General features: G+C 44.5%; 3 protein-coding genes across 9 annotated transcripts; 1 reads left to right on the top strand and 2 right to left on the bottom strand.

Annotated features, from left to right (window-relative positions):
• Positions 1–11869: 11869 nt before the first annotated feature.
• On the bottom strand, positions 11870–17367 carry LOC132017861 (HLA class II histocompatibility antigen, DM beta chain). 2 transcript variants are annotated; one of them, XM_059399974.1, is made up of 6 exons: positions 17215–17367; positions 16130–16411; positions 14548–14832; positions 12793–12909; positions 12598–12633; positions 11870–12228 (listed from the first exon to the last, which is right to left on the bottom strand). In XM_059399974.1, the coding sequence occupies exons 2-6, from the start codon at positions 16284–16286 to the stop codon at positions 12212–12214; spliced, it is 612 nt and encodes a 203-aa protein (XP_059255957.1). In that variant the 5' UTR covers positions 16287–16411; positions 17215–17367; the 3' UTR covers positions 11870–12211. The 2 variants fall into 2 exon arrangements, with proteins under 2 accessions (XP_059255957.1, XP_059255955.1); XM_059399972.1 differs by having other exon boundaries at positions 17091–17367.
• Positions 17368–25488: 8121 nt separating this feature from the next.
• LOC132017862 (HLA class II histocompatibility antigen, DM alpha chain) lies at positions 25489–29070 on the bottom strand. Of its 2 annotated transcripts, XM_059399976.1 has the most exons (6): positions 28890–28979; positions 28155–28272; positions 27349–27633; positions 26489–26767; positions 26131–26259; positions 25489–25779 (listed from the first exon to the last, which is right to left on the bottom strand). In XM_059399976.1, exons 2-6 carry the CDS (start codon positions 28165–28167, stop codon positions 25775–25777), a joined length of 711 nt encoding a protein of 236 aa, XP_059255959.1. In that variant the 5' UTR covers positions 28168–28272; positions 28890–28979; the 3' UTR covers positions 25489–25774. The 2 variants fall into 2 exon arrangements, with proteins under 2 accessions (XP_059255959.1, XP_059255958.1); XM_059399975.1 differs by lacking the exon at positions 28155–28272 and having other exon boundaries at positions 28890–29070.
• Positions 29071–42882: 13812 nt separating this feature from the next.
• BRD2 (bromodomain containing 2) lies at positions 42883–54913 on the top strand. Of its 5 annotated transcripts, XM_059399979.1 has the most exons (14): positions 42883–43120; positions 43295–43339; positions 45948–47264; positions 48876–49179; positions 49782–49919; positions 50409–50547; positions 50637–50851; positions 50949–51323; positions 51827–51955; positions 52147–52395; positions 52527–52792; positions 53423–53727; positions 53932–54054; positions 54162–54913. In XM_059399979.1, the coding sequence occupies exons 3-14, from the start codon at positions 47236–47238 to the stop codon at positions 54299–54301; spliced, it is 2412 nt and encodes an 803-aa protein (XP_059255962.1). In that variant the 5' UTR covers positions 42883–43120; positions 43295–43339; positions 45948–47235; the 3' UTR covers positions 54302–54913. The 5 variants fall into 5 exon arrangements, with proteins under 5 accessions (XP_059255962.1, XP_059255963.1, XP_059255961.1 ...); XM_059399980.1 differs by lacking the exons at positions 42883–43120; positions 43295–43339 and adding an exon at positions 43553–43643; XM_059399978.1 differs by lacking the exons at positions 42883–43120; positions 43295–43339 and adding an exon at positions 44607–44758.
• The last annotated feature ends 15302 nt before the right edge of the window (positions 54914–70215 follow it).

Genomic DNA, 70215 nt, shown 5'->3' on the forward strand with positions numbered 1-70215 from the left:
ACTTCCACCATCCCAAGACTGTAACATGGCATGACAGCATCACATGGCAGTGGCGCCCAAAAAGACCAATTAGGACACCAAGAATTCATTTCTTCTTGATAATGGGGTCATCTCCCCAGTATGTTAGTGGAATGAGATGTGGGAGGAGAGCTCTCACCCCTGCCCAACGATAATGATAATGACTAAAGAAGTTCTTTAAACAGAGTGAGAATTGTAAAACAGGATTCTTGAAACACTGAGAAAGAAGAACAAGATAAGCAAAAAATATGAGTAAACACAATGAATTTTTCTTCTCTCTTGAGTTTTCTAAATTATATTAGGTGGCTGAAGCAAAAATTGCCTCATATGGTTCTAAGTGTTTATTGAGGAAATATTTAAGATAAATATACTATATATGAGGAAGGGGAAAGGGACAGACAGAGAGGTAAGATTTCTATACTCCACTCAAACTGGTAAATGATGACACCAGTGGACCGCAACACTTAATGTGTGTATAATGTAATACCTAGGGCAGCCAGTAAAAAAAAAGCTACACAAAGAGATACACTCAAAACCACTATAGATAAATAAAAATTGAATTATAAAAAATGTTCAAATAAGCCACAGAAAAGCAGAAAAAAGTAAACAGAGAAATGAGGAAACAGTGAGAACAAAGAGAAAACAAAAAATTAAATGGCAGAATTGAACCCTTCCATATTGCTATGAATTGAATTATGTCCCTAAGGTCATACATTAAAGCCCTAACCCCCAATGTGTTTGGAGATAGGGCCTCTGTGGAAACAACTAGGGTAAACGAGGTTGTAAGAGCAGGGCCCTGATCTGATCGGATTAGCGCCCTTATAAGAAGAAACACCAGAAACACCAGAAGAAACACCAGAAAAGAAACATCAGAAAAGCAACCTCCCCCATCTGAAATACAACCAAACATGCAGGCACTCCAATCTCGGACTTCCAGACTCCACAAATACAATAAGATAAATTTCTGTTGTTTAAGCCCCCTAGTCTAGAGTATTTTGTTATGGCAGCCCAAATAAATGAATATACATATCAATAATTATACTAAACACATATGGTCTAAATTCACCAGTTAAAGGAAAAATCGGTAGAGTGGATTTTCAAAAAGTGAACCATAGATATGATATCTACCAAAAGAACCCAGTTCAATTCAAATATACACAGATTAAAAGTAAAAGGACAGAAAAAATATTTATTATTCAATCATTAATCAAAGGGAAACATGAGTGAACATACTACTAACAGATAAACTTCAGAGTAAAGAAAGTTATCAGAGACAGACTGGGACATTTTATGTTGATAAAAGGGTCGACCTACCAAGAAGACATAATAATCCTAAATGCATATGAATTTAAAAACTATGCAAGCTGTAAGATATGTGGAGCAAAAACATAAAATCCACAATTAGAGTAGCACCTGGGTGGCTCAGTCAGTTAAGCATCCAGCTCTTGATTTCAGCTCTGGTCATGATCTCAGGGTTGTGAGATTGAGCCTGCTGTCTGACTGTGCACTGAGCATGGAGCCTGCTTAAGATTCTCTCCCTCTCTCTCCTTCTGCCCCGCCCCCCACCCCACGGCTCATGTTCAGTGCACTCTCTACCTCAAAAAAAAAAAAAAAAAAAACAACCAAAATCCACAATTATAGTTGGAGACTTAAACATAATCCTCTCAACAAGTAATACAAGTAATAGAACAATTAAACAGGGTATCAGCAAGGGTGAAGAACTCAGCAAAACTATCAACCAATAGGGTCTAACTCGCATTTATACAACACTCCACCCAACAACAGCACAATACACATTCTTTGCAAGTGCCCAAAGAATATATATCAAGATGGATATATCTGGGGCCATAAAACAAATGTCGATAAACTTAAAAGAATTGAAATCATACAGAGTATGTTCTCTGACCACAATAAAATTAAACTAGAAATCAGTAACAGAACATCTCCAAACACTTGGAAAATTAGCAATCATTTTAAGATAACCCCTGGGTCAAACAATAAGTCTCATGGGAAATAAAAGATGCATTGCTTTGAATATAAATTAAAATACAATATATCGAAGCCTAAGGAATATACTTAAAGCAGGGCTGAGAGGGGAATTTATAGCATGAAAATCATACATTAAAAAAAAAAAAGGAAAAGTCTCAAATCAATAATCTGAAACTCATAGCTCAAGAACCCAGAAAAAGGTCAAAGCCATAGCAAGCAGGAGAAAGCAAATCCTAAAGATAAAAGCACAATTCAGTGATATTGAAAACAGAAAAACAATAAGGAAAATCAATGAAAAACATCTTTGAAAAGATCAACAAATTGATGAAACTCTAGCAAGACCTGTGATAAAGAAGACAGGAATCACTGATACCAGTAATGAAACAGGGAATATCAATACAGACCCTGCATACAACAAAAAGATAAGGGAGTGGGACGCCTGGGTGGCTCAGTGTGTTAGGCCCCTGCCTTCAGCTCAGCTCATGATCTCAAGGTCCTGGGATCGAGCCCCACATTCTGCCCTCTGCTCAATGGGGAGCCTACTTCCCCTCTCTCTCTGCCTGCTGCTCTACCTACTTGCGATTTCTCTCTCTGTCAAAGAAATAAATAGAATCTTTAAAAAAAAAAGGTAAGGGAATATTATAAACAACTATATAAACATAAATTTGAGAATTTAAACAAAATAGACATGTTCCTCAAAAAAGACAAACTAAAAAAAAAGAAAAGAAAAAAGACAAACTATTACAACTTACCCAATATGAAACACGTAATCTGAATAGCTCTATGGAACTATTAAGGTGTTAAATTTGCAATTTGAAATTTAAATTCCCAAAAGGGAAACTCTGGGCCCAGATGGCTTCACTGGAGAATTCTACCAAACATTTAAAGAAGAATTAACACCAATTCTACACAGTCTGTTGCAGAAGAGGAGGGAAACACTTCCCAATTCATTTTATTAAATTTATATTACTCTAATATCAAAACCAAATGAAAAAGAAACTACTTGAAGGAGCAGGAGGCTGGCTGAGGACAAAGCAAAGGCTGGCGCCTTGCACCCCCCCCCCTTCACCCGCTCCCCTCCATATGTGTAGCATTCCTCAGGCACCCCTGACTGCCATAAAATGATAAATAGTTAACTTGCAGAGATCACAGTCCTGCAAGGTAGGAGTCTCCCTTGGTTTGCAAATGTCCTTGAGATTTACAACAGAGAAGTTACCTTATCAATAGCCCAATTTCCAGGGACACAGAACTCAGTTCCTCAAGCCCTAATGTCACCCTCCCCTCCATGAAAAGTAGAAGGAAAAGTAAATAAAGTTAAATTTCTTCTAAACCTAAATCTCATTAACAAGGATGCTTGACAGCAGGAATGTAACATTTCACCAGGAGACTCCCAATTGTCATTATGTTAGTGCCTCATTAGAGGGAAAGTGGCCTTGGCTTGATAGTAACCAGGCCTTCAATATCCTGATAGTGTTTTTTTTCCCCCGCATGCGTGGGCTAACCGGCCAGTTCTGCTTCTGTAAGATTGCTTTGTCTGCTTTGGGATCCCTGACCCAATCCACTGACGCCAAGTATGCCTGTTCAAACTATCAATCAATCAGCTCAGCCCCACCCGAAACTTGTTTGTATCTGTCTATATAAATCCTGCACCGACCCAGCTCTGGACCTCTCGGTGTTATCGGCAACCAGTGCCGCAGAGGTCCAGGTTCGAACCTGCAATAAACGACCCTTGCTGATTGGCTTTGACTCACGTCTCTGGTGGTCTTTTAAGGTGGGGGTAATATTCAATTGGCATTTCATACTCACCTATATTTTGCATCAATATAAGCACAAAATCATTAAAAATAGTTAGCAAATATGATTCAGCAATATATTTAAAAAAAAAAAAAACAGTAAATACTACAATCATTGAGGTTTTTCCAAGGATGTCAAGCTGGTTCAATATTCAAAAATCAGTCAGTGTTATTATCAGGCTAACAAAGAAAAATGATCAAACCAACACAATTATATCAACCAATGTAAGAAAAGCATTTGATTAAATTTAATACCCATTCATAACAAAAACTCAGAAAAAAAGTGGGAATAAAGAGAATATTCCCAAGTTGTTTTAAAAAAAAAGGAGAGAGAAAGAAGAAAAAAGAAAAAGGCCTCAAGCTAACACACCTAATGGTGAAAGACAGAATGCTTTTCCTATAAGACCAGGGACAAGGTAAGACATCCAGTCTCACCACTTTTATTCAACTTAATTCTAGTCAGTAAATAATGCAAGAAAGGAAAAGAAAAGGTAAACACAGTGGAGAGGGAGAGCCAGAAGTAGCAGCTGCTCAACCTAAAATAGATTAGGGACTTAAATGTAAAAGATAATTTTTTTTTTAATTAGGGGAAATCTTCAGGATGCAGAGCTAGGAAAAATTTCTTAGCATTGACAACAAAAGCATGATTCATAAAAGGAAATATTAATAAATTGGACCTCATCAAAATTAGAAACATTTGCCCTGTGAGAAACCTGTGAAAAGGATGAAAAGACAAGATACACATGATGGAAGGAAATATTTCCAAACCATGTGTCCAAAAGAGAACCAGTATCTAGAATATACAACAAACTCTGAAAACTCAACAGTAAAAAATAAACACTCTAATTAGAAAATAGAAGAAATTGGGCCCCTGGGTGGCTCAGTGGGTTAAGCCGCTGCCTTCGGCTCAGGTCATGATCTCAGAGTCCTGGGATCGAGTCCCGCATCGGGCTCTCTGCTCAGCAGAGAGCCTGCTTCCCTCTCTCTCTCTCTGCCTGCCTCTCCATCTACTTGTGATTTCTCTCTGTCAAATAAATAAATAAAATCTTAAAAAAAAAAAAAAGAAAATAGAAGAAATGAAGAGATGTTTCACTGAGTAGGGTACACAGATGACAAGTAAGTACATGAAATGATGTTCAATAATAGCCATTAGGGAAATGCACATTACAACAATGAGATAGGGGCACCTTGGTAGCTCAGTCAGTTAAGTGTCTGCCTTTGGCTCAAGTCATGATCCCAGGGTCCTGGGATTGAGTCCCACATCCTGGACTCCTTGCTCAAGCAAGGAGCCTGCTTCTCCCTCTGCCTCTACCTCTCTACCTGCTACTCCCCCAGCTTGTGCTTTCTCTCTCTCTCTCTCTGACAAATGAATAAATATATCTTAAAAAACAAAAAAGAACAACAATGAGATATCACCACCCACCTGTTAAAATGGCTAAAATGAAAAACAGTGGCAATACCAAATGCTGGTGGTGATGTGGAAACTGGATTGCTCATACATTGCTGGTACAGCCATTTGGGAAAACAGTTTTGTGGCTTCCTTAAAACTAAACAGGCAACTACTGCACTGTTCAGCAATTATACTTGGACATTTATCTTAGAGAAACAAAGACTTGTGTCCACACAAAAACCTGTGCATAAATGTTTAGAGCAGATTTATTCCTATTGCCTAAATACTGGAAACAATCCAAATATCCTTCAACTAACTGCTGTATCCATACCATGGAATACAACTACCAATAAGAAACTGTATGTAAGTAACAACTCTGTGTAATCTACAGAAAAATATGCTGAGGGAAAAAGCCAATCCCCAAAAGTTATATACTGTATAAAACATTTTTGAAATGACAAAACACAAAAATAGAGAGCAGAGGAGCAACTGCCAGAGTAGTTAAGGAGGACGTGGGATAATAGGGAAGTGGGCGTGGCCATAAAAGAACAATTTGAGAGATCCTTGTGATGATAGAAATGTTCTATATATTTTTAAAATATTTTTTTATTTACTTATTTATTTGAGGAGAGAGAACACAAGCAGGGAGAGAGGCAGAGAAAGAGAGAAAGGGAGAAGCAGACCTTCTGCTGGGCAGGGAGCCCAATGCAGGACTCAATCCCAGGACCCCAGGATCATGACCCAAGCCAAACGCAGACGCTTAACCGATTGAGCCACCCAGGGGCCCAGAAATTTCTAATATTTTGACTGTATCAGTATATCCTGGTTGTGATAATGTACCACAGCTTTGCAAGATGTCATCACCAGGAGAAATAGGGTTAAAGGTACTTGGGATCTGTTTATACTATTTTTTTTCACTACTGCACGTGAATAATGTGAATTATCTCAAATAACATGTTTAATTTTTTAAAAACCCTACAGCAAACATTGTAATTAATGGAGAACATTTAGCTGCATTTCCTTAAACAATAATGCTCATTGTCACTGCTACCACCTAACATAGCCCTGGAGGTCCTGGTCAATGCTATGGAAAAGAAAACTAAGAGTTTTCAGGATTTAAAGGGTTACTCTCAGAGTTTGCTGATGATGTCATTATCTACCAGGAGAGAGGGAGGATATCAACAACAAACTACTGAAACCAGCAAGAGAATCCAGTTGTTATGTTTTCACCTACAAAAATTAGTTAACTTCTAATATTTGCAAATTACTTATATTATAAGATGTTAATATCCAGAGTATATAAAGAACTCCTACAACTCAACAGCAATAGCAAATAAAACCACACACAAAAATAATTTAAAAACAGGCAAATGATGTGAATAGATATTTCTCTAAAGGTGTTATGCAAATGGATGATGAGCATATAAAAAGATGTTCAACATCACCAGTCATTAGAGAAATGCAAAGCACAAAACCACAATGAAATATCACTTCACACCCATTAGGATGGTTACCATCCAAAAAAAAATAATAATAAAACAGGTACTTGAAGATATTTGCATACCCATGTTCATAGCAACATTATTAATAATAGCCAAGAGGTAGATGCAACCCAAGTGTCCATTGATGGATGAATGCATAAACAAGATGTAGGATATCCACACAATGGAATACTACTTGGCCTTAAAAAGGAAAGGAAATAAGGCAGTCTCAAAATGACAAATATTGTATGATTGCACTTACGCGAAGTATCTAACGTAGTCAAATTCATAGAAACAGAAAGTAGTGTGGTGGTGACCAGAGCTGAGGAGAAAGGGAAATGAGGAGTTGTTGTGTAATGGGTACTGAAATTCAGTTTTGCATAAGAACATTTTGACGATTCACTGCAGAGTAATGTGAAGGTACCTAACACTACTGAAATGTACACTTCAAAATGGTTAAGATGGTCAAAGTTGTTATGTTTTCACCCCATTTTCTGAAACATCGGTTACACTTCTCTACACAGAAAGAACTGATAAAATAAAATTACAATAAGATAATCAATCATAATGACAACAAAGTCTGTAAAATGTCAAAGAGTTTACTGAGCATGTATGGGACCATGATGAAAACGTGAATTTTTTAAAAAAGCATAATAAAGAATACACAAGATGATTTGAACAGATGGAAAAACACCCCTGTTTTTTGCAAGGGATGACTTAATATTAAAAAGAAGTCAGTTATCCCCAAATTGCTCAATAAATGCAATATAACCTCAATCAAAGTTCAAGTTTAATTCTGAGGAACTAAAAAATCTTACAGTACAATACATCTGAAAAAAATAAACGTCCACAAAGAGTTACATAAGCCTTGGGCCAGGGGAGGGGAGACCAGAAAGGAGTATTCTCTCAGGTCCCTCAGCAGGAAACAGCAGTCTTCTGTTATTACTGAGGTCTTGTCCCTGCCCATGGCCAAAGGAAACCCAAGTTTTGCATCTTTCCGCCCCCTCCAGCACCGCACTGCCTCAACTGGTTTTTTTCCCTCATGTTGTGAACGTGCCAACTCTCCTACATCTGTCCTTCTAGATCCACATTTCTCCACCTTGGGTATGTCATCACGGTTCCCGAACTCCTTGGCTTCCCCTTGCTTTCAGCCAAACTCTGAGAGTGGAGGCAGGCAGAGCTTGAGGTCAGGGTCTTTACTCCTTTGGCTCCTTCGCAAGGTCACCTTAGACTGCCTGTGTCCCTTGACTGTTGCTGGCAAGCTAGTGACACTGTAGGACTAGCTGTAGGCTCTCCTTCTGAATTCTGATAACCCCTCCAGTCCCTTGCCTCTTTCAATCTTGGGGTAGCAACAAGTCAACTGCTGCTACCCCCGGGTTACACGGTGCTATCCCCCACCTACTTCTTTGGGAATACTTCCTTGTAAATAGACTCCCCTTAAACTCTCTTATTTCGAGTGTGCCATCTGTTTTCCTTTGAGGCGCTGGGACTATGAAAGTCATTTCTTTCCTCTTTTCCTTCCTCTGACCAGTCTGGCCAAAGGCTCTTAGAAACCTCATTTGAAATGTGGGAGAGAAAGGGTCAAGAGAGCAGGTGAGTCCCTCCCTCGGGAGCAATCTTTTTGGGTTTGGGGTCTTTACACTCTCTGCAGCCCCTGGGGACTGGCCTGGCAAAAGTAGTTTTCCTAAATAAACATGGAGATTAAATACCAAGCTTTTTTCTTGTCTTTTCGCATGACTGTGTACATGAGTAAGGAAACAAAGAGAAGCTGGAACCTAGGGGCATGCTGTCACTCAGGAAAAAAGCACGGAGGATCCACCCTCCCGTGATATATTTGAGTTTCATTCCCACTGTCTTTTTTTTTTTTTTTAATCTGAGTATAGTTGACACACAATGTTGCCGTGGTTTCAGGTGTAGGACATAGTGGTTCAACTTCTCTATACTTTCTACTGTGCTCACAAGTAGAGCTGCCCTCTGTCACCACACGTTATTACCATATCATTCACTGTATTCCTCACACTGTGCCTTTTATCCCTGTGACTCATTCATTCTGTAACTGGAAGCCTGTGTCTCCCACTCCCCTTCACCCCTGGCCCCCCTCCCCTCTGGCAACCACAAGTTCATTCTCCTGTATTTATAGGCCTGATGCAGCTTTTTGTTTGTTTATTCGTTTGTTGCAGTATTTTTTAAGTTTTATTTATTTATTTATTTTTTATTTGACAGAGAGAAAGATCACAAGTAGGCAGAGAGGCAGGCAGAGAGAGAGGGGGAAGCTGGATCCCTGCTGAGCAGAGAGCCTGATGTGGGGCTCGATCCCAGGACCCTGAGATCATGACCCGAGCCGAAGGCAGTGACTTAACCCACTGAGCCACCCAGGCGCCCCTGTTGCAGTATTTTTAGATCCCACATATGATTGAGATCATATCAAAAGAGGAACCTCAAACCTGAAATCAACACAGTTCTCTAAAGTATTGGTATCTGCCCCAAGGGCTGAAGGGACTCCCTGCCTTGTGTGTGCCCTTGGGAACGCAGAACCAGCCCTTTCATGGGTGGACAGTTGGACTAGATGACCTTTAAAGTCAATTCCATCTCCAAGTTCAGCTTTTAAAATGAACAAGACATTGAAAGGAGAGAACCAGGGGCTCCTGGGTGGCTCAGTGCGTTAAAGTCTCTGCCTTTGGCTCCAGACATAGTCTCAGGGTCCTGGGATCGAGCCCCACATCGGGCTCTCCGCTCAGCAGGGAGCCTGCTTCCTCCTGCTCTCTCTGCCTGCCTCTCTGCCTACTTGTGATCTCTGTCTGTCAAATAAATAAATAAATCTTTGGGGGGAAAAAAAAAAGAAAGAAAGAAAGAAAGGAGAGAACCATGTGTTGTACCCCACCTGGATTAGATATAATCCAACAGCCCAACTGTCTATTTCCTCTCTCTCCCCACCCACCTCTCTCTCTCTCTCTCTCACATACACACACACACACACACACACACACACACACACACACACATAGAGCCTTTATTGACATTTTATTATGTTTAACATTCTACTCTCCTCACACAGTCCTAGAGCTGGCTCACCATTATCCTACTTCTTTCCATCCAAGCACCACTCATCACCCCATGTGAGGACATGTAGTTCCTCCCTTTTCTCCCTAGTCTGGCTTCCTGGTCCCCAGGACACCTACGTGGCACTTTCTCCTAACTCCTTACCTGGAAACGGACAGCCATCCCTATAAAACACAAACACACATAGTTAGGGCAGAGAGAAGCCTGCCAGGACTCTCCAGAGGAGGACTGGAAGCTATCCAACTAGCTGACTCTCTCCTTCCTTCCCCTGGGGGTCCTGTCACTTTGATTCCCACTGCTGTGACCAGACCCAGACCCTCTGGATGGGCAGCTCCCTTAAAATCAGCCCCGCAGAAACACCACCCAAAACCCTACCCCAAGACCAGACTAGCACTTCAAAAAGAATTTGCTTTGTCAACCAAACAAAAACAAAAACCATGAATAGAAAAAGGAAAATGAAACAACATAAGACTTTAAACAGCAAGTTTTCAAATTAAGTCAAGCAGAAGTGGAAGATTATTTACATGATGCACAAGCTTAATCATTAAATGCTGTATGTAAATGCAAAAAAAAGAAATAAAAAACTGAGAAAATTTCTAGAGATTAATTTCTGAGCCAACACTTGCCAATTACCACAGCACACAGCACTTTCTATCTTCCAACCTTATATGGCCTTGTTCAGAGAATAATCATTTTGAATTCACGAGCACTTTCCCCTCCCATTGACTCCTCCAGGAAACTCCTTCCAGAACAAATGCCCTGATCACAGGGATCCTTCTGAGGAAACCAGGGGAGTGGAAGAGACCAATTCACTGGTTGGACAAGCCCTGAGCACCTACTTTGGACATCAAGTCCATAAGAACAGTGCTTCCCCCGTTCCTCTGTAGGTCCCCATCAGCACAGAAACTGTCCAAGGATGAAGGGTTTTAGACCCCATCACACACACACACACACACACACACACACACACACACACACACACATATTCATGGATAGCAGCACACAAGAAAGAAGGTTCTACAGTCTATCTTCTGCCTCTTCCCCTAGCTCATCAGATTCTGATCTTACGTATTCCTATGCAGACACCCACATGAAAATATGCATCCATAACCCCTTGTTCTCCCTCCACAATATTCCGTTAGGCTAAGCTGCTTCAGTATTTGTATTCACTTCTGGCTTCTTTTCCTTGCCCAAAGTCTGGCATCCAACTCTAATTCCAAAGGCAATGCCACAGCCCTGCTTTCTGTGTCCAGCAGGTGTCGCCCCTCACCGGAAACAAAATGCACCCTCCCTTCTACCGTGAGAAATCTTTACCCCAACAGCAGACATCCCTTGGGTTGGGGTTGAAAGCGGGGCTCTGGAGAGAGGTGTGCTCCCCTAGATCCCCTAGCGTGAGGATCCTCTGAATAAAGCCATCTACATACTTCCAGCTAAGGTAGATGAACATCCCATGGGAAATTTGTTCTTTGATCTTGGGCAACTTATCCACACTCCGAACCTTACTTTCTTCACTTGTGGTATGAAAGGAGACAATCTTTTTCTCCTGGCATTATTGTAAGAAGTGAGATACAAATACAAAGCACTTAGCCCAGCACCTGGGTCATTATACGCACTTGAGCTATGGGCTTTTCCCCACTTAGGGTTTGGAAGAAATCACCGCCAGAACTTCCATCTGAAGTTAAGCTCTGCCCCCTGAGTCCTATCTAAGGATCCACATCAGAGCTGCAATGAGGATCCGTGAGATAATACATGTAAAGTACCCAGTCCAATGTCTGGTCCAGAAAGTTGAGTAACAAGTAATAACTAACATCACTCCTGTGGGCTCAGCACATGCCAGCAACATTCTTAACCATCTGCAAGTATGAACGCACTCAATCCTCCTAAGACCCCTTATGAGGTAAGTAATCTGTCAATTCCCTGCCTCTCTCTGGTTCTATGACTCCACCCAACCACAGTTTAATTTCTTTTTATGAATTATAGATCAGAAAACTTCCCCCAATTCTGTCATGTCTAGAGGGAATAATTAAGAGGACATAGTGACTCCTCCACTCAAGGAGGAGAGAATTAACCCCAACCCATAACTCTGCTCATGGTCCCTCCCCAGGGCCTCAGGAAAAAGCATTAAAAAAAAACACCAATATTTCCACCAGAGTTTATTCCTCAGAGATGATCGTCAGTGACTCACTGGCCCCTGTGGCACACTGTGGCCTCCAGAAAGGCCTTTAACCTCTCTCCCCAGATGATATTCAACCCAGAAATATAGTCTTGGACAATAACTTGATTACACAATATTCTCAGGATTGAGTTTTCCCAGCGTGCTAAGGTGTACACAAGGTGGGCTGGGAAGTTCAAAGATCCGGATGGAGAAACCATAGGATCCAAGAAAATGTGTAGGGTCTGACGATGTTGGGGGGACACAGCAGCATCACTAAGACTCTGAATCTCCTCACTTGCGGTATAGAAGGTGTAGGTCTCTTCCTCTAACTGACATGTTGACCTGCAGAAATAAAAAGGAAATAATAAGGCTTCAATCCAACGTGACCCCATCCTCTGTCTCTATAACCATCCATGCCAGAGCCCTTAATACTATGATATCAAAAATTCTAGATCACCAAGAACTAATACTACAAAGCCACTTTCAGTTGTCTCCCCATAAACACTCCATTGGATAGAAGAAGGGGGTGTGGTTGCTCCTCTTTCCTGCTCCTAATCCCAGCAATGGCACTTTAAATTATGCTCTTGGCTACATCCTGGTGAAGCCTCGCCCCTACTATAAACACCATTAGCTGAGCCCAACACTGACTCCCGAAATCTCTCACCACCACCCCCCAAGGACCAGGAGGCAAACAACTAACATAGATGTTACCTTCTGGATAACTGGCCCCAGGGAGGAAAATGTAGCCTGGAAAAAGAAAACATCTGATTAGGGGACAGTTTGTAGATAAAAGTATCTGGCGTGACTCACAACAAATGAGGTAGCAATGGGAAAACCAGTCACAGACAGAAAGTGAACAGAAATTGGAAGTGAGATTGGCAACAGGAGGTCAGGGACGGCACTCACCAGAGGAGCGAACTCTCCGCCAGCTGAGCAAACCAAGAGAGAAAATGATGAAGCCCAGGCCCAGAGTCACTGCAGACACGGAAACCTTCAGTGTCTGCATCGGGGACAGCCCAGGTGCTGCAAAAATAGAAACTTACTGGAACCAATCTGTTGCCCATTGCCAGAGCAACTTAATTTGGTGTGACTTCCAGCTAGGAAGTTCAAAGGTGCTTTAGCCCAATGCCAAGAGTCTGGCGCACACCAACCTATACCCAAGGAAACAGACTTTACTCAAAAATCCCCATCCTGGGGGCGCCTGGGTGGCTCAGTGGTTTGGGCTGCTGCCTTTGGCTCGGGTCGTGGTCTCAGGGGTCCTGGGATCAAGCCCCACATCGGGCTCCCTGCTCCGCAGGAAGCCTGCTTCCCTCTCTCTCTCTCTCTCTGCCTTCCTTTCTGCCTACTTGTGATCTCTGTCTGTCAAATAAATAAATAAAATCTTTAAAAAAAAAAAATCCCCATCCTGTAGCTCTCCACTGCTAGAGCAGCCCTGGGGGACCCCTCTCACCACAGTTGGCACCAGAACTTCTAGGTCCTCTCTAATACATTGGGGCCTCTCGGGCATCTTTTTTCCCTTCTTCACCCTGAAGGTTTTCTCACCAAAAAATAAAGGATTCCTCATTCTCCTCAACATTTACCCCATAGTGACTATGTTGGCTCCCTTATGTGCTCTAACAGAGTATTTGTCTATTAAAATGTCTTTCTACCTTTCTTAACTCTCAATGATCCCATTCCATGAGTTATCCGACTACTGAGGTATCTCCTCCAGTCCACCTCCAGATTTCCAGAACCGGTCTCCAGCCCACCCCATAGCTCCCACTTCCTGGAACCCATCATACTCTGAATCCACTCCACCTGGATTCCTTCCCCCATGCTGAAATGAACATTCCATCATCAAAGGAAACTCTGGCACATGCTGGGGAGGAGACTTTCCCAGGAGAGTTCTGGTGCACCTGTGGGTTCCTCTCTCTGCTTTTCATGCCCTCTCAGCCGCCCAGCAAGACAGCATTCCCCGATGGGGAGCCTAGTCTCAGCAGCCAGTCTAGGATCCTGTTCCCCAGCCCTTCGTAGATACCCCTCCTCTTCCTCATTGCTCACTCTTCTATTTCCTCAAATCTGTGTACCAAATCTCTTGGTACGTTTAACTACTTCCAATCTTGGGGTTCAAGCAGTGGTTCCTTGTTCGTTAGCCCAAAGTGTTTGCCAGCCAGGCTTTTTCTTCCCTGACAGAACAGCCCAAATTTACAACTGCCCCTATGCTGAAAGAAAGTCCCATTTCTTCCAAAAGCTTTTTTATTCCTTCGGTTCCCATTCCTGGCCAGACAACAGAATAGTTGAAATCTGAAGATCCTAAAATGCTGCATCACAATTTTTGGTTGTGAAAACATGGTCACCAAACCACATCCTCTTTTCAGGATAGGCAGGCGCGCTGCTCCCCTGCCACCCCCAGATGCACACATGACATCAACCACACCACCATGGCAACAGCAACAGTAACTGTTCCCATTCCTGTCTCCCACAGCCTCATCTCTGGTCATCAGCCCTCCACCGGTTCCTCCAGACTGGCTGCTCATTCTCAGCATCTCCCTCACTGCTGTCATTCCCTGGACCTGTTCACATGTCACTCTCTGAGCCAGAATGTTGGTGTTTCTTGTCCACAACCCATGCACAGTAGCTCTCTGCTTCAACCTTAATTCCTCCCACCCTCCATGCACTTACTCCAGTCCTGGAAGACGGGCTCAGGAGCCCCAATGTGCTCCACCACACAGGTGTAGGTATCCCCATAAGAAGGGGTTGTGGCGAAATAGGAGACAGTCTGATATGTCCAGTCTCCATTGGGCTGGGCCATCTTAGGGTCACTACTGTGAGGAGGGACAGGCTGCCCATTCTTCCTCCACCAGATGGTCACATCAGCTGGATAGAAGCCCCAAACGTAGCAGGCCAGCATCACACTTTCCTTCGTGTTAAAAGGAGTGGTTTTGGCTACTTGCACAGTTGGTGGCCCTGCATAGGAAGAAAACGTGATGGTGAAAGAAGGCAACATTCTGGCTTTTTCTCCATCCTGGTTTCTTTCCTGCTTCAACTCTTCATGGCTTTTGCCAACTGACCCTTCCCACCCCTACTCCATGCCTCCACACATCCCTTTGAAAAAGGAGTTAGAATTGTTCCTGCTTTGCAATTTCCCCTCAGTCCGTCACTGCTCTTTCAGATTCCTGATCCAACATTATGGTTGATCACATTAAGCAGAAGCCAGGTCTGAACTGCAAGCTGTTTCAGAAGTCACTGACTATATATTTCAAGTAATATATTGATAATTTCAAGTGAAATGTTTATTTCAAGTATATAAGCTAACAGTTATCAAGAATTGTAGGTTAGGATTTGTAAAGGTAGGAAAAGATGTCTGTCCTCAAATCTAATTTAACAAACTTAAGTGGCTGAATCGAGCAACATTTTCCCCTCAGTTTAAGGAAATGAGCCTAACTCAGATCTAACTCTCTTAAATTTGGATTAACATAATCTGAATTAATGAGATTGTTAATATTGCCATTCCCTACTAGTTTATTCTTCTAGGTGGCCCTCCTGCTTGCCTCTACCTTGGTGCTTTTCAAACAAAATCTTAAATAAAAATCCAAGAAATTCTGTTAAAATGCAGGTTCACTAGGCTGCATCCCCAAATATTTTCACTGAGAAGATCTGTAGTGGCACTCAAGGGCTTGTATTTTTAACAAGCACCCTCCCCAGGCAATTCTGAGAAAAGTGGTCCAGAAGTCACATTTTAGACATATTACTCTGTCTTATGGAGATCTTCATGTTTTCTTCTATCAGTCTCAAGTCCTTCTCAGTGCAAGGGATTGGGGGCAAGAAAGCATGTTGAAATTCCCAGGGAGGCTTTCTAAATATTCCCATGCCTAGGTGCATCCCAGACCTAAAACATCAGAACCTATGACAAAGAGGTATGAGCACTTTGGAAAAAGGTATTCTGGTTATTCTGACACACTCCTGGTTGAACTTGACTCTGCATCATGAGATGCCTTGAATGGAAGGAAAGAATGCTTACTCTCTCAGCCCATTGGCCTCAAACATCACTTCCCTTTCTTTATTCCTGCTCCATCCCCGTCAACAACCCTTTGAGGGTCCACACTCACTCTTCTTACATTCCAGGTCCACACATTTTCTGCTTCTTTCCTGCACAAATCTCAAACCTGTTGGCTATAGAGGGATGAAGGGATGGAGGGATTCTCCCTGGCTTCTCCTTTCTAACTGTGCTTCCCAATAGCCCCGTGTGCGCCTCTCTTCTTACGTGTCCTGTGGGTCAGTGATCCCCAGAAGGACTGGGTATGTGTGGCACAGTCCTGGAGTCCATTAGACAAGCGGGAAAGCACGGATTCCTGATGGTTGAGGAACTCTGAGAGGTACTTGGCCAAGGGATTCAGTGCCCCAAATTCAAGAGGGACCATTTTGGACTTGTCTCGATCCCAGCAGGTCAGCAAATCCTTGTTGAAGGAGACACAATATGTGAAATCCTTTGCAGTCCCATCATCATCCAACAGACAGGTGCTTTCCACATGGGCTATAAAGCCACCTACAGGAACCAGAGAAAGGGGGCAGCTCAGAGACCTCTGCAGGGAGCCCAAGCCCCCGTTCATGCCCCAGTTACACCCAGTGAGTGGGGTGTAGCTTTCCTGCTTCAGGCAGCATCTACAGACCAAGCTCTTGTACTGGAGTCTCTGAGAGCACCGAGTCAGGGGATAGATGGTAGCAGCAGAGAAGTTTTTAGTTACCGTTTCCTCTTTATGAGACTGAGTATGGGAACAAGAATGGCCCAAAATTAGTTGCTAGTTTAAACACAGCAAATTTACCCAGGACAAGACCTTCAGTAAGGTGAATTATTGATTGAGAAAAGGGGTCAAGGGAAAGAGTCAGCTTTGTTGTATGCTGGATATATTATTAAATATTCACTCCATATATATTTATGAAGCACACACACAAATGTGCCAGGCTCTGTGCTAGGAGCTGAGGATATGAGGATACAGAAATAAACAAGACAGATATTGCCCTTGCCTACACTCCAGCAAAAGATACATATATTATACCAATAATTCTACAGTTCAATTATATTAAAATTGCAACAAAGATACAAAGGTAGGAAGTGCTATCAGAGTATATGCCAGAGAGACAAAGAGTCTGTGGTGTCCAAATCCAAGTGACTCCCTTGCCCCAAAGGAGCAGAGGAAGGGGGATCCCAAGCAGAAAACCCTTACCTTCTCCAGCAGAGCCCAGGCTGAGGCCCAGCAACAAAGGCAGGAATGTGGTCATGCTCTGCTCTGGGGACACACCAGGAATTCAGTGCCCTGGACTAGTTCTTCCAGGGCCCTGGGTCCTCACCTGCTCCAGTAGTTCCAGCCTGGGTAGATGATCTCCAGACCCTGAGCGGACTAGAATATAGCCCCGACTCCTTGATCCCCCGTAAATGAGTGATTTGGAGCCACCCAGTCCCTAGATACTAATTCTGTTCCTACCAGCTCTTCTAAATCAGTCCCAAACTAAGAGTTGTCAGATGGGTTAGATGGGCGGGGACAAATACGAGACAAATCACTGAGTGCTTCAGCCTAGCATCACCAGTTACCAGGTAAATCTTATCCTGCCCTAGGCTTTAAAGGACTCTGTCTCCTAAATCTTTCCCTGTGGGAAAAAGACCAGTCTGTAGATGGATTTCCTTAGATCAGTGGAGAGAATAATCCCAATACTCCCAGAACAAACGTAGCCTGGGCTGCCCACCGGTTTAACTGTTTCCCTTCAGTATCCTTCCAAAAGACAGAGACTAGGTAACTTCTCTGTCCCTTAGAGGGAGTAACTTAGAAAGATATTGCATAACCCCTGGTCTGCCCTGTCACCCGGAGATGGGAGATGGAGGCAGGAGCTGTAAGGCCCTTCTGGAGCAGGTGGCAGAGACAGGGCTGTTGAGATGGAAGAAGGCCCAGGGAGAGTGCAGGGTTGTCTGGCCTCAAAGCGCCACTGGGGAATAGGGGAAACAATTGCACTTTAGAGGTCAGAGACAGAGACTGGAAAGTCCTTCCCTGAGATTCCATTGCTTCTTGCAGATCTGCATTTTGTCCTTCCTGCTTTTTTGGAGCCAGGAAATCCTACCTTCAACCAGTCTGAGCCATCTCAGGGCAGACCACAGGACAACTCCACATGAACCCCTGATAAATAGCTGGGAATGGACCAATTCTCAAAGCTCTCCTGCCTTGCCCAAACTCAACACTCTCCTATGCGTTTCTCCCACTAGTCCTATCTGTTCTGAAGCAGGTCCCTGCATTATGAAGCCACTAGGAAAAAAAAAGATAAAGTTTCCCTCCTTTACTTCCCCTGGAAAAGGCAGATTTTAAATGGCAATTCATCCTCCTATCCCATTGTGAACTGTACAACTGTGATGGCTTCTTCCCTCACAAATTTAAAACCTGAAATTGTCTTCTCTCTCTTCCCCAGTGGCTTCGGGGCTGCGTCTCCCCACCTCAGTTTCTGCAACCTTCAGATTTGATTTAGTAGTGAGCTAAATGAGAGAGGACTAGGAGAGAGCCCCTTGACACCACACTTACCTGTCCTCCCCCAAAGTCCCCAACCTCAAGAAAATCGATACTTAGGAAGAAAAAAGAAGTATGTACCAAAAATGAATAGAAGAATGACTATCAGAAGCAAAAGACTTGGGTAATAATTGAGATTAACTGAAGTTGTGTTTCCCAGCAACCCCGGCTCTGAAACCTCCTCTTCAATATAAGATGTTTCTACACTCTACATCCTCTAATATGAGCCATCAGGAGAGCTGGAACCGGCAGAAGATGGAGGCAGTGAGTCCAAAATTTGTTGAGCTTCTGCTCTGGAACTGATACTGCACTAGGTAGGCCCTTTCCATGCTATCTCATATAACCTTAAAAGATCTGTTGAGCGTCCCCATTTTAAAGTTTTGAAAAGAGCTCCAAAGATTCACACACAGACACGCGCGCACACACGTGAATGCAAATGAGCAAACCCACACACTCACTACATTCTGGGGCTGGAGGTGACCCACATAAAGGCAGCCAGTGGTGGCCTCCACTGAGAGAAAGATAAAGGGAAAAGTCACTCCACCATCCAAGTCTTTGCTTCCCTGTTCTCAGAATTCCTTCTGTTCTCAGAATTCCTTCTGTTCTCAGAACCAGGGTCTCTCCGCACTTTCTCTTTTGACAGTTTCAATACTGTGTAAACTCTTCCCCACTCGTACTCGCACTTCCCCCGGATGCTCTTCCCCGCCCCGCCCTCCCACCAGGTAGGCGGTGAACCTGACCTCGCTGGAGCCAGGGCTTGTGATCCTTTTCACCGTCTGCAAAGACCGTGCCTGCACAGAATTGCTGGTGGTGAGGTCCCGTGCCTGCCTGCACCGGGGTGGCCGCCCACCAGCAAGCTGAGGCCATGTCTAGTCTCTGCTCGGGCAGCCAAAGGAGATGTGAAACCTTCTGTGAGGCAGCAGCAGGAAATGCAGAAGCTTTCACTTCTCTATTAATGAGAAGGCGGAGGGTGCTTTTTAGAATAAAGCAGGACAGAAAACCCAGAGACCTGTGCTCAGCCAAGAGGATTTTTCCTTCCCCTTTTCCTCCTAATTTTACAGACCAAGTTCTGTCCCCCACCTCCCATCAACCCAAAAGAACGTTTCACATGCTATCCATTGTGATTGGATTACTAGTTCTGTAGTGTCAGGACCGCCAGGACCGCAGGAGTGAAGGATCCGCAGCCTCATTCCCACAAGCTGTCCCTCTTTTCCTGGCACTGCCCAAGCCGGGAAAGCCAGTCCTCTACTTTCACACGCTTCTTCCTCCAGGCTGTCCATCACACGTCACAGGTGGACTAACCACAGCGTTTCTGTGCAGAGCATTACAGGGAATACCCAGGGAGGAGACAGGGATTCTGTTTCCATGACACTCGCTTTTAGATCAGTTGGGGAGTGAGAACAGACATCTGTAAAGAGAAGAGTTTATTACTGCAAGTAAGCAGTAATGCCAGTGTACTTCAAAGAGAAAAAAATCATTGAGGGCACGGTGGACAGGGAGTCCTCTCCAGGGAGGAGTGTTAGAGGTAAGCCCTGACTACTGGGCTGAAGTTGTGTTCAGAAGAGGAAGGCAGTTGCCATCGCAGTCCTGGCACATAACGCCACAAGCTTGGCAATGTTATCAGGTGCTGTTGGAGGTCTACCAGGAGTCTGGCTTGGCTAAAACACAAAGGAATGCAATAACATCAAGTGCATCACACAGTGAAGGAAGTCACAAATGTGGCCTCATGCTCTTCCTAACAGCACAGCCATAATAATAAATCCCTTCTAGGTACTTCCTTCTGTTTCTCCCTATAAGTTCTCAGGTTCCTCTTCTGGACAGATGGCTTTAACTCAAGCTTCAATTTTATAAACTCAAAAATGGTTCAGCCCATCAATCATTTGCAATCTAAAACCCATACCATGATGGGGCGCCTGGGAGGCTCAGTGGGTTAAAACCTTTGCCTTCGGCTCAGGTCATGAACTCAGTTCAGGGTCCTGGGATCCAGCCCCGAATTGGGCTCTCTGCTCAGCGAGGAGCCTGCTTCCTCCTCTTTCTGTCTGCCTCTCTGCCTACTTGTGATTTCTCTGTCAAATAAATAAATAAAATCTTTAAAATAAATAAAAATAAAACGCATAGCATGAGAACACATTTGTGACTTCCTTCCATGTCTTCTCAAAACTACACACATCTGCACCCTGCCAGGACTACATCACTTCCCTGTCTAACCTCGACCCTCTTCATCCACACCTCATCTCTGTCCTCCCACTCCCTCTTTTCTACAGGATTCACTGCTCCAGACCCTGACCTTGGAGTTACAGCTGCTGTAACTAGCCCATCATTCTTCCATCCTTCAGCCAAATGACTTAAACTACTAGGAGATATTCTACCTGACTTGCCACCACAGGTCCTGAATAATGTTATCTCCATCTTAACTGTGAGAAAATGGAGCCAGAGGGAGGTTAGCAACTGTCCAGATTTATCCAGACACCAAGTAATAGAACCATGACTTGAACTGAGGATTTATGATTCTAAAATCTATACTCCTAATAATCAGAAAATAATAGAACATTGCTAGCCATTTATAATAGTTATAAAACCCATAACATGTTTAGAAATTAACATGAAAAAGTATAAGCACTTTATGAATAAAAGGGAAAATTTTGTTAAAGTACATAAATGAACACCTCAGAAAGTAAAGAGACATATTCAGAGATGAGACATCCTAATATAACGAAGAAGTCAATTTCTTCCCATATCACTAACCTAAATGCTATCCTAACCACATCATAGCAGGGCTTGGGGAGAACTTGTTAAGGGGATTCTAAAATGTACACAGGTATCAAATCCATGAATATCTTAGACAATTTTGATAAAGAAGAGCAAAATGGGATTTTGGGAGAGGTGAGTGATAAAGAAATGAAAACGAGCCCTGCCAAGTATTAAGACATATGAAAAGCCATAATAATTAAAACAATATGATACTGATACAGGAACTGACAAACCAATGGAGTGAATTATTCAGAGACAAGTCTATGCACATAAGGAAACATGGTATAAAATCCCCATCAATAAGTGGAATATTTCGTAAATGATATTAAGAAGATCAATTTACTATTTGGAAGAAAAGAAAGTTGTATCCTTATTCCCATCATACAGAAAAGTTCTGGATGGATAAAGATCTAAATATGAAAGAGAAACAGTAACACAAATGAAAGCAAGCATAGTAAAATGTCATATATGGCCAGACAAATATAAGGCAAAGCTTTTCCACCCAAAATTACTCAACAGAAAAGAGAATTACTATGCCTAAGTCCTTGGGTTTTTATCCTTTTCAAATTAAGGTCACTCTTTCAAAGCTATTTGGAGAAGATACATTATCCTAAAATGATGCCAATAAATACAAGAGGCTTGTTTTGTTTTTAAGATTTTATTTATTTATTGGTCAGCGAGAAAGAGAGCACCAGCAGAAGGAGCAGCAAGCAGAGGGAGAAGCAGGCTCATCACTGAGCAGGAAGCCTAATGCAGGACTTGATCCCAGGACCCCGAGGGGTCATGACTTCAATCAAAGGCAGACGCTTAACCGACTGAGTCACCCAGACATCCAGTCCACACTGCTTCCTATAGTGGCTGCACCAATTTACAGTCCTACCTACAGACCACACAAGCAGTCAGTAATAGTATGGAGTCTCCTCAAAAAAATTGAAAATAGAGCTACCATATGATCTTGCAATTCCACTCCTAGGTATTTACCCAAAGAAAATGAAAACACTCACTCAAAAAGATATATGTACCCCCATGTTCATTTAGCATTGTTCACAATAGCCAAACCATGGAAACAAACTAAGTGTCCATTAATGGCTGGATGGATAACATATCCATATGGCTGGACAAATAAAACACAAACAACAATGAAATGTTATTCAACTATTTAAAAAAATAGGAAATCCTTCCCTTTCTGGCAACATGAATGGATCTCAAGGGCATTATAGGAAGTGAAATAACTCAAACAGAGAAAGACAGATACGTGGAATCTCTCTTTTATGCAAAATCTAAAAAAACATTAAAAATCAAAATAGTAAAAAAGATTTCATATATATGGAGAACAGACTGGTGGCTGTGGGGGTCAGAGAAGAAATTAATGAAATGATTTTGGTGTTTATTTTAGTGGCTGGATGGACCCCCCGATTGATTTCTTTAAAAATAAATAAATAAATAAATTTGGAAGTCATTTGCATAATCAAAAAATACATGAGAAGAATAAAAATAAATTTGTTTGGAGTACTTGGGTGGCACAGTCCGTTGAGCAGCTGACTCTGGGTTTCTGCTCAGGTTGTGGTCTCAGGGTAGTGAGATCTAGCCCTATGTATGTGGGGCTCTGTGCCAAATGTAGAATCTGCTTAGGACTCTCTCTTCCTCTGCCTGTCCTCCCTGAGCCCTCTTGAACCTCTGCACACTCTTTTCCCTCTCTCTCTAAAATAAATAAATAAATCTTAAAAAAAAAAAAGATTTGTCTTATGAAATGTGAGTGGAAATAGCAATATCCCTACATTAATATAGCATGTAATAAAATATGTGATTTTAATTTTGTGAGTTAGTAACTAAAGGTAATTAGCAGGTGTTTGACTATTTCCCTATAACTTCTGTATCCCTCAAACTTTCTATATTGAAATTTGTCAAAAAACTTCTAAAATATTCTAGTTGGGAAAATTGAGTATCATTTTATCACTTTATATTCCAACAAAAATTGTAACTTCACTGCCTTGGGGTTGGAAAGGATTTCTTAAGATCATTAAAGCACAAACCATGAGGGTTCTGACTGTCTGAATTAAATAATTCTATTCAGGAGAGGAACATGTACAAATTTAACTGGTGAGCAGCAAACTGGAAGAAGGCATTTGCAATATTTATACTGACATAAAATTGTTACATAGACTATATAAGAAATCCCCACAAATTCACAAGAAAAAGACAAGAAAATGTAATTTTTTAAATAGACAAAAGATATGAATCAGCAAGTCACAGAGAAAGAAACCTATGAAAAATCCCCAACTTCAGTGGTAACATAAGGCAAATTAAAATGAGGATACCACTTCACCACCACCATATTCCCAACATTTGAAAGTCAAATAATTTCAAGTGTTAGTGATGACAAAGGCAAATGAGACCCACCTTGCTCTGTTGATAGGAGGATAAACTGTTTATAATCCTTGAATTACATAAATTACAAACTAGTTGGGTGAGAAAAATCAGCATATGAAATAAGACAGCATATCCTAGAGAGCAAAGTCTGGGTCAAAGTGCAAGTACATTAAATCTTAGAAGAGCTCAATAAAGATCAGTTAAGGTTGCAGGGGGGCACCTGGCTGGCTCGGTCCTCAGAGCATGAAACACTTGATCTAGGGGCCATGAGTTTGAACCCCATGCTGGGTATAGGAATTACTTAAATTTACTTAAATAAACTAAAAAAAAACTGCAGGATTAGTGTTAGTTAGGTTCATGAAAGAAGCCAAACTTGGGTTGGATCTATAGTATTGAATAAGATGGGAACAGGAGGAGCAGAATAGAGAAGGCATTGCAGTGAGAGGAAGCCTAAAGGGCACAGTATATGGTCAAGGAAGAGTGGTGAAACCAGATTCTTTCCAGAACAGGATACCTGCTGGGAAGGGGGTTGCCAGACTGGAGAGGCTCTTTAGTGTTTCTCCAGCATTGCAAGTGACAGTATCATAGATGTTTAATCAGAGAGCATCTAACGTAAGCTCATCATTTTACAGGTGTGGAATCTGAGGTCCATAGAGGGGATGTGACTTGTCTAAGATCTGTCTAAAAGCAGTCTGAAGACATGACCGGCAGGAAATTTCTGGGTAAGCTGGAGAATAGATAGGAATCAGGAAGAACTACAAAGTGGAGAGAGAGCTGTAGAATAGTAAAGAGAAAAGAAAAAGAAAAATATCTCAAAAGGGAGAAAATACAATACTTGAATGTAGATTTGAAGTGGGTTCCAGAAAAGAGAAAGAAGTCAGTGATGCCGCTAAAGTTCCTCTGTGGAAATTCTTGCTTAAGTATTGATCAGCTTTCCATGTGCCAAACACTGTTCTAAGCATTCTACAGAAATTAACATATTTAGGTTTCAAAACAACCCTATTAAGGTGAACACCTTTATTATCATTATCCTTTTGCAGAAAATAATATCAACAGAGTGGTTAAGTAACTTGTCCAAGGGCACACAGCTAAAATTTGACAGTTCCAATTGAATCCACAGCAGTCTGGTTCCTGAGAGGATACTGTTAAGCAGGAAGCCTGCTGCTATTAGAAATGAGATGGTTTAGAGGAGGTGCCAGCTCCTGGGAACTGGATCTTTCCCCTTAGATCCGATTCTGGTACAATGTGAAGAACAGAGGCTCTCTCACCAATACCAAAATATTTCACTCTTGACTTTAACACCACCCCCTCCTCCAAAGCAATTCCCAAACCCTCAGGAAGGCAAGACACAACGCATCTGCAAAGTAATTTACCAGCAGTAATCAGGTGACCCCTACCCTCGCTTCTGCTCAGGGCACACCACCGCGGGTTCTCCTTGGATAATCCACTCCAGCCCAACAAGAAGTCACTTGGAGGAACACGTGAATTGTGGGCCCTTCCAGGCTGTTCTCACTTCGCTTCAGGAGCTTGAATACAGTGTTTTCACAGAACCGACAGGACTGAGTTAGAACAGCATTTGAAAGCTCTTTTTTTCCCCACTCCTGAGTTCCTGGTTTCCCCGCTATGGTGAAGGTTGAAAGGAGTTACATATTTCTCAAGGCAGCCTCTACTAGCCATAAACATTTCCACAGACAGTAAAATGAAAAGAAAAAAAAAATCCGCAATCAGCCTCCTCCACCATTTTGTGAGCAGATTATCAGAAAGTAGACCTGCCCTCTTTTTCACGTATTTTGCCAAACTATTAGGAGTGAAAGTCATCATACGGTGGTGTGGTGCTGAGACCAAGGAACAGGAGTCAGCGAGGCATTAGGGATTTTCCCATTTTCCTCCCTAACTAGGGCAAGCCTCGTTCAGGTTAAGGCATATTGGATTTGAAATGACAACCCACGCAAAATTAAGAAATAAGATTTATTGCCCTGAAGTGGGAAGGGATGTGGTCCTGATAGAAAAGCCACTCTGGGTTTCTCTTGGGTTCAAGCCTGGGGACAGCACAGCCCCCAGCTGAGAAACCTGCACAAATGCGCATGCGCACACCCTTGGGGCGCATGCGCACACCCTTGGGGCGGTCCCAGGGACTCCTGCCTTGAGGAGCGATCAGATCCTGGGCGGGATGCGGGAAACCTGAGCTCCCGATGCATGCAAGGTTGACACTGCTGGCACCAGACTCTGGTCAGGAAGAATCAATCTGAGGAGAGAGAGGAATGGAGGGAAGCCATCAGGGGAATTCCCCTCCTGTCTAAAGGTCCCTCGCCTCCTTGTCTGCCGCATATCCTGGAGAAGTTGATCTCTCCAAGCATCCCTCCTACAGTTCCCCCATATCACTCCTCTCCCACTCAAAGCCACGCCCGTGATCCCATAACTGCGTGTGTGCATAAGGGGGACCCCAACCAGAAGGGTGTCTCCATGGTGCCTGATTCAGGCCTCTGCATCCAAAGGCCTTCCCATACCACAGGATGACCCCCCCGCATGCCCCCCATATGTCCCACTGTATGTGGTCCTCATGGTTCACCCACACACTCCAGATACCCCAACGTACCACCTGAGCAAGGCTTCCGGAAGTAGATGATGAGGACTAAGCCAACAATGATGCCCAGCACACCCAGGCCAAAGGCCACACCACACAGCACATTCTCCAGAAGATCAGAAGGCAGCGCATTATGAGGCACTGGAGAAAACGGGGAGCAGTTCAGTCTGGAGACTTGGTCAGTGAGCCCCCCACCCAGGGGAATTAAATGGTGTCTGGGATGAAACAGGAGAAACTGAGGCATGAAAAATTGAAGTTGCCCAGAGTGAGAATAGACTTCAACGAAGCCCAAGTAGAGAAAAGGCCCTCCCATGGGTCTATCCTTTTTCACCCCCCAAAGGAAGCAGGTGTCCGAGGACAAAGTTCTCACCCCAATAGGCAACTACTGTGTGGCTGTCAATCTCATGAGTCACGATGCAGGAGAAAACATCAGAGGGTGCTGGTGTAAAGTTTAAGTAAGAAAAGGCCTGGAAGCTGAGTTCATCAACCGCGGACACAAAAGTCGGCCCGATTCCTTCCACAGGCTCCAAGTGATGCTGCCAGTTCACCGTCAATGTGGGTGGGAAGAGATTACTGACAAAACAGACCAGCGTGTTGGGCTTGCCAAACTCCAGGGGCTTCAGCGTGAACACGTCAACAATAGGAAACCCTGGTGAGAGGATCAAGGCAACGAGTTTAGAAGTACCCCTGAGTTTGGAAGGGGCATGGCATACAGAGGCGAGGGCAGATTTGGGAGAAGAGATGAGGAAGGAGCTGGGGCTCTGAGGGTGGTCTTCTTCCAGGCAAGAACCAGACCTGAACCTAGAGGCAGGGCCAGACCCAGGCCACTCTGGGACCCTCCACGCTGACTTCCTGCAGGGCTTCCTCGCTAGACCTCACATGGGCTTCTAATCACATGCTGTCTTCTTACTGAAACACAAGCACATCACCAGATATTTCCTTTCTCCCCTTCCATCCTACTGAGCATAGTGACTGGCAAGCTCTAATCAATATTCAGCAGGCATCAATTGGTCCCTGTTGCGTTCATCAAGTTCAAAACAAATAGTTCTAAACACCTACTATGTCCTAGGCACATGGCTTTGTCCACAGCGAAAACAGTGCAGACCATAGGTGGCGCAGAGAGACCCAGAAGGCATTAGATGAGGGGGCTGGTGTGAAAGGGAAGAATTCAGCATACAGGTAGAGGAGGTTAAGGGTGTACCCCTTCCTCCACCCCCAGAAACACCTGACCTCTAGACACAGGGATTTGCCCTTCAAGGTGTGGTCCTATTTCCTGGATCATAGACTGGCAGAACGTTTTGTCAAAGAAAATGGTGGAAGTATCTCCTGGCTTCTGAGCCCAGTCAGCAAATTCAGGCAGGCGAGGCACTCGGGTGTTCTGCGAAAAGTCGAAGGAGAAGAGCTGGTCCCCGTCATAGGCTTCCGAGAGGCCGATGCTGGGATTCCAGTTCTGGCAGTACATTGTGTGCTGGAATGTGTGGTTTTGCAGTTCATCCCGCCACGCTGGAGTAGGACCTGCAGAGGAGACAGGCCGGGTCAGGGAAGGGGTTCTGCTTCTCCTCTTTAGCTTAGAAAATAGCACAGCCTGCTGCAGGCAGTAGGGTTGGGGTGTAACCTTTCCTTGTGTCTGTTATTTAGGCTCTCCCTCCCCGGGGGAAAAGAGGACATTACAGCATGTCTCCAATCTTCCCCTGCCCACGGAAAAGCCAACTGTCTAAAGTCCTAAAAAGTAAAAAAAAGGTCTACTGTCTAAAGTGACAGATTCGGAGTCCCAGTGTTGGTTTTGTGTTTATGTGCTGCACAGAGGTATCTGGCCAAGGAAGTATTTGGAAATTGAAATCTCGCCTTCACTCTACTCACCAAGCCAGACATCCTGGCAAGGGCTGCATCCTCCCAAAAAAATATATCTTTGTCTAATTCCCAGAAGGCCACCGTACTGACTTATGAAGGCCTTGGATGGCTTCCCCAGACTTAGAAGGGAGGGTAAAGGAATGGTCATGGCCTCCCCAAGCCACAGATGACACTGCCCATCTTACCCACAGACAACATGGTAAGTTGAAAAAAACAATCTCCAGGCGTCTCTTTAGACACTTCATTAACACCAAATCTCTCTGAAAACGTCTTCACATTTTCATTGCTCCTGCAATGACAGGACTGGGGGACCCAAAGTTGCAGGAAATAATCTCTATTCTTTAAAACTCCCGGCAAGAATCTCCCCCACACACGCACACAACACTAGCAGGAAACTTTCTACCCAGTACTCAATACCTAGAAATAGATACATGTAGGAAAAGGGATCTTCCAGATTATCCTTCCATTCATTCCTGTCCTTTACAAAGAAGGAAACGAAGGACCAATAAAGTTAAGAGACTTTCCAAGAACCGCAAAGTGAGTTGATGACAGAGTGCAGAGTAGACAACTAAATAGGACAGTGAAATAACACTTGCTTTGTTCAAATCCCAGCTCTGCCCCCTTCCAGCTGTGTGAACTTGACCGTGTTCCTTAGAGTCTCTGAGTCTCATTTTTTTTCCCATCTGTAGAATGGATATAATAATCTCTGTTTCAAGAAATTGTCTTAAGTGGGCTTAAGTGATATTGCTTGCCATTCATCCATAGTTGATCTCTTTCCCAGTTCTGCTATTGTTTCCACTACTTCAGAGTACTTCCCGCCACTTACAAGGCTTCAAATGCAAAGAAGGCTTCCAATGCTATGGGTGCCTCCCTAGGCTCTAACCTGTGGGGACTGGAGTAAAGGAGAAGTACTGTCATACCTTCAGGGGCGGTCCGGGAGTAGGGCAGCAGCCACAGCAGGTGTAACAGCCTTAGCAGTGCAGCTCCCCGCCTCCGCTCCTGATCCATAGCTTCACACCACACCGTGGGCTCAGAGCTACCAACCAGCTAACCCAGGGCTCCAAACTCCTTCCCCAGATCCTGTTCCGCCAGCTGCTTCCAATAGTTGCCCTTATCATTTGGCTAAACCAATCACAGAAGCGGAGGGTTCAACATCATCAGTTGCTGGGGAAAGACACGGTGCGAGCAACCTCCTCAAGACTTGGCTCTTCACGGGGCAGGGAAGACCATGGAAGGACGTCTGCCTCCTGCTGGGAATCCCTCTTCAGTACCAAGCTGTAGGCTTCAGCCTGTAACCTAGGTAATGGCCTCTTCAGAGCAGCGCCACCTCCTGGCGGAACGCTGCAGTGGGCACGCTCCTCTTCCCACAGCAAACTTCCCAAGGCTCTTCAGACCCCGCCTCCTCCTCCCTGCGGCACCCTCCTGCTCTCTCTCTCTCAGAGGTATTCCTCAGGCATTAGCTCTAATTCATTCGCAGAAATACATGGAAACTTTAATAAGTGCTAGTATTGGGTCCAGGCCTAGAAATACAAAGATGAATAAAGGGTAATCCTGCCTTCAAAGACCTTAAAGTCTAGTGGGGTGGGGTGGGGGTGGGGTGGGGAAACAATGAGTAAATCATTACACAACAATGGAATGTATTCAAATAAGAATGTGCCAAGTGTTTTGAAAGTAGTAACTTAATGAAGGTGGAGGAATAGGTGGAGCATAGTGAAGGCTTCTAAGAATCTTGAAAGAAAAACAATGTGACCCCAGAACATGAAGGAAGAGAAAAGCATTCTGGGGTAAGGGGCAGGCAAATACCTGAAGGTCAGAGACACTCAGAGCTCCTTCTCTTGGAGACTTCTGTGTGGTTGCACATGAATGGTGTAGAGGCTACTGATTGTGTCCCTGTTTGGTAATGGTGGGTGGGGGAATGTCAAGATGAGCTAGAAATTTAAGCAAGAACCAGATCACATAGGCTGTGTTTTACCACAAAGAGGATTTGGCTTTTATAGATATTAAAACTAAGGAGTAACCCAATTATTTTAAATTTTAGAAAAATTGGTCTGACATTTCAAAGGATGTACTGGAGCTTGGAAAATTTTGAACTAAAACTGCTGGTCAGAGTCTATAGTATATGGCATCAAAACAAAAAGTCACACATACCCACACACCACTCTTTTTTAGCAATATTGCAATAATTTAGGTGAGAAATAATAAGAGCCTGAATTAAGTCATGAGCAGAGGAGATGGAACAGAATGTTGAGATAATTAGGAGGTTGACTCTAAAGGGCTTGGCTACTGATTAGCCCAGTGGAGGGTCAAGGCTAACATTAAGATTTCTAGATTGGGTGGCTGGATGGGCCGTCAGTAACAGACTATGCTAAAATAGAAAAAAATGCCATGGAAGCAGATTTGATGAAGAAGAGAATGGGTCAGTGTTGAAAATGTTGAGTCAGGGGAGCCTGGGTGGCTCAGTGGATTAAGCCTCTGCCTTTGACTCAGGTCATGATCTCAGCGTCCTGGGATCAAGTCCTGCATCAGGCTCTCTGCTTGGCAGGAAGCCTGCTTCCTCCTCTCTCTCTCTGCCTGCCTCTGACTACTTGTGATCTCTCTCTGTCAAATAAATAAATAAAATCTTTTTAAAAAATGTTGAATCTGAGAGGCCAGTGGAAGAGCCACACAAGAGACGTGAGGTGTATGGGTATGGATCTTGGGTATAGGCTAAAAAAACTCCATTTGGGAGTCATCAGCATAGATGTTGAAGCAGAAGCGGTGGACAGATAGCAAGTAGACTGTGCAGACAGAGCAGAAAGTGACATGAGGACACAAATCTGCGTCGGTTCCAACCACAACCCTCTTACCAGTTAGCATCGAGGATCTAGTCGGGAACATAGAACCACTCTAGATCTTCCCGACTGAGGGAATTTCATACAGAAAATTGGTTACAATGGTGTTAAAAGGGCAAGAAGTGCAAAAGGAAAAAAACATGTGTCTGAAGACACAAATAGGAAAGAGGAATGCCTAGGAATCGGAAGCTCAATAGGAGGAGCTATTCTGACACAGAATCCCTGTCTACACCTGCTGCTGTCCTGAGACAGACACCATCATAGCTAGTTCTGGCTCTGCTGAAAAGGTTCCATCTTCTTCAAGGCTGGATCTTGGAGAAGCTGCTTTTTCTACCTAGGAGGCTGGAGCCCAGAATCCCCCATTCTCGCTGCTACCATATCTACCAGCCACTGCCACTCTTAGAAACTAAAGTAAGAAGCTTCTTGGTTTCTCTGCCTTATCTCCTGCCAGTGCCTCCTACTGAGAGAACCTAACAGGAAGCCAACTGGCTGGGAAGCCAGGGGAATTACATACCTTACAGATGCCTAGACCAAGCAGTCCAGAACACAGTATAGGAGAGCAAGAGTGGTACTGACACCAGCAAATAACCAGTACACGGACATGAACTAATTTGTAGGAATCTAATAACACCAGGACCATCCAGATAGTTATGAGAGCTAAGAGAAGAACAAGGAAGAAGTAGAGTCAGAGAAGCAGAGGTGTTCCATGAAGAAGGACAAGGTCGGCATTATTAAATGTTATCCAGAAGTCAAAGAAGGACTAGACGTGTCCTTAGATTTGGTAATTTTGAAATGGTTGACAAATGTATTGAGAGCAGTTTCAGTGTTGTAGTGGGAGTTGACTCCAGATTGTGGTGGGCTAAGAAGCAAGTGGGAGGTGAGGAAGAAACTGTCATTGTATATGCTGGAAGTCTAATAGAGAAGAAAAAAGAGAGACAGAAGGGGTGGGGGAAGAGGCAGTAAGAAACATCTAATGTGGCAATTAAGTAATCTTAGAAATTAATCTATGTGGTTATGGTCCCTCAGTATTTCTCAGACTTTCAAAATCCATAGTCCCCTTTGAAAAATAAATAGCAGCAAATAATAGCCAACCCTAAAAACAACCCCATGACCTCCTGGATATTCTGAAACACTGATGTGTGAACACACATGCGAGTGTATGTGGTGGGGGCAGGCGGAGCGCCAAGGCTGGGGTGGGGTTTGGAAATCATTGTGCTACACTCCAAAAAACAACATTTTCCCAAAGTCCCACTCTTTGTGGACTCACCCATCAGCAGTTCCTGTCCTGGGAAGCTTCCCCTTGGGGCAAGGAGAAAGGAAGTTTATGACATCACCAGGACTATAGGGGGAGACATAGAGCACATAGCTACATTTAGTCTAAACCAGGGGTGGGCAAATAGTGACTGCTTCAGGCTTGTCTCTGTCTTGTGTACTCAGCTGCCACAGAAAAACCGCCAGAGGCCACATGTCAGTGAAAGAGCATGGTTGTGCTGGTTTCCTCCCTGCATTTCCTCCCACTTCTTGGGCATCTCCTTCTCAGTCTCCTTCTTGGACCACTTCCTTTTATTTATTCTTTTTTCTTTTCTTTAAAGATTTTATTTATTGATTTGACACAGAGATCACAAGTAGGCAGAGGGGGGGGGGCGGGGAAGCAGGCTCCCCGATGAGCAGAGAGCCCAATGCGGGCTCGATCCCAGTTCCCTGGGATCATGACCTGAGCCAAAGGCAGAGGCTTTAACCCACTGAGCCACCCAGGCGCCCCTCATTTACTCTTTAAATGGTGATGTTCCCTGGAGTTGAGCTCTTAAACTTCTTTTTTACTTATGGACGCTGAAGTGTAAATTTCATATCATTTTCATGACAGCATTCTGCTTTTGCTTTTCTTCCAACCATTTAAAAATGTAACCATTTTTCTTAGTTTTCTGGTCACATAAAAGATGGTGGGCTGGATTATGCTCCATACCAGTTTTCTGAACACCTTTCTCTGTGTGTGGTCAATATTGGGATGGGGGACTCAAAATAAACCAAAGAAGTGCTCCATTCCCCCCTTGGGGGTAGCAAAGGGTTAATGAACACATTGTGGCCCAGAAAGGACAGATTGTTTGAAAGGAGGCCTGAGGGGAAACAGGAGGAAGAAGACTGGGTGGTGGGAAGGCTAGGAACAGGCCTCAGACACTGCAACTATGCTGGGTGGGAGGAAAGAGACAAAAGGGTCCAAGTGATCCACAGATTAGAGTATGGACAAGATCAGGGTGATCAGATATATAACTACCTATCCTCAAGACTCTGGTGAGGTGTGGTTAACTCTTTTCTCTCCCAGTGTAAATAGTAACAAGTTAGGACTACCTCTTCTTCCTATCAGCACTCTTCAACAAGTTCTGTATCAGATACCAACTCACTGTCTATTTTGGTCATTAGATAGGAATGTCCCTGAAAATAATAGCACCTCTAAATCCAGTAAGCCATGGCTTTCTAACACAGCTCTCCCATCCCTGACTAGTACTGCCCCATTTATTTTTCCTAGAAGGCCAAATTTCCTGAAAAAGGTATGGGTTCCCATATTTCTAATTTTATACTTACCGTTTAACCCAAAACTCTCAACCATGAGAACGTTCGCCAATATTTTTGTGTAGTTAAATCAAATGGACTCTTTGCAACATTTGACACTGTTGGCCATGCCCTCCTTCCTAAAATGGCCTATTTTTTGGCATTCTGAATGGCACTCTCTCCTAGTTTTTCCTCCCACTTCTCTGGCGTCCTCTTCTATGTCTGCTATGTGGACTCCTTTCTTAAGAGTGGGTGTTCCCTGGAGTTTTGTCCTCAGGCTTTTCTCTTCTTACACTACATTTGTCCTGGATGGCAAGCCTTCAACTGCCACGTATTTGCTGATGTCTTCCAAATTTACTCCTTGAGCTCAGATCCTGAACTCCATACCACCTAGACACCCAGCTGCCTTTAGGCCTCTCCTCTTGACCTCCACAGCAGTCCTCAAACCATATTCTCCACAATAGTGTCCATCAAGGGACGCCTGGGTGGCTCAGTTGGTTAAGCGGCTGCCTTCAGCTCAGGTCATGATCCCAGCGTCCTGGGATTCGAGTCCCTCATGGGGCTCCTTGCTCAGCAGGGAGCCTGCTTCTCCCTCTGCCTCTAGCCTGCCATTCTGTCTGCCTGTGCTTGCGCTCTGTCTGTCTGTCAATCTCTCTCTCTCTAACAAAAAAAAAAAAAAAGTGTCCCTCAAGAAATTTTTTCAAACGTAAATTTGATAGTAGCAGTGTTCTATTTTTAAATTTATTTCCTCACAGAGGTAATAAGATACCAAATACATTTACATAATACTTTTATTATGTAACCATTTATTTTATTGAATAAAGTTCTTGGAGATGTAGACAGTAGAAACCAATTCTGGGTAACTTAACTTTTTAAATGGCAATTTACTGGAAGGATACTGAGTTAGTTCGTGAAATCGAAGGAAGAGTGGAATAAGCTAGCCTCAGGAAGGGGAGCCTCACAGGCCTTAGCAGCAAGCGTTGAGCTGCTGTTAATTATGCCTCACCTTTAAAGACCTCCAGCCTTCATCTTTCAAGTTTCATTTTGCTGGGAGAGAAAATCTGACTGACTCAGCTTGTATTAGTGTGTATTTCTGGATCAATTAGCTGTGGTCAAGCACAATATCACCGCTAATGTATCAGAATTATTTCCAGAGATGGGAAAATCATCATGAACCAACAGCTATCTTCAACATACGGCATCCTGGACAATTGCATGAGACCATCTGAGACATAAACATGAGGTTAAATCTGTGTATTAATGCTCAGACAGCATTTCCCAATTAACTGCTCGGGTAATATGTCTTCTACTTGATGACCTCTGGTCTGTCACAAGTCTTGCCACAAATTCAAAACATACTCATAATATGTTTCAATGTTGATTTATTAACAATAAATATATAAATATAAATAAATAATACATTCCACTAACTGATTCCCTTTGGATGTATGACTAAAAGAAGTTCTATTTTAAATTTTACTATGAAAATTTTCAAACAAGGACGTCTGAGTGGCTCAGTTGGTTAAGCATCCAAGTCTTGATTTCGGCTTAGGTCATGATCTCAGGGTCGTGGGATCGAGTCCTGTGTCAGGCTCTGAGCTCAGTGTAGAGTCTGCTTGTCCTACTCCTTCTGCTCTTCTGCCCATTGTCCCTCTATCTCTAAAATAAATAAATAAAAACTTTAAAAAATTTCAAACATACATAAAAGAGAAGAATCTAACAACTCCTCATGTACTCTTGTAAGTTTAAATACTTTTCAATCATCTAAAATTCTTCCTTTTTTTTTTTCATCTATTCTGTTCTACATCTTTTTTTTTCTTTTCTGGGTTATTTTAAACAAATTCTGTTATTATATTTCTAAGATAATACAATATTACCACCACAGTCAACAAAATTAAAAACAATTGTTTAATTTCATTTAAATCAACCTGTGTTCATTTTTCCCCAATTATCTCAAAAATGTCTAAATTTTAAATGAAAAACAGTGTCTTATGGTTTCCAAATTGCATGCATTTCAAAAGTACCAGTGAGTTTTCTTTTTTCTGCTCTTTTTTTCCTTTTTTTTAGATTTATTTATTTATTTGGCAGAGAGAGACAGCGAGAGAGGGAACACAGCTGGGGGAGTGGGAGAGGGGAGAAGCAGGCTTCCTGCTGAGCAGCAGGGAGCCCGATGAAGGGCTCCATCCCAGGACCCTGGGATCATGACCTAAGCAAAAGGCAGACGCTTAACAACTGAGCCACCCAAGCGTCCCAAGTTTTCTTTTTTTTAAGGATTTTATTGCTTCATTTGAGAAATGAGTGCGTGGAGGGGAGAGGCAGAGGCAGAGGGAGAAGCAGACTTCCAACTGAGCAGGGAGCCTGATGTAGGGCTTGATCCCAGGATCTGGAGATCATGACCTGAGCCAAGGCAGATGCTTAACCATCTGAGATACCCAGGTGCCTCTGTGAGTTTGCCATTTTACATTATGTCTCACAAACCCCTGTTGATGGCTCAACAATGAATTCTAATAAGAAAATAAGTTCAGCAATTACTATCTTGCATGCACCTCTGCCTCAAAATCTACAAAATTAAACTTATCACCCCCCCTTCCTAACAAGTTCCAACTCCTATATTCAAGACCTCAGTAAATAACTTGACTATCCAACCAGTCATCTGAGCTACAAATCTATGAGCCAACCTTGACAACTTCATCTTCCTCAAACCTTCTCACCCAATTTACCAAGTCCTATCAATTCTACCTCGTTAATATCTCTTGCATCTGTCCTTTCTTTTCTTCCCTTCCCATTGGCTCAAGACTTCATCGATTTATTTGCATTTCCCTGGATTACTACAACTTTCTTATTCTTTTTTTTTTTTTTTTAAGATTTTATTTACTTATTTAAAAGAGAGAGAGTGAGAAAGAGAGCATGAGCAGGGGAGAGCCAGAGGGAGAGGCAGACTCCACACTGAGCTGGGAGCCAGATGCAAGACTCAATCAGACTCCAGGATCATGACCTGAACTGAAGGCAGTCACTTAACCAACTGAGCCACCCAGGCACCCCTCTTATTATTATTTTTTTTATTTTTTAAGATTTTATTTATCAGAGAGAGAGAGCATGAGCGGGGTTAGGGGGGCAGGGGCAGATGGAGAAGCCGACTCTGGGATCATGACTTGAGCCAAAGGCAGATCCTTAACTGAATAACCCACCCAGGTGCCCCATACAACTTTCTCTTTCTTGATCTGTCTCCCTCCTTATTGTCTAGTGCTGCCAAAGGAATTTTTTAAGTATGCACATTTGATCAATAATACTTTTGTATAAAGTCCTCCAATGATTGTAATCTGATTTCCTCAGTACAATCCTTAACGACCTGAATCCCATTTAACCTACTTCTAGATGTCTTTTGAGATGAAATCTCGTCTCCCTCAGGAAGCCTTGGGACTTGGAACAGAGATTAGTAGCTTCCTCCGTATGCTTCCACAGCACCCTGTGCCAGACATTACCATCATTTTTCTGGTACTATTTGATTTATATAAGTGCTTCATAGTCACCTCACCCTCACTGTGGGACCCTTAAGGAACCATGCCCTATTCTCTCTTTTTACATGTTTAGCATCCACCAAGAAGGCCCACCAACAAGTGACTACTCCCTGAATGAATGTGCTGTTACTGAAGATGTTGAAAGAGAGACTGAAGAGCCTTCAAGCATTAGATGACTGATAGATAATCACTTCTGACACAGATACTCCAACAGTAGGTCTTAGCAAGTTTGCCTATGGGCTACTCTGCAAATACTTTCATTCCCACTGTCTTCCCTGTGTGACCCACCATTCTCCGCCTTCTTTCCATTCCATTCTAGGCCCTTCCCAAGTTCCTTGCCAACTGCCACTTTCTTCCTACTCTCTTCCACCTCCTATTTCAGAGAGCAAACCTAGTCATCCATCTCCCACCACCCTCATTCTCATTGTAATATATCTCTTCACAGCCATATTCATTCTTTCTTTTAACTACCTTATTAGGGCGTAGTATTTCTATCAACTACAAGGTTGGAATTTATTATTCCATCTATAAACAAGAAAACTGTGCCTCAAAGAGGTTCATTTGTTTGTTTATCTATCTAGCAAACTGACCACCCTCTATGTGCCTGGCAGGATGCTAGACACCAAACATATATCATCATCAAACTTATAATCTAGTGAAAAGAGAGACATTAGACAAGTATACAAACAAAACTATAAAAGCAAAATGTAAAAGGTACTATGAAGGAAAAGAACTGAGATCCATAAGATTAACTGGAGTGGGGACCCTAGTGATAGTGACGTGCGGTCTGAAGGGTGAGTAGGAGTTAGGCAGAGTGGGAAGAATGCTCCCTTGGAGGGAACAGCATGCATAAGCCACTAAGACAGCAAAAGACTGGCTCCTTCAAGGAAGTGAAAGATCGTGGGCTGTCTTCTTAGCATAGTTAGTCCTGAGACTGTGATTACTTTATTCCTTCTCATCTCACGTGAAGATGCATGCTAAGATTCCTAGCTGACCTACTTCCAGTCTCCCCAAAGCCAATCCATGGTGCACATTATCACCAAATAAATTTCCCTATAAAGGTAGTTCTCACTTCCCCTCTCAGAAAACTTAAATAGCTCCCTTCTTTCTACTGTATTCAGTCTGATTACCTGGCCTGGGTTTTCAGGTTCCCTACACTCTGTATTCTACCCCAGATTACAGAAATGTTCTCCATGATCAGTCATGACTCACAGTTACCAACCTGTGAGTTTTCCCCCTTTGTTCCCTTATACCTGTCTGCAGAATCCCACTTCCTCATTCAATCAGAACAACGTTCTTAACCTGTAGTCCATACACCACAAAATTCAGAGGTCCATGAACTTAGACAAAATTTTTAAAAGTCAATTTTATTTTCAATAACATCTAACTGAAATTTAATTTTAGGAAACATAGAAAATAAATCTTTGTAGTACCTGTAACATTGTCATCAGTAGTTCCTGTAACATTGTCATCAGTAGAAATTATCAATTAGTATTTTCGTATCACACATAGACATCTCAAAATATCTTAATAATTAATGCATTATTAGTCTTGCCAATAAATCATTTTGTTATCTAAGAACCACATGTATTATTTAATATGGAAGCACATATTACTAGGTCATAACACATTTCTCTAAACATTCTGATAATTGTGTATTTCATTTATGCGTTTACAAATAGTATTGTTAGGCAAAGTCTTGAGGCTTGACCAGACCACCAAAGAAGTCCATGGCACAAACAAGTATAACAAACTCCTAATTAGTCAGTCATTTGTTCAACAAACATGAAGTCCTCACTGGGGCCCTCTCTTGTTCTGGCACCTTCATTATATTTTTGCTTTGCTTTTCCTTCTTGTTTGATGCTCTTTCAGGTTCCACTTCCTATTCTGTTCCCTCTGTAAGGATCTAACCCAAAGCTCAATCCTGCACTCCCAACTAAATTCTGTTTTATATTTCCTCCCTTATAAATCTCACCCTCCTGCATCACTGATTCAAACATCAATTCAAAGATGACTCCCAAATATACCTCTCCTAGTCTTCTCTTCCCCCAAATTCAGTCCTAGATTTTAAAGCACCTGCTGTGTCTAGCAACCAGAAGAACAGACTGGGCATGGGCAGACTGCCTGGGTTCACATCCCAGTTTGGATCAGTTACTAAAAGTGTGACCACAAGTAAATTATTTAACATCTGTTGCTTCTGTTGCTTCATTTGAAAAATGGGGGTAATAATAATAGCATCTACTTTATAAGGTTATACAAGTTAAAAGAGTTAATATATGTAAAGCACCGGGGCACGTGGGTGACACAGTTAGTTAAGCTTTGGACTCTTGGTTTTGGTTCAGGTCATGATCTCAGGGTCATGAGATCAAGTCCCGCATCGGGCTCTACTCTTAGACAGGCATCTGCTTGAAATTCCCTCTCTCTGCTCAACTACTCTAAATAAATAAATAAAATCTTAAAAAGAAAAAAAAATACGTGTAAAGCACTTATAAGAGGGCCTAACACATTTCAAATACTCAATAAATGTGAGCTATCACTGGTCTCATCTCCTTTCAACCACTGACATTTGTATCTGGTGTTTATTAACAGATTCAGTGCTAGCTGTTGGGAATGTGTGAAGATAGGGTTCTTACCTAATGACATAAGATTGATCAAGTCAGTTCTCAAGTGGCTTCCCACCTGGCCCAAACGTAATGGCACAGGAAATCTTTTACAACACTCCCTCATATAAATTTATTTTCCAGTCTTCTCTCCTGCTTCACCTCTTATAGCTTATATTCTATTCTTTTTTTTTTTTTTTTTTTTTTTTAGCTTATATTCTATTCTGGCCAGATTGGACTGCATTGCTCTCTGAGAAGGTGCCCTGTGCTGTTCTGCTTCTGTCTTTCCTCACACAATTCAAATGTCTCAATTATGTACTTGACAGCAAAGATTATGACTTACAATGATTATCTTCCCAATACTATGAATGATGACTGATAAACATACACATTACAATTTCATCTAAGTCACATATTTAAGAATCAATTTCCTTCAACATTTGCTCACTTTGTGAGAACCTCACACTGTCCAGGTACTGTGCCAAGAACAATGGATTTTTTTTTTTTTAAAGAATACAATATGACCCTGCTCTCAAGATCAAAGTCTAGTAAGGGTTAGAAACATGTAATCACATAAATGCCATTCACTATGAAAAGTGCAATCATAAGAGGAAGGGACACCAAGGAATGAGCAGTCAGATCAATTTGAGAGACAAGAGTAGGCTTTTCAGATGATGGATTTGGGGCTTAGATGCATTGGAGAAAAGCTTATTCCATGTAAGAGAACAGTATGTGTAAAATACAGAGGCGTAAACCAAAATGGTCTGTCTGGGGAACAGTTCATTATGGCAGGAGTATAGGGCCCAAGGGGGAAGTGGCTAGACACAAAACTGGTGAATCAGAGATGATTTTCTGTAAGCATAGGCATTTGGACTTGATCACACAGGCAATGAGGAATTTTAACCGAGGGCTTAAACAGTAGCATATGGTCAGAGCTGTATTTTCAAAAGCGCACTCTTGTCAATGTTGTGCCAGGGACAGAGAAGAAAATCGAAAGCAGTACTGTTCAATAGAACTTTCTGCAATAATGGAAATGTTCTATTAGTCCTGCTATCCAATATGATAGACACTAGCCACATGTGGCTAATGAGAACATGAAATGTGACTAGTTCAACTGAGGAACTGAGGAATTTAATATTAACTTAAATAGCAACATGTGGGGGCACCTGGGTGGCTCAGTGGGATAAAGCCTCTGCCTTCGGCTCAGGTCATGATCTCAGGGTCCTGGGATCAAGCCCCACATCCGGCTCTCTGCTCCACAGGGAGCCTGCTTCCTTCCTCTCTTTCTCTGCCTGCCTCTGTCTACTGGTGATCTCTGTCTGTCAAATAAATAAATAAATAAAATCTTTAAAAAAAATAGCAACATGTGCCTAGTGGCCACTGTGTTGGACAATACAGCTCTAGAGATAGGGAAATCAGTTAGGAAGCTATTGATGTAGCTCGGATTGTAAGACTATGACAGAATGAGATTCGGTAAATACTTAAGAAGCAAAATGGTAAGTCTTGTGGATATAAAGCTGTGGGGGGGGGGGCAGGGAGTAAGAAATTGAGAATGGGCTCCCAGATTCCAGGCTTTGCTACTAAAGAGTTGCAATTAGCCAGGATAATACAGAAACAGATTCAGCGTGCAGAGATTGTATCAATTTTGAACTTGTTGAAGTGCCTAAGGGTTATCCAAGCAGTGACATTTAGTAGCAAGTTTAGCTCAGGAGAGTCTTCTGAACCCTCTACAAAGTTAACACATTTGAAAGGTTGGGAGCCATTGAGTGAAACTGGGTAGAGAAGATGAGCAGAACTAGAAGCAAACGGAGGCAAAATCCTGGCAAACCTCAATCAATCGGAAGAGGCTAAAAAGAGTTCAGGAGGGGCGCCTGGGTGGCTCAGTGGGTTAAAGCCTCTGCCTTCTGCTCAGGTCAAAAACAAAAAGAGTTCAGAAGGAGAGTTGAGAGGAGCAGTTGGACAAGAAAGAAAAGAAACAGGTGAGACTGGCCGCAGAAATCACCGGTGTAGAGAATTTCAGGAAGGAAGTGTAATCAAAGATCAAATGTTTCAGAGGTCAAGTAAGGTGAGAACTGAAAAGTGCACCCTGACTTTGCCAATTAGAAGGTCCTTGGCGACATCTGCCAGAACAGTTTCAATAATGAAAGAAGTGGGCTGAAGAGTGGGAAAGGAGCCAGAGCGGGCCCCACCCGGCAAGCCCTTGCACCTCCAGGTCCAGGCCCCAGAAAATTTCGATATTTTGAGGTCTTGACTGTGCAGGGTAGCTCAGAGATAAATAAAAAGTCTACAAGTTGACACAATATTAGTAAGGTTTTTTGTTTTGTTTTGTTTTTCCTTTTTTGAGGCTGGCAAGCCAGTGGAAGAAAACAGCTAAAAATGCCAATTGGAACGAAATGGAGGATACCTTTAGAGTAATAGATAAGGTTGACCAGGTCTAAAGAAAAGGAATTTCTTAAACCGAAGAGAGGACTTCCAGTACAATACTAAAGGATTACAGACAAGGCCCAGTTCATAGGAGGGAAATGGAAAATCGCCAGCTCCCCTGAAGGTTGGCTCTTCTGTTCTATCGGTGGGGAATGGACTAGAGTTAAGATCTGAATCCATACACTGAGGGTCAAGGGAGAGATTATTGACTATAAACAAGTAAAAGTTTTGCTTTAGGTAGCAAGAGAAACACCATATCCTTAGATTTTTATGGGGCTGATTCAACATCGAGAAAATAGCGGGCAAAGTCTTAGGAAAAAGTAGAGTTCAGTTTTAACTGAAAAGGTAGAGCAGGTCAGTAAAAAAGTGAAAGTTACCAGAAGGCCGGTTAAGTTTTGTGTAAGGTAAGAAGTCGAGGCTGGTAGGCCTCAGTGAAGCGACGAAGTCGAGGTAGGTTCAGAAGTAAGAGTCTGTAAAGCTACCTAAGACAAAAGATGCCCAACAAGATGGGCACATCCACAGTCAGCACCTCCTTTCCCGCCGGAGGCACCAAGGAGGTGGTAAACTCCCTTTCCCCCAGTGGAACTATACTACGGCTGGAGCGGGCCCCACCCGGCAAGCCCTTGCACCTCCAGGTCCGGGCCCCAGGCCCCACGCTCCTTCACTGACAACAACTTGGCGGGGCGCGTTTCCGCTGGACTCAGTCCAGGACGAACTAACCAGCACCTCACACCTAGGCAAAAGCAAGCAAATCAGCCCGCCCCGGGAGCCCCACACTGCGGGTGCTACTAAGGGAGGGGCTCAGCGAAGAGAAGAGAAGAGATCTGCGCGTCGCACCCGCTTCCGCCCCACCCACTGCGCGCGCTCCCAGGCCTGGCGAGGAAGCGACGGTGCCTGCGGACGCATGCGCTCTGCTGCTCTCCCCGTGGGCTCCTGCACTCCTTTCCCCTCCCCCCGGGCGACCGAACTCTTGCGCTTGCGCAGTGCACGTTCTCGGGCAGCGGCAGCCATGCTGAACCCGTACGGAGAGGCTAGTGGGGGGGACAGGGTCGACGACAGCGGGATAGGAAGCCAGGGAAACGGAGAAGCAGCGGCATTAGCGCGCCCTGGGTCTCTGGAGATAGGCCAGGGCCATGCGGCTTCCTTGGCCCCTTGCGCGACCCCCAGAAACCTTCGGAAAACTGGTCCTCGTGGAGGGGGGGGGAAAGGAGGCGGCTGGCACGTGACCCAGGTCAGCCAATCTGGGTGTTGCTGACGTGGCGGCGCGGCCCCGACTATCTCCCCCCCCCAGCTCGCTCGGGAAGGGAGGGGCGGGGGTTACGCCCCCTCCCCCAACACAGCTTGTTTCCCGGGGGGGGGTGACACCCCGGATTACATCCTTTTCCCCCCTTCCCCCCCGCGCCAGGCCGAGGGGAACGTTGGCTCCCCCCTGGAAGATTCCAGGTTCCAGGTGAGAAGGGGCCCTTGCGGGGCGGGGATGTTGGTAGTCATTTAAATGCTTAACCAATGGTGGGGAGTCCGGAGGGAGAAATTCTTGGGGTTCAGAGAAAAACCTGAGGGTGGGAGGGTTTGTCCTTCAAACAGTTTACAGCCAATGGGAGCGTTGAGGGGGGGCGAGCGGGAGAGGGCCCCTCAGATGGGGGAGGGGAATGGCCAACCTCGTGCCTCCATACCAATTGGAGGGCAAAGGGGCGTGGGGGCGGTGTGTCCCCCCATTCCATTCGTCCCCTGGGGGTAGAGGAGTCCGGAGCCAGGTGAGGTTTCCTTTTGGCGGCCGGAGGGAGGGGTGACTTAGTGGGCTGGGGAGTGGGAGTGGTGTCTGTATTTCCTACTCTTGGATTTGAGTGGGCAACTCAGGTTGTGAACTGAGATTGTTCCCGGGCGCCCACTCCCTTTCTCCCTAGAGAATCTGGAAGGAGCATGTCTGTGCTTTTGTGTCAGGGGTAGGAAGCTCGCAGTCATCACATGGCATGCTGGAGGTTACGCTTCGAATCGCTTATCGAATTTGTGTGCATTCACGTGGACACGGCCTGTGGAGCCTTCTGTACAAAACTTCGTTGCCTCGGTGGGGTCTTAGCTCAGCATGTGTTACCCCAGGCTGGGGAAGGGCTTACAGGCTGAAATCTTGGGGTTTGTTTCGGAGCAGAAACCAAGCCCAAGGTGGGTGCTGGGAGGGCTGTAGAAAGCTTGGTCTGAGACTGGAGGGAGTTGAGGCTTAGGACCTGCAATGATTTCACAGCTCACAAGGTTTCGGGTTTCTCCAGGGTGGCGTCTTTTGCCTCCTTCATCCCCTCCCCCATTCCTGAACAGTTCTCTCCTTGTGTACTGCGGGGGAGGGAACGGAAAGGAGGGAAGAGTTACTTTTCCAAATTCCTGACTAGCTGTTAGTCTCCCCTGTGACTCATGTGGGGGAAGGGAGGTTTGAGAGGGAGTAGGGAGCAGTGATTTTCCGGAATGCAGGGAAGTAAGCCAGAGTAAGGTCTGGCTGCCCTTTCGCTTTCGAAGACCCAGCATTTCGCGACCTCCTACTAAATTTTTCTTCCTGGCCGGCCCCCTAATGGGCCTCTCCTAACTTGCAGGCCCCGGGCGGAGAACTGCAGGTTTAGGAGGCTGGGCCACTAGGGGGAGGGGATGGGGGAGGGGAGAAGGCCTCAGCAAAGTTGCTGTGTCACTGCCCTCCCTGCTGCAACTGCCCGCGCCAACCCGCATGTACTTTTGGGTCCGAAGCCTGATCCCTGCGTGGGGGAGGGCGGTAGTAATAGGGGAAGAGGCTTCCTTCCCGGTGTGCACTTCCCCCCGCAGGGTTGGCCCGACTCTGGTGGTCGAGAAGACGTGAGATTGGCGGCCATTTTAGACGCAGTAACTTGAGGTTAGGGCTCAAGAGCTACTTACTGTAAAAGGAGGGGGGTGATGTGGTTGGAGCGCAAGGACCTAGGCCCTCAGGAGCCTTTCGGGGGTGGGGGTGGGGGGCTCTTATGTTCGTTGGTTACATTATTTTCCTTTCTCAGATAATGCAGTCTTTTTTATCTTGGTATCCAGAGAAGGGGAGGTGGAGAGGGAGCTGCCAGCTAAAGAGTAGGTTGGGGATAATTCTTTCACTCTCCCATCAGGAGAGGAGGGGATGGCCGGGGTTGGGAGGTCGTGGTCCCAGAGATGGCTTGAGAGATTCCTGGCTTTGTATTCTGGGTCTTTACTCATACATAGTCTAATCCTACTCAGGTAACAAGATTGTGGGGAGGACTAAGTGAGTAGGTTGGGGGAGGGGGGCGAGACTGAGCTCCCAAAATGGCTCCTGCCCCTCCTCGGAGGCGGACGGCCCGGGGGGAGGGGAGGAGGGGAGAGAAGGAGGGGGAGGGCTAGTCTGAGCTGCAGCCGCCGCCTCCTCCGCTCGCCCTCCTCCCTGGCGCTGACCGATGGACCAGCCGCTCCGTGGGGAGGACTCCGGACCCTGGTGGGGGGATGGGGAGCCCTGCTGCCCCCGAGGCGGAGGGACCCTAAGGGGGGGCGTTCGGGCCTGCTCTCGGGGTGGGGGAGGGCTGGGAGCTTGGGGAAAGCTCTGAGCTCGCCAGGAGGGGAGGGTTTCACCCTGATTTGCCCCTCGCAGGGCTTGGTTTTTTCCGCTCTGATCTGACACCGAAATGAAGTTTAGGGAGGAGATGGGTGTCATTTTATAGAGTATAGGGTATGTTTGGAGATTTTGCTTCCACTTAACTAGGATTGTCGGGATTTTGTCGACCAACCATATACTTAATGGGTAACAAGGTGTGAGCAGGGAGGAATTGCAGAGGTGCTTGGGTGAAAGTTTGGGGAACGTACTTTAGATTTGGTTGTCTTGTTGGTAAGCCTTTGGGAGCTCACTGATTGAGTTTTGCCTTTGTCTTCCGATTATTTGATCTGGGGAAAGACGGGGAAGATTTTAAGACTGCGGCAAGCCTGTATTTTTTGTTGTGGGCTATGGGAACGTTAGATTCCCTCCATGGTTAGGTTCGGGAGCCCTTAGTTCTCTGCCAGAGTAGCAGGCCGCGGCTTCTAAGATGGCGTCTTCTTCCTCATTTCAGATTCTTCACTGCGGCGGCCTCTCTGCAGAGAACAACAACCCGCCTGGCGTCCTGCGGCCACACCCTGGCGGGCCCAGGCTGGCTACGCCCACGCGGCCCCCTCCAGTCCTGTCGGTGTGGCCAATGGAGGAGCTACGAATGGCACGACCTGCCCCAGCTTGGCAGTCGCCGGTCGCACCGGGCTTGGACGCTTGGGAAGACTTTGTTGGAAGGGGAGGCGGGGAGAGGGTGCTGCACCCATGCCAGCCTCTCTCTTTCCCTGGAGTTGCCGAACCACAGCGCAGCCAATTGGCTCAGAGATGTGGCGGGTTACCGGTTCCCTATGGGTCTATGCGGCACTCTTCTGCCTAGTGACTGACACCTTGGAAATGAAGCTTGTGACGTCATCGGTCCAGCCAACCAATAGAAAACGCTCCCGCGGAGAGGCGTTCCTCCCCTTTCGACTTTGCTTCTTCACGCGCGTGAGCGAGCGTGCGCGCGCGGAGGGGGTGGGGGAAATCTCTAGCACGGTGGCGCGCATGAGCGGCGAGGCTCCGCCTCCCTGCCTATATATAAAGGGCTGGCGCGGGGCTCGGCGGCGCCATTTCGCGCTGGAGTGGAGCAGCCTCTAGAACGAGCTGGAGGATTCTGCCTACTGATAGAGAGCTTTCGAGTCGTCGGGGACCGCCATTGCAATCCACGTCCATCCGTTTGGAAATGGCCTTCGTCTCGGCCTATGACCGGTCCCGGCGGACAGTACAGACCCCATAGAAGCCCCCGACGCTCCCCTTTTTCGGGCCCCGCCCAATCCTCGGAGTCTGTCCACCCCCTCTACTCCGCCCTCAAGAGGATTTCAAAGATGGAGGCGGCGGCTCCCTAAACCACTTTTCGTGTTCATCCGCCTCCATCCGAGATTGAAACGGGACCTCGTCCGCTGCGGGCAGTCCCAGCAGGAAGAGGGGATCCTTGCAGATCAACAGCGGGCAGTATTGACGACGGTGTCCGGGATTGGGGGCCGTCCTAGTGTTTGAGGAGTCCGTCCCCCTCGTTCGCCCGCCTCTGCTGAGGCCGCCGCCATTTTCTCGCTGTCCGCCTCCTGCGGAGCGCGCCAAGCTGCTGGGAGCTCGCGGAGAAGACTGCTTTCGTGCCGGCCGGGCGCGGGGGGTGGGGGTTGTCGCCTGGAGGGCCAAGGGCAACGGCCCTCCACCCCTCCCCTACTTCCCGGGTTATGCTGGACCGGGAGGTAAGGGGAACCGAGGCCACCCGGACTTCACGCGGCTGAGGGCAGCGCCGGTTCCCCGTGGTCAAGATGCTGCAAAACGTGACTCCCCACAGCAAGTATGTCCCCCTGATCCGCGTGTGGGAAGGAGACGTTGGTGGGGACTGTGACACGGGGATGTGGGGCGTCGGGTTCGGAGGGAGGACAGAACGGACTCGGGCGCGTTCCTCTTCCGCGGTGCGACTGTTGGCTGTCGGGGGCTCGCGGAGGGGGTTGGGTGACGGTTTTGGAACGGTGGTAGAGAGCCAGATACTGCGTATGGAGGGAGGACAGGTGGTCAATTTATGCGTTACTTTTCCCGCCGTGGTCTAGTCTTAATCTAGCCGGACAGAGCGGGTTGGCGGCGGAATGTAGAGGGGAAAGACGACATTGAGTGGGTAGCCGGTCCTGCGGGCGGTGGGTCTGGTGTCTAGCAACCGTTTGTCATAGGGCTTTTAGGGGCTTTCGTGGCCCCATCTAGCACCTTATAGGGTTGCCATGGTGATAGAGCCTCAGACTGGCTACTGAGATTCCCACAGCGGGGTAGAGGGATTACTTTGAGCCAGTGGGTTCGTGTGTTCAGACTACGTCGTTAAATTCTTAGTGAATCAGTTTTGTGTTGGGGGTTTGCGTGCTTTTTGTTTGGAGGCATGTTTTTGCTCTCTTTTAAGAGTTTGATTCTGGGCAGGAGGGTGGAGCTAAGGATTTTTTGTCCAGCTGTACGGATGTAAACAGTGAGATCTCCGTGTAGTGTTTCTAGTCTTAGGACCTGGGAAGCACCTGGTTCTGAGGAGTACCGGAGAGAATATAAGTTTGAACCAGTCTTGGCCATTGATTTCAAGAGTCTGGTGCTGGAGTGGGAGCCGTTAATCTTATTTTTTCGGCGGGGTTAAGGGCGGTCTGTCACTGTTTATTGAAATTGCTGACCTTGACTGGGGACTGGGCTGGCTTAATTTTTGAGTCCCTGGGAGAAAGACGAATTCGAATGGTTTCTGGGGTCTGGCAGCTCGGTTATTCCAGGAGGTAAAGTCAGACAAATGCTCCCTTGTCTGAAAATTTTTTTAAGTTGGTAAGGTTTTCCGTTAGATTTCTGATTTATTCTCTGCTTTAAATTAAGCAGCAGAGCTTGTGGAGAGGTTGGTGGTGTGTTCTCTTGTGCCCAGATGGATTTTTAGGTGTCTTCATCAGCATTTTATGAAATTTGCTCCCTGTCTTGTTCCCTTCCTCTTTTCGTTGGCTTCCCTCAGGCTCAACCACCATGGCAACCACCTAGCCCCTAAGTGAGGAAGAAGATTGGGGTTTGAGCGTCTCTGCTCCACCCATTTTAAGTCTCAAACTCTAAAGCTGTGGTTCTCAGATGTTTAAGTTATGCCTTATGAGAAACCATCTTGGGATTTTTTTTTTTTTTTTTTTAAACTTTAAAGGAACTACAGATTATGCACTACCCATCAGAGTCCAGAATACAGATCTGGATAGGTTTAACTAAAAATAGGGAAACAAAGTGGGGAGTTGGGGGGCCAAGAACAAAAGGTCCACATATTGTTTGGATACTGGTTGTGGTTGAGATTGACTTCCATAAGCTTGGTTATCTCTTATTAAAATGGAAGTCTGGATTTATTGGATATGTAGTATAAGTGGTATTACTGATTGTCATGAAATTACCACATCTAATTATGTTTCCCATTTCACAGGCTCCCTGGGGAGGGGAATGCAGGGTTACTGGGGCTGGGCCCAGAGGCAGCAGCTCCAGGGAAGAGGATTCGAAAGCCCTCTCTGTTGTATGAGGGATTTGAGAGCCCCACAATGGCTTCAGTGCCGGCCTTACAACTGACTCCTGCCAACCCACCACCCCCGGAGGTGTCCAATCCCAAAAAGCCAGGACGGGTTACCAACCAGCTGCAATACCTGCACAAGGTGGTGATGAAGGCTCTGTGGAAACATCAGTTTGCATGGCCCTTCAGGCAGCCTGTGGATGCCGTCAAACTGGGCCTGCCGGTGAGTGGGGAGGTATTGGCAATGAAAAAGAATGTGTGTGAGTGGAGGTGGGCTGCTTAGTATAGGTGCTGCGGCCCCTAGGGACTTCCCATCTCTCCCCTGTAGGGCAGATAGCCACCAGATTTCTGGATTCTTGGTCCTTTGTGATTATTGATCCAATCGCTTGCTGTCTTGGCATCTCATTGTGCCCTCCATGTGTCCTTCCTTAACTTTTGTGCCCTGGCTCCATTTTACAGATTCCCACCCCAGGTTGGGAGAGGACCACGGTGGCCAAAATTCTTAGCTTCTTCCTCTCCCTCATGCCAGCCCATGGATAGCCAGCCCCAGAGGTAATGTCACAGGAGGGGAAACCTCGCAGAGTGGGTGGGAGGTGGGTGGTTAGAGAAAGGTACTAGGGGCTTCCCAGCGGGTGTTAAGCCCATTACTTTTTTTTTTGTCCTTAGTTTAATTGGGGCCGCAGTATAGGGGACTACATACTGTGATGCGGGGGGGGGGGTGTGTATGTGTGTGTGTTGCTGGGGTCAAGAGTTTAGAAAAACTGGCATTTATTTTTCAGTGGCTCTGATCTAGTTTTTGTTTTGTTTTTGTTTTTGTTTTTTTAGGATTATCACAAAATTATAAAACAGCCTATGGACATGGGTACTATTAAAAGGAGGCTTGAAAACAACTATTACTGGGCTGCCTCAGAGTGTATGCAGGATTTTAACACCATGTTCACCAATTGTTACATTTACAACAAGGTGAGTTTTTCTGTGTGTGCTCATTGAGAGAGACCATGTCTCTATTACTGCTTAGATACTGTGTGTTGGTGGGATGTTTGAAGGTATTCTCAAAGTGCATAGGATCCAGAAAATCTGAGTTCCAAAGGATACTGCTCACAGTGATGCAGCTTCAGAGATCTGGAGTTAAAGGTTATTTAAGTAGAACATTTTTAGTATTTGGGGATGGTGGCCCTATTTCTCAGCAGAAACCTCCAGAAAGCTGAGTAGAGCAGAACGTATTCTCCTTGACAGTCTCATTCCCTTACTTTTGAACTTTTTCTTTATTGCATTTTGAGGGACAGTTAGGGGAGAACATGGAAATAAGTGGCCCAGTGTAGGCAGTTGTCAGTACTTGACAAAGTTGTCTGAGGGGGTGTGGTGATAGTTGGAGCTAGGAATTTCTATTGAGAAAAATGGTTTGTCTGCTTTTAGCTGGCATTTGAATCTTCTTGTTTGCGTTTCCTGTAGCCCACTGATGATATTGTCCTAATGGCACAAACGTTGGAAAAGATCTTCCTACAGAAAGTGGCATCTATGCCACAAGAGGAGCAAGAACTTGTGGTGACCATCCCTAAGAACAGCCACAAGAAGGGGGCCAAATTGGCAGGTAGGAAGAGCAGCAATTGCCTTAATGGAGACAAGATGGGGAAGATAATAGAACTAACCTTTTTTTTTTTCCCCCTCCCTTTCTTCTAGCACTCCAGGGTAGCATCACTAGTGCCCATCAGGTGCCTGCTGTTTCTTCTGTGTCTCACACAGCCCTGTATACTCCACCACCTGAGATACCTACCACTGTCCTCAACATTCCCCACCCGTCAGTCATCTCTTCTCCCCTTCTCAAGTCCTTACACTCTGCTGGACCCCCGCTCCTTGCTGTCTCTGCAGCTCCCCCAGCCCAGCCCCTTGCCAAGGTACAGATCTGTGGATTTCTTTTGGGCAGTGGGAAGGGCAAGGTCTTGGATGAATGAGGTGGACCCTAAAAGGCTTGCATCTTGTTTTTCTCTGCAGAAAAAAGGCGTTAAGCGGAAAGCAGATACTACCACACCTACTCCTACAGCCATCCTGGCTCCTGGTTCCCCAGCTAGCCCCCCTGGGAGTCTTGAGCCCAAGGCAGCACGTCTTCCCACTATGCGTAGAGAGAGTGGTCGCCCCATCAAGCCCCCACGCAAAGACTTACCTGACTCTCAGCAGCAACACCAGAGCTCCAAGAAAGGAAAGCTGTCAGAACAGTTAAAACATTGCAATGGCATTTTGAAAGAATTGCTCTCTAAGAAGCATGCTGCCTATGCCTGGCCTTTCTATAAACCAGTGGACGCTTCTGCTCTTGGTCTGCATGACTACCATGACATCATTAAGCACCCCATGGACCTCAGCACTGTCAAGGTACCCACTGCATGGGGCAGATGGGATGCTCAGGCAGTGATTGGAACTTTGGGTTCAATAAAACAATCAGTCACTTCTAATGGGCACATGGCAATCTTGATTCTTGGTATTTTTTATAAAATGGTAATGGGACAGAAGGTTAAGTGCTTGATAATTGAGTTGGTATTTCTTGGACTTTGTATGGTGAGTTTTGTCTTCAGAGCAATACTACTCATGTACGTTTAAGTCCTACTTACTGGGAGCATTGGGTTAGGGGAGTAAGGGGTTGGAAGGATAGAGGCCACCCACCCCTATCACTTAGAAATGGTTTTTTTTTCTAGACATAGATATATCTTCAACCCACCCAAATTCATTTGACTTCAAACTTGAACCCCAGGGCATAGATCTTTAAGGTCATCCCTACTGTGCTCTCAAGAGAGGGCTACTCTTGGCAATGTCTGGGGTTGGCAGGGAAAGGTGAGTCTCCCTGCCTGTGCAGCTTCTGATGCTGCCTCCTTCTGCAGCGGAAGATGGAGAATCGTGATTACCGGGATGCACAGGAGTTTGCTGCTGATGTGCGGCTTATGTTCTCCAACTGCTATAAGTACAATCCCCCAGACCACGATGTCGTGGCCATGGCACGAAAGCTACAGGTGAGTGTCACAGTTGGAATTTGAAGAACAAGTGGGTCTGGGGAGAGAGCTTGTCCTTTGCTATACTATCTTACTGTGAGGTTCTTCCCCAATGCACAGTTGTAAATAGGAGCTGTGTTGTACCACCAGGTGGCTGGGTGTAATTGGGGCACTGTTGACTAGCAAGGCTCTGATGGTATCTTTCTTACTAGGATGTATTTGAGTTCCGTTACGCCAAGATGCCAGATGAACCACTGGAACCAGGGCCTTTACCTGTGTCTACTGCCTTGCCACCTGGGTTGGCCAAATCCTCTTCAGAGTCCTCCAGCGAGGAAAGCAGCAGTGAGAGCTCTTCTGAGGAAGAAGAGGAGGACGAGGAGGAGGATGAGGAGGAAGAAGAGAGTGAAAGCTCGGACTCTGAGGAAGAAAGGGCTCATAGATTGGCTGAACTACAAGAGCAGGTATTTTATTATTTAGTTTATAAAGTCATATCTTGTCTTTGCCCTAATTTTTTTTTCCTCTTACTCCCATTTATTCTACTTCTATTCTACTTTTATTTTTCTCTTTATACTTCTGATTGTTTTGTCTCCAGCTCCGGGCAGTACATGAACAACTGGCTGCCCTGTCTCAAGGCCCAATATCCAAGCCAAAGCGGAAGAGAGAGAGAAAAGAGAAAAAGAAGAAACGGAAGGCAGAGAAGCATCGAGGCCGAGCTGGGCTTGATGAAGATGACAAGGGACCTCGGGCACCCCGCCCATCTCAACCCAAGAAGTCCAAGAAAGCAAGTGGTGGTGGGGGTGGCAGTGCTGCTACACTGGGCCCTCCCGGCTTTGGACCTTCTGGAGGAAGCGGCAGCAAGTAAGTTCTTAAGAGGTCAGGGAGCAGGGACAAAGGATGGTCACTACACTGTCCAGGGGGAGAGTGGTTTTTCTCACTTCATGCAGAGTGTTCTTTAAACCAGAGGTCAGCAAGTAAGTTTTTAATTGGCTAGGTAACACTGATTTTGAGAGCTGTGGAGCCACTCAAACTCACTCACCTTTGGTGGGGTGGTGTGAAAGCCGCTGTAGACCTTACTTATGGAAATGTGGTTAGGACTTTTCCAGTAAAACTTCACTTGTGCAGAAAGCAATGCAAGCCACATTTGTCCTCTAGTTTATCTAGTCTTTCTCTTTGCACTAACAAATTAACACACTTTGTCTTGTTTTCCATGCTGGGAAGGGTTAAGTGTTTTAGGGAGCAAAAAGATGGACTCATGCCAATATACCAGTGTCTAGTTTTCAAAGCCCCCAATAAGTGGTTAAGTGTTTAGCATGTGAGGTTTGTATTACTGAGGAGGGTTGGTAGTATCTTATTTCCCATTTGCCTTATGGGAAAACTGAAGCATTACTCTGGCGGGAAATTTTAGATTAGTGTATTAAACAGTGGAAATGTGTTGGAAGAGGTTAGTAATGCTTCCCTAAGCGACAGATTTTTTTTTTTTGCCTATAGACTGCCCAAAAAGGCCACGAAGACAGCCCCACCTGCCCTGCCTACAGGCTATGATTCAGAGGAGGAAGAGGAAAGCAGACCCATGAGTTACGATGAAAAGCGGCAGTTGAGTTTGGACATCAACAAATTACCTGGGGAGAAACTTGGTCGAGTTGTGCACATAATCCAGGCTAGAGAGCCTTCTTTACGTGACTCAAACCCAGAAGAGATAGAGATTGATTTTGAAACCCTCAAGCCATCCACACTTAGAGAGCTTGAGCGCTATGTTCTCTCCTGTCTACGAAAAAAACCTCGGAAGCCCTATAGTGAGTATGAAAGGACCTTTCCCACATTAATTCAGCAGTCCTCAAGTAGTTCTGAGGACAGTAGGGTATGTTTGAGGCACTCTTTATTGTCAGCCCCAGGGTAGGGGGCTTGTTCCAAGATCAAGAAAGGAACTTGGCAGCAGTAAGGTGCAATGAAGCTACATGCTTATGGCAGTCTTAGATCTGGAATGCTTGTTTTTCTAGCCATTAAGAAACCTGTGGGAAAGACAAAGGAGGAGCTGGCTTTGGAAAAGAAGCGGGAATTAGAAAAGCGGTTACAAGATGTTAGTGGGCAGCTCAATTCCACCAAAAAGCCCCCCAAGAAAGGTGAGTACGCTGTAAACTACTACAAATTCACTGCATCTCCCTTTTGACTTCCTTTGACAAATGGAGATGAGATTTCTGCAACTTTAACCTTTAACCTTGTCTTACAGCAAGTGAGAAAACAGAGTCCTCGTCGTCGGCACAGCAAGTAGCAGTGTCACGCCTCAGCGCTTCCAGCTCCAGCTCAGATTCCAGCTCCTCCTCTTCATCATCCTCTTCTTCAGACACCAGTGATTCAGACTCAGGCTAAGGGGCCAGGCCAGATGGGGCAGGAGGCTCCGCAGGACCGGACCCCTAGACCACCCTGCCCCGCCCCGCCCCTCCCCTCCTTGCTGTGACACTTCCTCATCTCATCCCCTCTCCCCTCTACTGTAGGAGAGCTGGCTCTGCAGGGGGGGAGGGGTGCAGGGACATTTGCTGAAGGAGGGACTTAAATGGACAAAATAAGATTTAGTTCCCAGCCCCATTGAGAATGACCTCTTGGGCATAGAGCCCCCATTCAAAATGACTGACGTGGGGCAGGGGTACAGGGTGGGAGTGAGCAAAGGCCCTGATACGGGGTTACCTGAGGCCATAGCTGCCCTGTTCACTTGTAAAGGCCCTGTTTTGAGGTTGGTTGTTCTAATTTATTTTAAGCTAGGTAAGGCTGAGGTGTATGGGGCCATGGTACCCTCAGCCTCCATGGGGAGGGAAGAAGGGGGAGCTCTTTTTTTACGTTGACTTTTTTTTTTCTACTCTGTTTTCCCTTTTCCTTCTCCATTTGGGGCCCCTGGGGGTTTCAGTCATCACCCCATTTGGTCCCCTGGATTGTCTTTCTTTGTCTGTTGATTCTAACTTGTAAATAAAGAAAATATTATTCAAATTTTGAGTTCCCTTAATAGCGTTTGCTTTGTAGTATTTCAAAAGAAACATAATACAAAATTTTGAGGAAAATAATCCTGAAGTGAGAAAAGGAGAGCTATCTTGTAGTCGGATTGTCTTAGTTTTTAAAGCAGTAGGCTGTTGCTATGGTGATTAAAAAGTAAGTTAATCTGCTTTGTAAAATGAATCCTTCAAAATACCTTTAGGTTCATGGTTTGCTCTGTTTTGTTTTGTTTTTTTTTTTCCTGTTTAATTTTAGATTTATTGGGACAGAGGAAGAGGCCAAGCACAGAGCCTTGGGCTGGATCTCACAACCCTAGGTGACAACCTGAGCCAGCCAGGCACCCCTTCTCTGGTTTAGAAAAGTTGTTAAAACCTGTGGCTCATTGATAGTTGATCAAGTTTAGGACTCAGGACTTAAAATAAAAGGTGGCTGACCACAGGTATTTTTTTGTGTTCTGCGTCTGACTTTGAGAAGACCGGTGTGTTTCCTTTTTTGTAAGCTTTGGCCTCAAATTTCCAGATTTACAGAGCCCTGCACAGTTTATTAACATAATCCAGTAATTTTTGCCAAATTCAGATTACAAAAATGAACATACATAAATTTTAAGCCGTTGTCTTGCTGAGGGGAGATGGACTGTATAGTTCAGGGAAGTGGGGCGTGTGAGTTCTGGAATTGGGGACTAGCAACAAAAGTAAAAGACATTTTAGCTTAGTATATCAGACCACTGTAGAAAACTCGATCTTTGAAGTAAGAGTTGGGAAAATGGTCTGTCCCTCCCTAAATGATGATGTCAGAAACAGGAAGGTAGGTACAGGGTGGAATCTGGTTTGGAAATGGAAGATTATAGAAGCGAGAATGTGGACTGTAGCAGGGATACTCTGCCCTTAACCATAGACTAGGGCTCCGGTAAAGCTTTTTTAAAATACTGCACTAAGTATTCTGTCTTCATGAATTCTCATTATTGGGGCCTAGAAGGGCACCTGGGTGGCTCAGTGGGTTAAGCCTCTGCCTTCGGCTCAGGTCATGATCTCAGGGTCCTGGGAGGGACCTGCGTCAGGGGCTCTGCTCAGTGGGGAGCCTGCTTCCCACCCCACCCCCAACTCTGCCTGCCTCTCTGCCTACTTGTGATCTCTCTGTCAAATAAATCTTAAAAAAGTTCAGGAAGTATGGCAATGCACAACCTGGGCTGAGAACCACTTGATAGGTTTTTTGGAAAGCCCTTAGCTTGAAAAGGGAGGAGAGATTTGACTGGGCTTTTGGCCCAACTTAATCCTAGAACTCAGTGATCGAATCTTGAGCTCTGATCTTTTTGAGAAGGGTGATCAAAAAGCTAATGGAGGGCACCTGGCTGGTTTAGTCCGTTAAGCTTCTGCCTTCAGCTCGGGTCATAATCTTGGGGTACTGGAATCCAGCCCCTCGTCAGGCTCCCTGTTCAGTGGTGAGTCATCTTTGCCTCAGTCACCGCTGTGCTTTTTCTCTCACTCAGTCATTTAAAAAACTGGAAAACTTGGACATACTTGTAATGGAATTTGTTGTGGGGGTAGAACAAGAGTTAAGTCTAAAAACTGTTATAGTTTTAATCAGATGCATGTTTGTATGTCCAGGATTACATCTCATTTCAAAAAAAGTTGCATTAGTTTGGGAGGAGGCTAGTTTCAGAATCTAGTATAACTAAACTGAGAACAAATGCTGTAAGAAAAGGTAGAGCAGCTCATCGCCTTGACTGCAGAACAGCATGAGATGGAAGAAGTAGCTCCAGACCTGCATTACATCTCCCATGCTGCCACATCAGGCCAGTTTCAAGTGGATTTCCTGAGACTCAAGTTCTTGGTAGAGTCCTTGCTGTTGTCCCTGATCCTTGCTTTAGTTTGGGGCCAGTCTTCTCCCTTAGTTGAATTTGCTAGTCCAAGCCCCAACTTCACTCCATCCCATACCCTTTCTCATGGTAAGTAGTTGGAGGCGTCAGAATGCTACTTCTGCCGTGGTTGGAATTCCTGTCTTTCACAGTTAACTAGTCTCCAGCGGGACTAGCAGGACACAACAGTGGAGTCCTGTGGGTATCTCTCCCATGTTCTTCCCAGCTCTTGAAACCATGGGTTCCACTGCCTTTTTCTAAATGCCATTTGTCCCTCTGATGTCTCCGGTGGGAGCTTTTTTTTTAAGATTTTATTTATTTATTTGATAGAGATCACAAGTAGGTAGAGAGACAGGCAGAGAGAGAGGAGGAGGAAGCAGGTTCCCTGCTGAGCAGAGAGCCTGAAGTGGGGCTCAATCCCAAGACCCTGAGATCATGACCTGAGCCGAAGGCAGAGGCTTAACCCTCTGAGCCACACAGGCGCCCTCTGTGGGAGCCTTTTTTATTCACATTTTACAGAGTTCCATTGGTCGCCTTTTATTTTTAACAAATTCGGTCAGTAGACCTAGACACTGCTGAGCTCCGCTAAGCCAGAGGTGTGGGGGTGAAGTCAGAGAGCAGGCCCTGCCCTCATGCAGCCTGCTCTGGAATTCCTCATTCTTGCGGTACACCGTGCTGATGGTCTCCCAAGATAAAGGCATGACTTAGTCTTCCCAGACACTTAATCTTTATTGTATGCCAATGTGTGGCTCCTTGTCCCAGCCCTTGCCAACCTTGCTCTCGGATTCCCTCAGGACTGTTTTGATTGGAGCTAATCTTTGGATTTTGCCCAAAGTAACCTTGAGAGTGTTTTTCCTGAACAGTGAGAGGGACTGTAGTAGGGCTGGGAAGGCCATGTGCAAATGATGGTAGGGAACTGATCTGACGTCTCCCAGTATCTTACATCTTTGGGGCTTTCCCCTTCCCTGGATCATAAGTAGTTCGAGCTCTGCAAAATCTCACTAGCTGGTCTCCCAACACCGGATGAGACAGCTTGCTGCCCCCATAGTTTATGTGTGTGGTTTTGGGGTGGGGGACACAGCTAATCGCAAATTTTAATGAAAATTGTATTTCTAGCCCCACAACATGCAAATATTTTATGAGCTTAGAGGGTTCTTATCAGAGAGATCACATCTCAGATCTGTTCTGACAGATCTCAGAAGGATGAGTAAGTATGTTGGGCTGTATCCAGGGGAAGGGGGAGTGAACATTGCCCGCAGGAAAAATAGTGGAGGTAAGCTTCCAGGATGTAGGTGGTACTGAAGCAGTAAGAATGAAAGGGTGAGTACTTCCAGGTAAGGCCAGAAAGGCAGAACTATACCACGGAGAATATTTAGCCACAATAAAGATTTGAATTTTTATCCTGAAGACTTCAATTAGAACTCATATTTATTGAGCACTATGCCAAGCAGTATACCGAGAACAACTTATTTTGTCTTCATTATAGTCCTGTGAAGTAGGTCTAATCTCCCTTTAACAGATAAAGAAATGAGGCACAGATAGGTTAAGGAACTTGCCCAAAGTTGCAGCACAACTAGTGAGTGGGTGGGATTCGGACGGACCCAGCAATCTGGCTCCAGGAACTACGACCCTAGAATTCCAATATTGTGGGTTGGTGGGGTACTAGGAGACACATCCTTTGAAAAAATTGCAGTGGGAATTGCAGTGGGAATCATGTTGGGTTGGTGGGGTATGGAGAAGGGATGAAGAGTGATTTAAAAAGCAGTCTCTTCAAGTGAGGATAGAGGTTTGGAGCGAAGAGGCAGCAGCTTAGGTGAAGAGTAGATAACACTCAAAAACCTTGTAGGAGATAAAATGGATGGGATTATTCCCCACACACTGTGGAAGAGCAGAATTGTAAATATCTCTGTATCCCTTGGAGTCCCAGAGCTTTCCAGTAGTAGAAGTTTGGTAGTTGGTTGACTAAAGGAACGCCACCTGGCTGAGGAGGTGAAGAAAACCCGCAGCCTCCCCCCCCCCCCCCCCGGGAGGGGCGGGGTGGGGGGTGAGGAATGGGATTGCGGGAGTCGGGGCACTTAAGAGTCTCAGAGGGTCTTTGGCGCCACCTGGTGAGCATGTTACCATGACTTCCACCTGTATAGTTCAGGTAGTATCGTGTGTACCCTCCCATCTTTTGGCTCTTCTTTCCTTCTTACTTCCCTACAACTCATTTCTTGAAACAGGAGCTTCATTCTTATGACGCGATCACCCTCGACCTCTGAAGCATCCGATGCTTTCTTCAGACAGACCCTCTTAGTTGGCTCCTCAAAACTCTCTACTTTAGCCTTCCATGAGATGTTGTCTCTCACGTTACTTTCTTTGTCCTCCTTATCCTTATTTGGACAACATCTCTAAGCAATTCTACCCATTCTTCTGGAGGTAGTTCACACCCATAACCTCTGTCTCTGTCCAGACCTTGCTCCAAATTTCCAAGTCTCTTTTCAACTGTCAAATGGCAATGTCCCGGAGCTCCTAGCACTCAGCACATGTCCAAAAACGATCATCGTTCCCCACACATGCGCCTCAGTGAGTTACCTATTTATGCAGCAAGCACTCATACAAAATTCACTAATGTGCCAGACACAAATGTCTTTGCAGGCAAGTCTTCCCAAGAATGCCAGGAGTTAGGCACTGAGCACCCTTTTATAGATGAGGAAACCAACAGAGCTACCTGGAAACAGTTTTACAATAAATAAGTGGCAGAGCCGGATTATTAACGTAACTGCCATTCCCCCAGTTACTGGAGCCAGAGCCTGGTGATCTGCCTAGATCTCTCCCCCTTGCTCTCCCCTTTTTTGTCCACCTGGCAAGGGCTGTGGAGTCTTCCTCCATCACTTCTTTCCCCTCAGTGTTCCCGTCAGGCTGGACTGACACAACTCTCTGCTCACCAGTCTTCTGTCCACAAGCTCATTTCCATTGGATCCATCCCCCACATTAGCTGCCAGAGAAATCCTTCAGGAAAGAAATCTGATCATGTTGCTTTTATTACCCTTCAGACGTAAATTCCTTTGCAAGGCTTCTATCTCACCCTTGTTACCTCTACAAGGTTATATTTCTCATTTGCCCTTGAACTCCGCACTCAACTCCAAACAAAGGATGGGCCTTCCCAGATTCTCCCATGCTATTTAGCCCCATCAGGCCTTGGCACATGCTGTCCTCTCTGCCTGGAATATCCCCTTTCCCCCATCAGCAAATTCTACATAATCTCCAAGAACAATTCATTACCTCCACTATAAAGACCTTTCTGACTGTCCTTCCAACCCCCATGACACATACACACACTTTCCAAAGGACCTCATTGAGCTTTGAACTGCACTAGGCCCTCTCATCTAACCACGCCCCTGTCTCCAGACTGCAGCAGGAGTGTCTAGCATTGAGTTACAGTGACCTCTCTGTTGTGGCTGTTCTGTTCATCAGCCTTTGAGGACTCTACCTATGAACAATTCAACAACTTCAATTTTTCAGGTCATACTTAAGCACTTCCTCCTTCATTTTGCCCCTTGTACTTTTATGTCTCTTATAGTTCCTTCATGAAGTAGGAACTGTGTCTTGTTCTTTATAACCTAATCAGCCCAGTGCCTGGGGAAACAACTTAAATTTAAGCATAAATGATGGTTAAGCTACCTCTTATTTAGTCTTGCATCCTTCCGAGGTACCTCAGCACAACGCCCACCAGAAGACGCATCAGCTCTGCCGTGGGGCCAGCGGGCTGGGCGCTTAGGTGTGGATGAGCACATCATCAAGGTGTGGTGAATGTAGGGAAACCACCCATCCCTGGCTTGTCCGGGGCTGATGAGTTTTAGCTATAAATATGGGAAAATCTCAGGCAAATTGGGATACGTGGCCACCTCATGAATGGAGACATCACCACTTTGGCCATGCAGGGAGCTAGTAAGAGCTAACATACTCTAGGCATTTTTTAATTTTCCAAGCCCCATAATTATTACGCCATATACCTCAACTCCTGATTCTCACCACATATAATTCTTTATCATTAGATTCCAATATGCCTACCTAATAGAAGAGAAAGCAGAGGCGCACTGAGGTATAGTAACTGGGCCCGAGTCATTTGTCCCAAAGTCCACGTCTTTCCGCTATACTGTGTTGTCTCCGGGCTCCATCAACCACCTTCTCCCCTCGTGCCCTGCCCTACCCTCACCGTGCCAGGAGCTCTCCCTTTCTGAGGCACCAGGCCTGTCCCTTGCAGTGAGGCCTCACATCAACCTAAGGTGGACAAGGTAAGAGTGGCAAATAGTGCCAGAGGAACTAGCAAACATTTACACACAATACCCCTCATGTGTGTTTGCCAAACGAGGACATGGCTACTCTCATTGGGTAAGCTAATGTTTGATTTGAGGTTGGAGTAGAAAAGGAAGCTATTCTCCAGGGATGAGGATTTTTGCCAGGTGTTGGTTGGAAAGCAGAGTGGTTAGCTAAAGTACTTTTCCATCAGTTCAACTGTCAGACCTCAGAGCTGCTGCTATGATTTCTGAGACCATGAGACTGTAATAGGGCTCACTCAATGAATACTTTCTCCTCTTCCGCAGTGCATATGTTGGAACTGGCTTCCCCACTGAGGCAGGTTGTAGGGACACTGAGAGTTCTTCCAGAAATGGTTATTACCTATCCTCCTGCCTAGTCTCTTCTCACCCAGAGTTGCTGCGAAAAGGAGACAGTTTCGGCCATCCTTTTCCTTCTTTCTCTCAAAAAAATGAAAACAAAACCAAAACCAGTTTTTAAGGTTTTCTAAGTTTGCATGTATGCTTTTAATTCTAACTCCAGGGGAAAGAAAGCTGAAAATTTACTAAGAGGGGGCCAAGAAGGCCTCCATCCCTCTCAGAGGGAAACTTCATGCTCTTCAGTGAGACACAGAATGATGGTTGTTGTCCCAGACCCATGGTTACTACATTTTGTTCTGTTCCGTTGATTGGAGAGGCAACGAGGGCTGCACAATCCCTCTACGGCCTTTGGTCTCTCGTGGTGGGTTTCTGGTTCACCCGCTGCCTTCCATAAAGAGTTCTCCTTACCTGGCCCCCAGTTCCCTGGGGTCTAGTCGGTGCTGAGAGGGCCCTGAACCTCTACTTAGACTGCCCCTTCCAATTCTGCATCCTTTTCTGGACCTCATTCCAACCACAGTAACCAAATCCACGGATTGGCTGCTCTTGAGCCCATCTCCCGCCGCTCAGCCTGATTCCCCAGTATTCTCCTGCTTTTGCATCACTGCCTTGGATCTTGCAAATAGACCCTGCAGAGCCCCACAATGCTGTCACTGATGATCCGGTCAGAAGAAAACATTGAGTGCAGAGAGAACACTGAGCAAGCAAGTGAGGGAGCAGCTTGGGGTTGAGAGGCTGGTTCGCAGAGCAGTTCTGTTTATGGAGAGGACTACTTCCAAACAAAGGAGAAAATAAAACGGAAAAGAACGTGCTTCTGCAGAGTTGAGAGAAAGCCAGGGAAGGGCAATTGACACTTGCTGAGCTCTTGCTAACCGCCAGGTATTTTGATGGGCTCTTCTCCTAGTAATCTCTTTCAGTCCATGCAACATTTTGATCACACGTACATTATTGTTCTCACTTTTGAAATGGGGGAGCTCTAACTTAATGGGCATAAGAGGGTCCCATTCGTTAGTGAGACAGGATACGGCTGATTTCGAAGTTTATATTCTTTCTTCTATGCTGGAATTTTTGGATTATATTCTGGATATAAGCAAGAAAAGAATTCACAAGTGAAATTTTAAAAACATCCAGAAAAAAACATTCTGATATTAACTCCACCAACCTGAACTAAAGAATACGGCTGGAGATAAACTCACACACACAGACACACACACACACACACACACACACACACACACTTCTATCTATCGTCTGTCATATCCATATCTTTTTAAATGTAGCTTCTTCCCAAGTTTCCTCCATGCTGTAGAAAATTAATTTTTTCAGCAAGACCAAGTAATTGAGTGTTAGCTAAAGAACTGATAAAGAACTACTAAAGAAGTGTGAAGACGCTTAGAGAAAGTGAAACCACCTTGTTCCACAAGTTTAGGCGAAGGAATTCCCAGTGATAGCTCTGCTGTGTGAAGAACACCTAGGCTGAGTAGAAACTATTCTCTTTGTACTGAGGAATAGCTGAATGGCAACTCTTCATACCTGCCATCTCTCCTAACCACGCCTTCAGGCTTGCCTTACAGACCAGAACCTTGATGAGGGAGGAAGCCTATGGGAACCAGGAGGTGGCTGGTGAAGGACATGTGTGCTGTGACAAGGTAGACAGGTCCATGAAAGGGAAAGTGTGGGCTGGGAAATATCTGGGCTTGTACTGACCAGGTAAGAAGGATAGAAAAAGAATGAGAAAAATTATAGACGAGGAATAAAAATTACAGGAACTTTGTAGGATTTTGGAAACTTTGTGTCTTCTCCATTTTTACTCTTTTTTTTTTTTTTAATTAATCTTGTCTGTTTTCTGATTGGGATTGACAATAATACCTCCAACATGGAGAAAAGTACAAAATTACAAACCATTCTAATATTTTTACAGTTCCATTTATTCTTGGTGTTCCTGACAGGACTATAGACAATATTTTAGTAACTTCTGACCACAGAACATGGTTTTTAAAGGTCAAAACTTGGATAAAGCAATTGTAGGACTCCCAAGATAAAATGAGTGTGCTTTGAACCCACGAATGAAAAAGTTGCTATGCATTACACCATGTTCATTTCATTTCAGTTAAAATCAAAGAAAAAAATTTAAAAATTGTTTATATTTAAAATTATAAAATATCTATTCCAGAAACATAATTATTCAATAGGTGACACACATTAACTCATGGATTCAGAAATCCAGTTACCTCTCATTTAATTTTCTATTTCCAAATATGGCATAAGCTTACAAACACACACATACATACACTTTTTATTAGGAAAATTCTAAATATACAGAAAAGTTGGAAAAATTACAAAGAATACTTGAGCAACCTAAATTCAACGTCTGTCAAGATTTTGCCATATTTGTTTCAATTGTGTGTGTTTGTATGGGCATCAGAATTCATTTCAAAATAAATTCCTCAAGGCATTTCATCTCTAAATGCCTTAGCATAAAGACGTCTTGCTATGTAACCACAGTATCATAATCATACTGAACAAAACTGAAAATAATTTTCTAATATCATTGATTACACAGTCCATGTTCTAATTTCCCCATTTTCCTCCAAAATGTCTTTATATTTGTTTTTCCCTGAATGTGTGGCCAAGAATCCCACTAAATCTGACTGCAGTGTTTCCTCTTACTCCCCATCTTTTTTTACATTGTCTTTTTGAAGAGACCAAGCCAGTTGTCTTGCAGAATATTTCACATTCTGAATTTGTATGATCTTTTCTTCATGGTTTTCATTTGACTTATTTCTCTATCCAATATATTTTCTATAAACTAGAACTTTGGACTAAAGATTTGATTATATTCAGTTGAAAGACTTTTGGCAATAGTTCTTTATAGGTGATGATCCACGTACCCTACTTTTCATCCCCTCAGGAGACATACGTGATTACTGTCTTGTTACCCATTATTGAGGAGGCCACGTTTGATCACTGAGTTGAAATGGTGACAGCCAAATCTCTCTCTTCTGTAGAGATCTTTTTTCAATAGCAAAGAACCTATGGGCATGATACTTGGCCTCGATGTGACCCATCAGTTCCCAATCAACTGTTCTCCTAATGCTTTGTGTTTTTTTTATTGTTGTTGTTTTAGAGAGAGAGAGCATGAGTACAAGCAGAGTGGGGGAGGAGCAGAGGGAGAGGGGAAGAGAGAATCTTGAGTCTCTACACTCAGCATGAGCCAGACACAGGGCTCCATCTCTCTACCCTGAGATCATGACCTGACCTGAAATCAAGAGTCAGACGCTTAACTGGCTGAACCACCCAGGCCCCCTCTCCTGATGGTTTTAACATCAGTGATGCCTCCCCTGAGTCAATGATCATATTAGAGTCACAAAACACTGATTTTCTAATTCTATTATTTCTTCTACATTTATTGGCTGGCAGTCATGTAAAAGGGAGAATTTTCTTTTTTATCAATGGAACCATAGTTCCTTCTGAAGAGTCATGATATATTCTTGTTTTCTTTAAGTATCAATTTTCCATGTCAGGAATTAGAATATCACACCCAGTGGCGGTAGAAAACTTTTGTTGTTGTTGCTGCTTGTTTGTTTGTTTTATCTCTGTCTGGTTATTATTAGGGACTCATGGGGTTTATATCTATCTATCTATATATATATGTATATATGTGTGTGTGTGTATACATACACAATTGACATGTTTGAGTTGATTATAGTCATTTTTTGATGCTCAAGTTGCCCAATTTGGCCAACGGAAGCCCCTTCAAGCTAGCTGCTCTTTTCTTTTGGCATGCCCCTATTACCCTTAGAACATTTCCTTGTTTATAGAAACAAGTTTGCTTTGTATTTTCCCTAACCCAGACCTGAAATCAGTCACTTCTCTAAAAAGTTTCATTTCCTTTTATTGGGTATTTAGAAACTACTATCTGTGTCCTTGGGAAGCTCCTTGCTACCAGGTACCATTGCTTTCAGGTTCTTTCGGCCACTGGAATTGGATATATATATATATATATATATATATATATATATTTAATTAATATTGACATATATATATATCATTAATTAAAATTGATTTTTTTTTGAGAGATAGAAAATGCACATGCATGAGCAGGAGGAGGGGCAGAGGGAGATGGAGAAGTAGCAGGCTCTCCGCTGAGCAGGGTGCCCAACTTGGGGCTTGAGCCTAGGACCCTGGAATCATGACCTGAGCTGAAGGCAGAGGCCGAACCAACTGAGCCATCCAGGCGTCCCTAAAATTCATTTCTAATTAAAATTTAATATCAGTGTTTCATTTTTTTAACTTTTAAAAAAGTATTTATTTTTTATAAACATATAATATATTTTTATTCCCCGGGATACAGATATGTGAATCGCCAGGTTTACACACTTCACAGCACTCACCAAAGCACATACCCTCCCCAATGTCCATAACCCCAACCCCCTTCTCCCAACCCCTCTCCCCCCAGCAACCCTCAGTTTGTTTTGTGAGATTAAGAGTCACTTATGGTTTGTCTCCCTCCCAATCCCGTCTTGTTTCATTTTTTTTTTTACTTTTTAAAAAAGATTTTATTTACTTGAGAGAGAGAGACAGAGCACAGAGGAAGAGGGAGAAGCAGACTTCCTGCTGAGCAGAGAGACCAATGCAGGGCTTGATCCCAGGACCCTAAGATCATGACCTGAGCTGAAGGCAGACTTAACCAACTAAGCCACTCAGGCACCCTAATGTTATTGTTTCAATTCAGCTACGTTTTTCTTTCTTTTTGTACATTAAAAGTCTTGGCTCCTAAAAAAAAAAATCTTGGTTCCCAATTACATCAGTAATTACTGATTTGTTTTATCCCATAATATACATAACATAGTTTCAAAATAATAATACAATGTTACTCTTAACAATGAAACTACTGAAAGACACATAAGGTTTTTGGTAGTTCCTTCTGTCCTTAGAATATATTCCACTAAGAACATACAGTATTGTCTTCTAATATTAGTTAAATTCTCTTCTCTGTGTGGTTTAGTTGTTTCTGTTTGTTTCACATTTTAGGTTTTTTTTAATTTTTGTAAAAATTATAAAGCATTTATGTGTTTCAAAAGTTAACATTCATTTTTATCCCTGTGTTCTCAAACCCATTCCTTCACGATAATTCTCCACCTCATTTTTATCAATTTCTGGATTATCCTTCCAGTATGGCTTTTTGCAAATATATATTTCCCCTCTTTCTTACTCCAAAGGTAACACATAGTATATATAATTCCTTTGTATCTTGCATTCTCCATGACTCTCTTGAGATTCCTCCACACCAGCAGAGATCTTCCTTATTCTACCAACAGCTTCAGAGTAATTGTGTGGAAGTACCATAGCTTTTGCAACCATTCCACTCTTACTAGATACATTAGCAATCTCTTGCTATTACAAAAAATGACATAACAGTCTCAAAAGACAGATGACTACATAATAAAGACTACATGTTTGACATTTTCTTATATGTATTAAAGTATATTTTATTTTTATTTTTTAAGGATTTATTATTTATTTATTTATTTATTTGGAGAGAGAAAGCACGCAAGCAGGGGGAGCGGCAGGTAGAGGGAGAGGGAGAAACAGACTGCTGCTGAGCAGGGAGCCTGATGTGCGGCTCAATCCTGGGACCCTGCCATCATGACCTGGGCCAAAGGCAGATGCATAACCAACTGAACCATCCAGGCACCCCTATTTCTTTATTTTAGAGAGAGAGAGTGTGTGAAGACAGAAGCCAAGTGAGGGGCAGAAGGAGAGGGAGAGAGAGAATCCTCAAGCAGACAGTCCACTGAGCATGGAGACTGACTTGGGGCCCAATCCCAGGAACCTGTGATCATGACCCAAGCCAAAACCAAGAATCAGGTGCCTAACTGACTAAGACACCCAGACCCTCCTAAAGTATATTTTAGAAGAAAAATATTACTTGCACTTATTTATTTTAATTCTGTTATTAGCATTCTTTGGAATTCCAACTTGAGTTTCATGGAATAGTTTAAGAAATGTCAGGTGAAGATGCGGAGAAAGGGGAACCCTCCTACGCTGTTGGTGGAAATGCAAGCTGGTGAAGCCACTCTGGAAAACAGCATGGAGGCTCCTCAGAAAGTTGAAAATAGAGCTACCCTATCACCCAGCAATCACACTACTGGGTATTTACCATAAAGATACAAATGTAGTGATCTGAAGGGCCACGTGCACCCTAATGTTTATAGCAGCAATGTCCACAATAGCCAAACTATGGAAAGAACCTAGATGTCCATCAACAGATGAATGGGTAAGGAAGATGTGGTATATATACACAATGAAATACTATGCAGCCATCAAAAGAAATAAAATCTTGCCATTTGCGATGACATGGATGGAACTAAACGGTATTAGGCTGAGCAAAATAAGTCAATCAGAGAGGGACAATTGTCATATGCTCTCTCTGATATGAGAAATTTAGGAGGCAGGGTGGGGGGTGGTTGGTGGGTGGGGAAGGAAAAAACGAAACAAGATGGGATCAGGAGGAAGACAGACCATAAGGCTCCTAATCTCAAGAAACAAACAGAGTTACTGGGTCGGGGGGTAAGAGAGGGTGGCTGGGTGAAGGACGTTGGGGAGGTTATGTGCTATGGTGAGTGCTGTGAAATGTGTAAGCCTGATGATTCACAGACCTGTACCCGGGGGCTAATAATACATTATATGTTAATTAAAAAAAAAAAAGAAAGAAAGTAATTTAGGTAGACTTCATGCTGAGTGTGCAGACTAATGGATTTGACAAATGTAAGGTGTTCAGACTAGTTCTTGGCACATTGGCAATGCCCAATAAATGAAAGATAATAATCATAATAAAAGGAACAATGTTAATAAAAGCAGAAAAAATTTAATTACAGACTAGCTTCCATTAACTCCTGAGTAGTGATGGTGCAGGAGAAGGAATTTGGGCTCCAGCGTCACCAGACCTTCCCAGCCACCTTCTAGAGGTCTGATGTTGGGGCAAGTTGTATAATTTCAACCCCAGTTTCCTCCTCTGTAAAATGGGTATAGTTATTCTAACCTTGCAAGTTGATTATAAGAAAGGAATAATACATAGTGGCAGAATGCTGCTTTTCTTTTCTTTTTTTCTTCCTCTGTACTTAGGTCTATGATATAAGGCAATGGCAAGTGTCACCTCCAAGACCTTCCCTTTTCCAGCTCTGAATTTCCCAAAGTCTGAAGCACGCTTGCCATTATGGCAGGTGTCCCAGACATTATGCTAGGGAGAGAGAAAGGGAGGACTGTCTTTGAGAGGCAGTAAGGCAAGGCAGAGAAGGGAGATTCTCCCAAACTGTGGAAGGCACTACGGTCGGCGGGTTCCTAAGAGAGCCTTGTTGCCTTGCAGCACCGAAAGCAGGTAGAGAAGCCTCTGGGGAAAAGGAAGGTTGTCCATGTAGTGCATTTGTGCAGTCCTCCTCCCAAGCACTGGGGCTCATCCTCACCAAAAATTCTCCTGCCTGCCTGATGCAGAACAGCAAAGCTGCCACCCCAAAAGGACTACACAGGGTAAGACCCAGGCATCCTAGAGGTAGCCAGTCTGGACAGACGTAGGAAGACAAAAGGGACTTATCTAAAGCCCTAGCACATGTCAGTGCCTTTGAAAAACATGAAAGAGGGAAGCTCAAATCATGACTGAGGTTGAATTTACCACCAGTTTCTGTGGAGGAGAGGTTTGGTTTTGAGTCCGATTTAAAACTTTTTTTTTTTTTTAATTTACTACTTCTTCCATTTTCTGCACTATTTTCTAGTTTTTGTGGACCAAGATTCAAATCTACTATATATGAAAAGCATTTACCACGAGTTATATAATATTCAGTAAATGGTAGCACTGTTTTTAAAACCAGCTGCAGAACACTGAGAACAGGCCAAATCTACAGCAAATAAAATGGAACTCAGTAGAATTCTACAGGTGTCTGGGTCACCTGGGTGGCTCAGTCGGTTAAGCATCTGCCTTCAGCTCAGGTCATGATCCCAGGGTACCTGGGATGGAGCCCTGCATCAGGCTCCCTGCTCAGCAGGGAGTTTGCTCCTCTCTCTGCCTGCTGCTTCCTCTGCTTGTACTTTCTCTCTCTCTAATAAAGAAATAAAATCTTAAAAAAAAAAAAAAAGAATTCCACAAATGTTTTAATGCCTAGGATGTTCCAGATAATAGGACAGGTGTTGTAAAGATAAGACAAAGCCTTGCCTTGTGGTAGAGAAGCAACAAAGGAAGACAGACAGACAGACAGACACACACACACACACTCATGCACACACATATAGCTAACTCTGACATATGGCAGAATGTCGTAGGTCCTAGTGAGAGAATGGGCAACATATTGTGGCCTGGGATTAGGAAGGCTTCTCAGAGGTGGCATTTAATTTGGACTCAGGGGAGGACAGGTAAAATTTTGACTTGTTGTCAGAGAAATGCAGGTCTAGCATAGAGAATAGTAGTAAAGACAGGGAAGTGTAAACATATCTTGAGAGTTTCGTGTGACTTAGCATTGACTGTTTTTGGGAGAGCTACTAGAAATAAGGTTAAAAATGTAGATGGCGGACAATTTGAGAAGGATCTCCTTCACCCTGCTGATAATACAGCATGCATAGGAATTTAAAGCTGGAGGAAGAAAAAAAAGAAAATATTCTAAAAGCTTCAGGAGAAAAACAACAGATCACACAAAAATTTCGGGACTCCGAATATCTTTTGGCTTCTCAATAAAACACTAGAACCGAAAAGGGGAAATGACCTCAAAATTCTGATAGAAATTATTTTGAATTTTGAA

The sequence above is a fragment of the Mustela nigripes genome, chromosome 5, assembly GCF_022355385.1.
Source record: "Mustela nigripes isolate SB6536 chromosome 5, MUSNIG.SB6536, whole genome shotgun sequence".
Classification (NCBI taxonomy): Eukaryota; Metazoa; Chordata; class Mammalia; order Carnivora; family Mustelidae; genus Mustela; species Mustela nigripes.

Bases quoted from the DNA above. Each gene is read 5' to 3' on its own strand.
- LOC132017861 (XM_059399972.1), bottom strand. From the start codon at position 17,145: ATGACCACATTCCTGCCTTTGTTGCTGGGCCTCAGCCTGGGCTCTGCT. The intron at 16,412-17,090 runs GTAAGGGTTTTC...TGGTTCCTGTAG, and splicing joins CCTGGGCTCTGCTGGAGAAG to GTGGCTTTATAGCCCATGTG. The intron at 12,634-12,792 runs GTGAGTGCCGTC...TTCTTTTTCCAG, and splicing joins GCGGAGAGTTCGCTCCTCTG to GCTACATTTTCCTCCCTGGG.
- BRD2 (XM_059399979.1), top strand. From the start codon at position 47,236: ATGCTGCAAAACGTGACTCCCCACAGCAA. The intron at 51,956-52,146 runs GTGAGTGTCACA...CTTTCTTACTAG, and splicing joins CCATGGCACGAAAGCTACAG to GATGTATTTGAGTTCCGTTA. The intron at 54,055-54,161 runs GTGAGTACGCTG...CTTGTCTTACAG, and splicing joins CAAAAAGCCCCCCAAGAAAG to CAAGTGAGAAAACAGAGTCC.
- LOC132017862 (XM_059399975.1), bottom strand. From the start codon at position 28,977: ATGGATCAGGAGCGGAGGCGGGGAGCTGCACTGCTAAGGCTGTTACAC. The intron at 27,634-28,889 runs GTATGACAGTAC...TCTCCTCTGCAG, and splicing joins CTCCCGGACCGCCCCTGAAG to GTCCTACTCCAGCGTGGCGG. The intron at 26,768-27,348 runs GTCAGGTGTTTC...TCCTCTCACCAG, and splicing joins GCAAATCCCTGTGTCTAGAG to GGTTTCCTATTGTTGACGTG.